Genomic DNA, 70,993 nt, shown 5'->3' with positions numbered 1-70,993 from the left:
TCCTTATTATTATTTTTATTATTATATTTAATGCACAAACATAAAAACTCCACATGATGCATTTTCTTTTATTTTGGTATTATTGGTTTTAATTAATCACCCTCAATTATACGTGTGCTCTTTTTATGATGCAAATATGGCACATAAAATGAGGAAATCCTCTATGTATTTCTTGTACACAATTTTGAGTATTACAAATCCTACCCCCCTTAAAAATAATCTCGTCCTCGAGATTTAAGAAGATTTAGGGAAAAGGTGGGGAAAATCTATGCGAAGCTCTTCTTCTCTTTCCCAAGTTGCTTCATCTTCACTGTGGTGACTCCATTGCACTTTGCACATCTTCATAACCTTATTCCTTGTAACTCGAGTCAATGTATCAAGAATCATGATAGGATACTCCGTGTAAATCAAATCACCCTGAACACTGAGCTCCTCCATTGGTAACTGTTCCTCAGGGACACGGAGACACTTCTTCAGTTGAGATACGTGGAACACATCATGAACATCCGCAAGATGATCCGGTAACTCCAATTGATATGCAACCTCTCCCACTCGCTTTAAGATTAAGAAGGGTCCAATAAAGCGAGGGGACAACTTTCCTTTGACTTTGAACCTTCTCATACCCCGGAGTGGTGACACCTTCAAATAGACATAATCTCCCTCCTTAAACTCAAGCAGTCTTCTCCGGGTATCAGCATAACTTTTATGCCTGGACTGTGCAATTCTTAAATTCTCCCTTATTTGCTGGACTTGTTCTTCTGCTTCCTGTATAATCTCAGGTCCAAACAACTGCCTTTCACCAGTTTGATCCCAATATAGTGGAGTCCTGCACTTTCTGCCATACAAAGCCTCAAACGGTGACATCTTCAAACTGGCATGTTAACTAGTATATGAGAACTCAGCATAAGGTAGACTCTTTTCCCAACTACTACCATGCTGAAGGGCACAAGCACTCAACATGTCCTCCAATACTTGATTAGTCCTTTAAGTCTATCCATCAGTCTGAGGATGGTAGGCCAAACTAAAACTCAACTCCGTATCCACATTCTCTTGAAAACTTATCCAAAATCTGGGGGTAAACTGTGATTCTTTATCCAAAATGATCTTCTTCGGTACACCGTGTTGAGACACAATCCGAGCCACATATAACTCTGCCAATTTGGCTCCTGAATACGTGGTCTTCACTGGAATAAAGTGGGCTACCTTAGTTAGCCTGTCCACAATCACCCATATAGAATCATATCCAGCAGACGTGCGGGGTAATCCAACAATGAAGTCCATGCCAATCTCTTCCCATTTCCACTCAGGTATCTTCAGTGGGTGCAGTAGTCCGGCTGGCCTCTGATGTTCAGCCTTAACTCTTTGGCATACATTGCACATAGCCACATGTGCAGCCACAACTCTCTTCAATCCATACCACCAATACTTCCGCTTCAAATCCTGATACATCTTGGTACTACCAGGATGAATAGAATAATCCAAGTCATGGGGCTCCTTTAAAACAGTCTCACGAAGGCTTTCAATATCAGGAACACATATCCTGTCCTTGAACCATATGATGCCTTGCTCATCTTCCGTGAATTCCGGACCTCGTCCTTCAGTAATCATATCCTTAATCTCCTGGATTTTAGCATCACCAACCTGACCTCTACGAATTTCTTGCTCCAAGGTAGGTTCCAATTCAATAGTAACTCCTTCCGTATGTGTAACAATTCCCAGGTTGAGCCTCTCAAAATCTTTGGCTAATTCATCGGGTAGCTGGACAACGAAAGCGGAGTGAACATGCTCCTTCCGACTCAAGGCATCTGCAACCAAATTCGCCTTGCCTGGGTGATAGTGAATCTCCAAATCATAATCCTTAATGAGCTCCAACCAACGGCGTTGCCTAAGGTTGAGATCCTTCTGAGTGAATATGTACTTCAAACTCTTATGATCCGTGTATACTTGGCACTTAGTTCCCATAACATAGTGTCTCCAAATCTTCAGTGCATGCACAACGGCAGCCAGCTCCAAGTCATGAGTGGGGTAGTTCAATTCATGCTTCCTCAACTGACGAGATGCATAGGCAATCACATGACCTTCTTGCATAAGCACACATCCAAGTCCTTGGCCACATGCATCACAATAAGGGCTTGTTTGGTTTGTGGCTAACTGTGCCCCACTTTGCCTAAGGTTAGTCGTTCGAATTGAATAACTAACCTTAGACAGAAAAGTTAGGCAAAGTGTGGCAATTGAGGTAACAAACCAAACATGCCCTAAATGTCAAACCCTTTCTGTAGATCTGGCATAACCAATACTGGAGGTGACATCAATCTCTCCTTCAATTGATCAAAGCTTTCTTGGCACTTCTCATCCCACTTGAATTCTCTGCCTTTTTCCAAAAGCGATGTCATAGGCTTAGCAATTTTAGAGAACCCTTCAATAAATCTCCGATAATATCCTGCGAGTCCCAAGAAACTCCGAATCTCAGTAACTGTAGTGGGCACTCTCCACTCCATTATCTCCTTCACTTTAGCAAGATCCACTGCTATTCCTCCATTAGAAATAATATGACCAAGGAATGGCACCTTGTCAATCCAAAACTCGCACTTGCTGAACTTAGCGTAGAGTTGATTATCTCGCAACTTCTGTAGCACCAACCTTAGATGTTGTTCATGATCACTTTCATTCCTAGAATAAATAAAAATATCGTCGATGAAACCACGACGAATCTGTCCAGATCATGAACACCTTATTCTTCAGATCCATAAAATAGGCTGGTGCATTGGCTAATCCAAACGACATAACAGAGAACTCATATAATCCATATCGAGTCGAGAAAGTCGTCTTGGGAATATCCGATGGCCTAATCTTCTTCTGATGGTAACCCGATCGGAGGTCAATCTTCGAGAATACCCTTGCACCTCTCATCCGATCAAATAAATCTTCAATGCGGGGTAACGGATACTTGTTCTTCACGGTAACATCATTGAGTGATCTATAGTCCACACACATCTGTTGCGATCCATCCTTCTTCTGCACAAATAACACCGGTGCTCCACAAGGTGAAGAATTCGAACGAATGTACTCAGCCTCTTGTAACCCTGTTAACTGCTCCTTAAGTTCCTTCAACTCCTCTACGGACATCCTATATGGCCATTTAGAAATAGGGGCGGTTCCAGGTAAGAGATCAATAACAAACTCAACTTCCCTATCTGGTGGCATTCCTGGTAACTCATCTGGAAAGACATCCAGAAAAATCTCTAACTGCACGGATGTTGTCACCAACAAAACTTCTCATCTACTAAGAATGTCGCTAGTCTGATGGTGGTAGTTACTGCAACTTCAATTCTTTGTCCTTTGGAATTGGTGAGTTCTACGGTTCCCTTAGCACGGTGTATATACTGCCTTTGCCTTTCTTAACCATGACATACCAAGGATCACGTCTATACTGCTCTCTTCTAACAGTACAGGGGTAGCCCATCTGGGTTAGAAATACAGGGTAAGAAAGAAAGAATTGTAGACAAGGCGAGTAGTTACGAGGAATGTTACTTGGGCGGGGATTTATTAGCTAAGTGTGTAACCTACTAAAGCTAATTCATTACCTTATTGTGGTACATGCTAAGATGCCCATCTATACTATTTCAATCAATCAAAGAAGCAAATCATGCATTGATCATCAGCACAATCAACCAACATTTTTAATAGATAAAATAATTTTTTTGTCTTAGGTCTCCTATCTCTTAAAAAGGTCATAAAGGTAGGATCCCAAAGTGTGAAATACATCTTGTCTTAGAGTAGAAAAGGTAAGAATCATCAGAGTAGAACAGTAGAAGGTGAGACAGGATCAAGATAAGTATAGAGAGAATCAGAGTAAGGTAAGTATAGAATGAATCAGAAGAAGGTAAGTAGGGAAGGCTTTTGTCCATTTCTATCTAGGTTTCGTCCTATAGTCAACATTTCCTCTGATACCACTTCTGTATCACCCGGTTTTAAGGAACAAAGCCGGGTGCATCTCATACATGCGCCAAGAAGACAACATATATAATAACAGAGTGTATAGAGATAAATGTCATAAAACATCAGAGTATTTATTACAGAGCGGAAGACTTATTACAAAATAAAATAATAAATATAAAACGAACTAAGGATCGTTGGCGCCAATGTCGACTGAGAAACGCCACCTAGATCAGATCGAACTCCTCAGTGTTAGGCGGCTCCTCTTCGACCACCTGTTCTTCTCCTATGGGGGTGTGAGACAGCAAGAGTGAGCTCACATACGTTCATAGCTCAACAAGTCGTGGGGAATAATGTGACATGAACTCACCAAAGGTGGGAGTTCATGAAGTGTAAGGCTGATCAATGAGATAAAGGCTGAGGCTGAGCATTGCTTTTATAAGTAGGTCAAAATTTTATTAGCAATTACTAAGTGTAAGTAAATACCAAACCTTAATAATAATAAAGAAAAGTAATAGTAAAATAATCCCAAATGCGATGCAAATGTTAAATTAAATTTAAGTTCCATAAATTAATCATGTGAGGGTCCGAGCTTCTCATGACCGTGAGCACGGCTAGTATACCAGTTTTACACTCTGCAGAGGTTGCGCATCTTTACCCACAAGTCATGTTACCCATCTGCCAAGAGATGGCCAATCCCATACACCTCTACCGAGGAGGCGAGGCAGGGTAACACTACGAGGCCTTTACAAAGTTCCACTAGCTTCAGAAATCCCGCTACAGTTTATAGGAAGCTCCAGTGCAGGGTTCTTGCCTGACCGCCATCGCAGCAAAATCAACCTAAGGACCTCCCTACACTGACCACTCCCCTACTGCCCTTGCCCCTTTCGGGTAAGGAAGACCTCCACTAGCTTTCCTAGTTAATCAGCCAAGGGCGTCCCATTAAACCCTTGTGGTAGCACTGTTTTCCCGGGTGGTCGCTCCATGTTCCCATCAATTTAATGATCTTAACATGAACAGTAATAATAACAAGATAAGAACAGGATAATCATGAGTAGTGTATCTCCATACCCAATCCACATAAAGCAATAGCAAGTACTACCCAAAAATATTTCAGGGGTGAACAAGGTATAGAGGTAATCAAAACTGGGGTAACATAAAGGATCCCATCAAAATTAACCTATGCAGATCATTAAAATTAATAAGAATATGGCTGGGAAAAGTAAGTGATCAAGGGCACAACTTGCCTTCAATGAGCTCCTGCTCAGCTACTTCTACTTGCTGAACCTCAGTTTCCACAGTGGCTTGCTCGTCTATTCGCATCAACACAATACATACATAGTATAGCCAAAATCAACATCACACCAAACAGATGAATAAAATATACAGTAAAAATCTACACATTAAAATGAAATCATAGGAACTAGAATCACTAAATTTGGAGTTATAGATTTCAAGTTATGAATTTCCTAAGGTTTAATGTGATTAAAATAGGATTAGATGAAAAATTAATTTCCTAACTGAGTTCATGTCAAAACAGAGACACTAAATGATAGAGAATATTATTACAAAATTTTAGAAATTGGAATGGTTCAATTTGGAGCTAAAATGAATTTTCTATGCAATAAACAAGTTTTAACACTTATTTTCATATTAAAATCTATTTTCTAATTAATTTATTCAATTTACAACAGGCTCTGGACTGGGAGTCAATTCCTGGCAAGCACAGGGTTCTCGGTGTAAGTTTTCTAAGACATAGAGCACAGTACGAGTGGATGGCGGGTTGGTTTTAACTAAACCGAGGGGCTTCCTTGCAAATTTCTCACACACAGCGCTAGGGTTTCACAGGGCCATTGGATCTTGATCGGGCGGTCACGGTTTCATGAATCCCAGAGTTATGACCATCATCCGATCTCGATCGGACGGTCGTCACGCAAACTGATCGAACCGGTACACGCAATTTAATCGGAGCCGTTCCGTTCAAATCAACGGTCCGGGAGCCGTCTTCCTCCCCTGGCGCGCAGACGTCCACGCAATGCCGCCACGCCATTAGCGCACAGACAGAGCTCACCGGAGCACTTGCTAAATCCCTACCAGCGACCCAGGATTACCCAACCTCCGTGTGGCTACGTATAGAAGGAAAATAGAAACCACAGGGAGGGGAAACATGAGTAGCTCACCGAAGCATGTAGCTCAAAGGATCCCATCCGCGGCGGACTCCCACCATGGAGGATGCCGATGGGGAAATCCCGCCGTACCGCCAACACCTCCGCACCAGAGAGCAGCACTGATTGGTTTTCCCCATTGGTGCCGTTGAAGCTCCCGATGCGCACGCCAGGATTGGACTGGAGGCGAACATGACACGCGACGTTGGTGGCCCACGGCTTCTCTCTCTGCGCTCGGCAATACGGGTCACGGTGGATCCGCCCCACAGCGCCCGGCCATGGAGCAACACAGCTGACCACAAGTTTCTCACCCTGCCGCGACACAGCTATTTTCTCTCTCCCTCGATTTGATGGCGGCGGCAGCAAGAAGAGGAGGCTAGGGTTCGGTGTCATGCTTTATGGCCACCAGGGAGGTCGGTTTGGAGCGCCAGCTGCGACGGGGTCAACCCCGGAATCACGCCCCCACTCCGGTCTTCGCGGCGAGGTTGGCTGGATTCGGTGGAGAAGGAAGTGCTGACACAGATGGCCCACGGGTCAGTGGATGGCGTAAGGTGCGGGCACGAGTGAGAGGCAGCCAGGTGGGTCCCACCGATCGGGTCCGCGGCTGATACACGCGCACGCGGGTGAAGGGAATGTGTGGGCCGCGCGTGAGTAATTCAGAGGTGGGCCGAAAGCTGGTCCGCGGCCCAGGTAAGATCTCTTTCTCTTTTTCTTTTATTTCTACATTTCTTTTCTTTCTTTTCAAATTCCATTTGAATTCAAATTTAATTCAAACTTTTGGGGCTCATCATTACAAATTATATCTATGAGATTAAATATACCCATCTTTAAGAATTTAATTTATTATCTATATTTTTATATCGTTTCTCTTCTCCTTTTCAAAACCCAAATTTTAATTTAGGGTTTGATTTAACTTCTAGCATTTATTATCTTATTATCCTTATTATTATTTTTATTATTATATTTAATGCACAAACATAAAAACTCCACATGATGCATTTTCTTTTATTTTGGTATTATTGGTTTTAATTAATCACCCTCAATTATACGTGTGCTCTTTTTATGATGCAAATATGGCACATAAAATGAGGAAATCCTCTATGTATTTCTTGTACACAATTTTGAGTATTACACTGTGGACACAGACTATTCGAATAGGTTTGAACTCTGCGCAGAGGGGTACACTTTACCCACTAGTCCGGCTCTGCGATCTCATGATCAATGAGATCCGAATCCGAATCTCTTTCTTTCCCCGCACGTCCTAACCTTAATGGTTATATTGGAAGGATTCAGGCCACCACCATGTCCAAACCGGACAAAACATTCCCCCTCCTTATCCTCCCGGTGCTCCCCAGCCTTCATAACCCTGGGGTTGGACCGTACAAGTTCAGATTGAGTGACTGCCCACACTGTCTCGAGTGGTTGTACTTATCATGAGTACAGGTAGTGAAAGATGACAAACCGATCCTTATATGAGGGGACAATCCTTCTGCTCATGCCTAAACCAGCTGAGCCTTCACCTTAGGCCCTCCCCTAAACCAGGGAGTCCCTGATCATCCCTACTCAAAGGTGATAAGGGTGAAAACCCTTCATCATACACATTTTGAAAAGCATTTTCTTTTGAAAAACTCACACCTTTTCTCAAATCATTTGTAACAAATATATTAAGGATTGATTGCGGCAAGCGGCTTGGGTGGCCATAATAACTTGTCTCAAAATCATATCATGCATAAAATAACAGGCTGAGGGTTGTGGTTGAAAAATCAAAGGTAATTTATGCATCAAAGGGATCCAGTGAGCTTGCCGTGCTTATTCGGCGAAGGGGAAGGGGAGCTCGCGGAACTGGCTTCTGGCTCCACCGCCTGGCGTAGACTTGCGGATCTGGCCTCCGCGAGACGGCACGTACGCTCCGATAACTATGCAACATGAATAAGCAAACATACAAACAAGCAAGCTAGTATACCAACAAATATTTAGTATAGTGGTCAGAATAGCGATATATGGATGGGTAGAGTCTTGAGTAGAATCTGTGTCATGTGGTGTTGTGATATTACTGGTGGTGGAGCGGAGGTGCTTACCAGGAGGGTGGACTGGAGGCGAAGCGACACTATGCGTGTAGCCGGCAGAGCGGAGTAACTGAGTGGGTGGGGTGTTTGCCTTGGTTGAGGGTGTTGAGTGTGTGTGGAGAGGGAGAGGGTAGCTGGGTGTATTTATAGCTGAGTGTATGTGGTGTAGCACAGTGAAGTTCACTGTTGGTGAGAATAGTGACGAATGAATCGTCTGACTTAGTATGAACAGGAGAGTTATAGGCAGAATATGGGACAAGAGTATTTTGAGAGTTTTCTAGAACATGAACCATGCTTAAGGGATGACATGGTTGGATAGGGAATAATTCGATAAGAATTTAGAAACAAGAATTATTGGAATCGGAGTTTGGAAGCCTGGTTCGAAGGAATCTCAAATTTAAGCGTGCTCAACTTGGAGAAACCTGAGATGGGTGACCAGATGGGAAGTTCCCTACTGGAAGGAAAATCACAGTCACCGGAGTTCGTATGACTGGAATATGGGTCTGGCTGGTCTTAGGTGGACTGGACAGCATGATGGATGAGTAGTTGAAATTTGGGGTGATCGGATGATCGATGAATAGTAACAATAAATAGTAATGATGGTGAATAGTGTCGATGAATAGTAACGATGATGAATAGTAACAGTGAATAGTGATGGTGAATAGTCCGTATGGACGAACGATGAGCGATGAATAGTGACGATGAACGAACGATGAACGATGAATCGGAACTATGAACGAACGGACGAACAATCGAATGATCGGACGAACGAACGATCGGAATTTCGGCAGCATAACGGCAGGACAAAGATTATCTAGAAGAATGATGAATAGTGACTATGAACGAACGATGAACGATGAATAGGAACTATGAACGAACGATGAACGATCGAATGATCGAACGAACGAATGATCGGAATTTCGGCAGCATAACGGCAGGAAAAAGATTATTTGGATGAACGAACGGACGAACGATCGAACGATCAGACGAACGGACGAACGAACCATGAACGATCGAACGAACAATCGGACGAACGAACGAACAAACTAAGAACAGGGGGCGAACGATCGAAGAACTACCGAATGATCCTTGTGCTAGTGTGTGCTTGTGTGGAACATGGAGTGGGTGTGGGGGGGAAGAGAGTTGCCATGAAATGGCTTGGGGTGGGATGAGAGGAGGCTCTAGCCCCTCTATTTATAGCCATGGTGGGGGGATTAGGGGGAGGGATGAGAGGATTAGTGGGAGGATGAGAGGATTAATGGGAGATTAGCATGTATTTGTCTTGTATAAGTGAGATTAGCTTGTAGAGCTCAACGTATGACACTAGAGGCATACGTATACGTATGAGCATGAGGAAAGTTATGGAGAAAATACTTGTAGGGACTTGAAAAATGATTCTGAAGGTATTTCTCAGGATAAAAATACTTGGAGAATTATCGGTGGAATATTTGGGCAGTATTTCTGGAAAGAACTTGAAGGGGATTACTGGTGAAATATCTAGGTGGTATTTCTGGAAACAATTTGAGGGGATTACTAGGGAAATATTTGTAGGATATTTTGAGGAGGATTTTAGAGAGAATATAGACCACTATACTTTATTTGTTGATATCAACTCGCAAACAAACATTTTGAAATGAAATTTGAAATTCATTTTGAATTTAGAGCGAGTTTGAGAAAATTTCAGGATTTGAATTTTTGGGATGCTACACGTTTGATTGAGAAGAGAAGCTCACTCGGTCTAGGTGACCGTTTGAGAGAGGGAAAGGGTTGAAAGAGACCCGGTCTTTGTGACCACCTCAACGGGGAGTAGGTTTGCAAGAACCGAACCTCGGGAAAACAAATCACCGTGTAATTCGCCTTATTTGCTTGTGATTTGTTTTCTCCCTCTCTTTCGGACTCGACTTTATTTCTAACGCTAACCCCGGCTTGTAGTTGTGCTTAAACTTTATAAATTTTAGATTTTCCTATTCACCCCCCTCTAGGCGACTTTCAATTGGTATCGGAGCCCGGTACTTCATTAAGAGCCTAACCGCTCGAAGTGATGTCGGGAACTCACGCCAAGAAGGAGATGGTGACCGGTGAGAAGTCTGCCACAAGCCACGGGAAGACTCCATTTGGGGAGTCTGGCAACAAGAAGAGGGAGGAATCACCTCCCCGCATAAAGTCACACCGGAGTGGCGATAAGAAGAAGAAAATGAAGAAAGTGGTCTACTACGAGACCGATTCTTCGTCGCCCTCCACCTCCGACTCCGACACGCCTTCTGTCACTTTGAAGTGCCATGAGAGCAAGAAGTTTAGTAAGATCCCCTTACGCTATCCTCGTATTTCTAAACGTGCCCCTTTACTTTATGTCCCATTAGGCAAACCACCAGTTTTTTACGGTGAAGATTATTGTATGTGGAGTGATAAAATGAGGCACCATCTAACCTCACTCCACGCTAGTATTTGGGACATTGTTGAATTTGGTGCACAGGAACCATCCATGGGGGATGAAGGCTATGACTCGGACGAGGTAGCCCAAATCCAGCACTTCAACTCCCAAGCCACTACTATACTCCTCGCTTCTCTAAGTCGAGAGGAGTATAATAAGGTGCAAGGGTTGAAGAGTGCCAAAGAAATTTGGGACGTGCTCAAGACCGCGCACGAAGGAGACGAGGTGACCAAGATCACCAAGAGGGAAACGATCGAGGGGGAGCTCGGTCGCTTCATGCTTCACCAAGGGGAGGAGCCACAAGCCATGTACAACCGGCTCAAGACCTTGGTGAACCAAGTGCGCAACCTTGGGAGCACCAAATGGGATGACCATGAAATGGTCAAGGTTATGCTTAGATCACTCGTTTTTCTTAACCTCACTCAAGTTCAATTAATTCGTGGTGATCCAAGATATAAACTAATGTCTCCCGAGGAAGTGATAGGAAAATTTGTGAGCTTTGAATTGATGATCAAAGGCTCCAAGAAAATTATCGAGCAAGACGCCACCTCTACTTTCGAGGTGAAACCCGTCGCCTTCAAAGCGACGGAGGAGAAGAAGGAAGAGTCTACATCAAGTAGGCTTCCCATCGACGCCTCCAAGCTCGATAATGAGGAGATGGCTTTAATCATCAAAAGCTTTCGCCAAATCCTCAAGCAAAGGAGGGGGAAGGACTACAAGCCCCGCTCCAAGAAAGTTTGCTACAAGTGTGGTAAGCCCGGTCATTTCATTGCTAAATGTCCATTATCAAGTGATAGTGACAGGGGCGACGACAAGAAGGGGAGAAGGAAGGAGAAGAAGAAGTATTACAAGAAGAAGGGCGGCGATGCCCATGTTTGCCAGGAATGGGACTCCGACGAGAGCTCCACCGACTCCTCCTCCGACGAGGACACCGCAAACATCGCCATCAACAAGGGTCTTCTCTTCCCCAACGTCGGCCACAAGTGCCTCATGGCAAAGGATGGCAAAAAGAAGAAGATAAAGTCTAGAGCTTCCACTAAATATGCAACATCTAGTGATGAGGCTAGCTCTAGTGATGATGAGGATGATTTGCTCACCCTTTTTGCCAACTTAAACATGCAACAAAAAGAAAAATTAAATGAATTGATTAGTGCGATTCATGAGAAGGATGAACTCTTGGATAGCCAAGAGGACTTCCTTATTAAAGAAAATAAGAAGCATGTTAAAGTTAAAAATGCTTATGCTCAGGAGATAGAAAAATGTGAGAAATTAACTAGTGAGCTAAGCACTTGCCATGACACTATTTCCAACCTTAGATTTGAAAATGATAAATTAATTGCTAAGGTTGAGAAATTAAATGTTAGTGATGAATCTCTTGTCAAGCTTAGAAATAATAATGCTAATTTGATTGCTAAGATTGACAAATTGAATGCATCTCTCTCTAGCCTTAAAATTGAGAATGAAAAATTAATTGCTAAGGCTAAAGATTTAAATGTTTGCAATGATGTTATTTCCAATCTTAGGAATGAAAATGTCATGTTACATGCTAAGATTGATGAATTAAATGTTTGCAAACCATCTACATTTATCGTTGAGCATGTTACTATTTGTACTAGATGTAGAGATATCAACGTTGATGCTATTCATGATCACCTAGATTTAATTAAACAACAAAATGATTACATAGCTCAACTTAGTGCCAAAATTAATGAGCATGACTTAGAAAATGAGAAATTTAAATTTGCTAGAAGCATGCTCTATAATGGGAGACGCCCAGGCATTAAGGATGGCATTGGCTTCCAATAGGGAGACAATGTCAAGCTCAATGCCCCTAAAAAATTGTCTAATTTTGTTAAGGGTAAGCCTCCCATGGCTCAGGATAACGAGGGTTACATTTTATACCCTGTCGGTTATCCCGAGCACAAAATTAGGAGAATTCATTCTAGAAAGTCTCACTCTGGCTCTCATCATGCTTTTATGTATAAGAGTGAGACATCTAGTTCTAGGCATTCCACACATGTTAAATTGCCTAAAAAGAAATCTCCTATTGCATCAAATGAGCCTAACATTTCATTTAAGACTTTTGATGCTTCATATGTTTTAACTAACAATCAGGCAAAGTAGTTGCCAAATATGTTGGGGGCAAACACAAGGGGTCAAAGACTTGTGTTTGGGTACCCAAGGTGCTTGTTTCTAATGTGAAAGGACCCAAGACCGTTTGGGTACCTAAGAACAAGGCCTAAAATTGTTTTGTACGTTTATGCATCCGGGGGCTCAAGTTGGATCATTGATAGCGGGTGCACAAACCACATGACTTGGGAGAAAAGAATGTTCTCCTCCTATGAAAAAAACCATGATCCCCAAAGAGCTATCACATTCGAGGATGGAAATCAAGGTTTGGTCAAAGGACTTGGTAAAATTGCTATATCTCTTGACCATTCTATTTCCAATGTTTTTCTTGTAGATTCTTTAGATTACAACTTGCTTTCAGTTTCTCAATTATGCAAAATGGGCTACAATTGTCTATTTACTGACGTAGGTGTTACTGTCTTTAGAACAAGTGATGATTCAATAGCATTCAAGGGGGTGTTAGAGGGTCAGCTATACTTAGTTGATTTTAATAGAGCTGAACTCGACACTTGCTTAATTGCTAAGACCAACATGGGTTGGCTCTGGCATCGCCGACTAGCCCACGTTGGGATGAAGAATATTCACAAGCTTCTAAAGGGAGAGCACATTTTAGGACTAACAAATGTTCATTTTGAGAAAGACAGGGTTTGTAGCGCATGCCAAACAGGAAAGCATGTTGGTGTTCATCATCCACACAAGAACATCATGACGACCGATAGGCCGCTTGAGCTACTACACATGGACCTATTCGGCCCGATAGCTTACATAAGCATCGGCGGGAGTAAGTATTGTCTTGTTATTGTGGATGATTATTCTCGCTTCACTTGGGTGTTCTTTTTGCAGGAAAAATCAAAAACCCAAGAGACCTTAAAGGGATTCTTGAGACGGGCTCAAAATGAGTTCGGCTTAAGGATCAAAAAGATTAGAAGTGACAACGGGATGAAGTTCAAGAACTCACAAATAGAAGACTTTCTTGAGGAAGAGGGCATCAAGCATGAGTTCTCTTCTCCCTACACGCCACAACAAAATGGTGTAGTGGAGAGGAAGAATAGAACTCTACTTGACATGGCGAGAACCATGCTTGATGAGTACAAGACTTCGGACCGGTTTTGGGCGGAAGCAATCAACACCGCTTGCTACGCTATCAACCGCCTCTACCTTCACCGAATCCTCAAGAAGACATCATATGAACTCCTAACCGGTAAAAAGCCCAATGTTTCATATTTTAGAGTCTTTGGTAGCAAATGCTTTATTCTTGTTAAAAGAGGTAGAAAATCAAAATTTGCTCCTAAGGCTGTAGAAGGCTTTTTACTTGGTTATGATTCGAACACAAGGGCATATAGAGTCTTTAACAAGTCCACTGGACTAGTTGAAGTTTCTTGTGACATTGTGTTTGATGAGACTAATGGCTCTCAAGTAGAGCAAGTTGATCTTGATGAGCTAGATGATGAAGAGGCTCCATGCGTCGCGCTAAGCAATATGTCCATTGGGTATGTGTATCCTAAGGAATCTGAAGAGCCTCCACAAGCACAATATCAACCATCATCTTCAAATCAAGCATCTCCACCAACCCAAGATGAGGATCAAGCTCAAGATGATGAAAATGAGGATCAAGAAGATGAGCCACCTCAAGAGGAGGACAATGATCAAGGTGGAGATGCCCATGATCAAGACAAGGAAGATGATGAGGGTCCAAGGCCGCCTCACCCAAGAGTCCACCAAGCAATACAACGAGATCACCCCGTGAACACCATCCTCGGTGATATTCAAAAGGGGGTAACCACTCGATCTCGTGTTGCTCATTTTTGTGAACATTACTCCTTTGTGTCTTCTATTGAGCCATACAGGGTGGAAGATGCATTAAGGGATTCGGATTGGGTGTTGGCGATACAAGAGGAACTCAACAACTTCACGAGGAATGAGGTATGGCATCTTGTTTCACGTCCTAACCAAAATGTTGTAGGAACCAAGTGGGTCTTCCACAACAAGCAAGATGAGCATGGTGTGGTGACAAGGAACAAAGCCCGACTTGTGGCCAAGGGTTATTCACAAGTCGAAGGTTTGGATTTCGGTGAAACCTATGCACCCATAGCTAGGCTTGAGTCAATTCGTATATTACTTGCCTATGCTACTTACCATGGCTTTAAGCTCTATCAAATGGACGTGAAAAGTGCCTTCCTCAATGGACCAATCAAGGAAGAGGTCTATGTTGAGCAACCTCCCGGCTTTGAAGATAGTGAGTACCCTAACCATGTCTATAAACTCTCTAAGGTGCTTTATGGGCTCAAGCAAGCCCCAAGAGCATGGTATGAATGCCTAAGAGATTTTCTTATCGCTAATGACTTCAAAGTCGGAAAAGCTGATCCTACTCTCTTTACTAAGACTATTGAAAATGATTTGTTTGTATGCCAAATTTATGTTGATGATATCATATTTGGGTCTACTAACAAATCTACATGTGAAGAGTTTAGTAGGATAATGGTTCAAAAATTCGAGATGTCTATGATAGGGGAGTTGAAATATTTTCTAGGATTTCAAGTCAAGCAACTCCAAGAGGGCACCTTCATCAGCCAAACGAAGTACATTCGAGACATACTCACCAAGTTTGGGATGAAGGATGCCAAGCCCATCAAGACACCCATGGGAACCAATGGGCATCTCGACCTCGACACGGGAGGTAAATCTGTAGATCAAAAGGTATACCGGTCGATGATAGGTTCTTTACTCTATTTATGTGCTTCTCGACCGGATATTATGCTTTCCGTATGCATGTGTGCAAGATTCCAAGTCGATCCTAAGGAAGTTCACCTTAGGGCCGTAAAACGAATCTTGAGATATTTAGTTTATACTCCTAAGTTTGGCCTTTGGTACCCCAGGGGATCCACATTTGATTTAATTGGATATTCAGATGCTGATTGGGCAGGGTGTAAAATTGATAGAAAGAGCACCTCAGGGACTTGTCAGTTCTTGAGAAGATCCCTGGTGTCTTGGGCTTCAAAGAAACAAAATTCCGTAGCTCTTTCTACCGCCGAAGCCGAGTATATTGTCGCAGGCCATTGTTGCGCGCAATTGCTTTGAATGAGGCAAACCCTTAGGGACTATGGTTACAAATTGACCAAAGTTCCTCTCCTATGTGATAATGAGAGTGCAATCCGCATGGCGGATAATCCCGTTGAGCACAGCCACACTAAACACATAGCCATTCGGTATCACTTTTTGAGGGATGACCAACAAAGGGGGGATATCGAGATTGCATATGTTAGCACCAAAGAACAATTAGCCAACATTTATACCAAACCACTAGATGAGAAAACTTTTACCAAACTTAGGCATGAGCTAAATATTCTTGATTCTAGGAACTTTGATTGATTCCTTGCATACATAGCTCATTTATGTACCTTTTATCATCTCTTCCATATGCTATGACTAATGTGTTTTTCAAGTGTATTTTATGCTAAGTCATAGATTTAAAGTGAAAGTCGCCTAGAGGGGGGTGAATAGGGCGAAACTGAAATTCTCAAAATAATCACAACTACAAGCCGGGTTAGCGTTAGAAATATAATTGAGTCCGCGAGAGAGGGTGCAAAACAAATCGCAAGCAAATAAGGAGTGAGACACGTGGATTTGTTTTACCGAGGTTCGGTTCTCGCAAACCTACTCCCCGTTGAGGTGGTCACAAAGACCGGGTCTCTTTCAACCCTTTCCCTCTCTCAAACGGTCCCTCAGACCGAGTGAGCTTTTCTTCTCAATCACTTGGAACACAAAGTTCCCACAAGGACCACCACAAGATTGGTGTCTCTTGCCTCAATTACAAGTGAGTTTGATCGCAATGAAGAATCAAGAAAGAAGAAAGCAATCCAAGCGCAAGAGCTCGAAAGAACACAAGCAAATCTCTCTCACTAATCACTAGAGCGTTGTGTGGAGTTTGGAGAGGATTTGATCACTTGGGTGTGTCTAGAATTGAATGCTAGAGCTCTTGTAAGTAGTTGAAGTGGGAAAACTTGGATGACTTGAATGTGGGGTGGTTGGGGGTATTTATAGCCCCAACCACCAAACTAGCCGTTTGGTGGGGCTGTCTGTCGCATGGTGCACCGGACATGTCCGGTGCACACCGGACATGTCCGGTGCGCCAGCCACGTCACCAAGGCCGTTGGGTTCCGACCGTTGGAGCTCTGTCTTCTGGGCCCGCCTGGATGTCCGGTGGCACACCGGACATGTACTATAGAGTGTCCGGTGTGCCAACGCGCGCGTGTCTGACTTCTGCGCGCTCTGGCTCGCATTTAATGCTTCTGCAGGTGACCGTTGGCGCGAAGTAGCCGTTGCTCTGCTGGTTCACCGGACAGTCCGGTGAATTATAGCGGAGCAATATCCCGAAGCTGGCGAGTTCTAGAGCCGCTCTTCCCTGGGGCACCGGACACTGTCCGGTGTACACTGGACAGTCCGGTGAATTATAGCGGAGCGCCTCTGGATTTTCCCGAAGGTGACGAGTTTGACTTGGAGTCCCCTAGTGCACCGGACACTGTCCGGTGGCACACCGGACAGTCCGGTGCGCCAGACCAGAGGTGCCTTCGGTTATCCCTTGCTCTCTTTGTTGAACCCAATTCTTGGTCTTTTTATTGGCTAAGTGTGAACCTTTGATACCTGTATAACTTGTACACTAGAGCAAACTAGTTAGTCCAATTATTTGTGTTGGGCAATTCAACCACCAAAATCATTTATGAAATAGGTGTAAGCCTAATTCCCTTTCAGAAAGGGAAATGGAGCCTTCGGCGAAAAACAAGGCTTCCACTCCACTCCATCGAATTATTCATCCTTCGTCGTCGCTCCACACCGCTCTCCAATTTGGTATAATCTTTACTCCTATATTATTTGCCAAAGGGGGAGAAAGTTTCAAAAATGGCTTATATTTCACTCACAAGTATCCGTTTTTGGCGATTCATGCCAAAGGGGGAGAAAGTATTAGCCCAAAGCAAAAGGACCGCACCACCACCAATTTAAAAAATGTAGTCTTCTCAAATTTGTATTAAAAAAGGTTTTCTAATTGGTATCTTATTTTTTATAGAACTTTCAAATTGGTATAACCCCTTTCAAAATTTATATCTAAAACCCTCTTGAACACTAAGAGGAGAATTTTATTAAGGGGGAGTATTGTTTAGTCAAAAGAAAAGCATTTGAAACAGGGGGAGAAAATTTCAAATCTTAAAAAAATGCTTCTCAAAATTTTATTCATACACCTTTGACTATTTGCAAAAGACTTTGAAAAAGAATTTCCAAAATATTTGCAAAAACAAAACAAGTGGTGCAAGCGTGGTCTAAAATGTTAAAATAGAAGAAAGCATCCATGCATATCTTATGAAATGTATATTGGTTTAATTCTAAGTAACCTTTGCACTTACATCATGTAAACTAGTTCAATTCTACACTTAGACATTTGCTTTGGTTTGTGTTGGCATCAATCACCAAAAAGGGGGAGATTGAAAGGGAAATAGGCTTACACCTTTTCCTAAATGATTTTGGTGGTTGAATTGCCCAATAGAAATAATTGGACTAACTAGTTTGCTCTAGATTATAAGTTCTACAGGTGCCAAAGGTTCAACACAAACCAATAAAAAGACCAAGAAAGGGTTCAAATAAAAAGAGCAAAAGACAACCGAAGGCTGCCCTGATCTGGCACACCGGACTATCCGGTGTGCCACCGGACAATGTCTGGTGCACCAGGGAAGTTCGACTCCAAACTTGCCACCTTCGGGAATTTGGGGAGCCACTCCGCTATAATTCACCGGACTGTCCGGTGTGCCAAGCGGAGCAACGGCTACTTGCACCAACGGTCGTCTGCAACAGCTACAGTGAACAGTGAACAGTGCCGACTGCGCGCTCAGAGTGAGAACATGTGTCAGATGGCGCACCGGACAGTGAACAGTCAATGTCCGGTGCACCACCGGACTGTCCGGTGGCCCACTTGTTAGAAGCTCCAACGGTCGAACCCTAACGGTTGGGTGACGTGGCTGGCGCACCGGACAGTGTCCGATGGCACACCGGTCTGTCCAGTGCGCCATACGACAATAGCCTTCCCCAACGGCCATTTTGGTGGTTGGGGCTATAAATACACCCCAACCACCACTCTTCAAGGCATCCAAGCATTCACTACTCCTCATTCAATACAAGAGCAATACACAACACTCCAAGACACAAATCAAAGCCTCCGATCAAATCAAAGTCCCCAATTCAATTCTAGTTCTTAGGACTTGTGAGAAGATCGGCTTGTGTTCTTTTGTTGTTCTTGTTGCTTGGTTGGCTTTCTTCTTCCCCATTTCTTGTTCCCAAGATCATTGTAATCAAAGCAAGAGACACCAATTGTGTGGTGGTCCTTATGGGGACTTAGTGTCCCGTTTGATTGAGAAGAGAAGCTCACTCAGTCTAGGTGACCGTTTGAGAGAGGGAAAGGGTTGAAAGAGACCCGGTCTTTGTGACCACCTCAACGAGGAGTAGGTTTGCAAGAACCGAACCTCGGTAAAACAAATCACCGTGTCATTCGCCTTATTCGCTTGTGATTTGTTTTCGTCCTCTCTTTCATACTCGACTTTATTTCTAACGCTCAACCCGGCTTGTAGTTGTGCTTAAACTTTATAAATTTCAGATTTGCCTATTCACCCCCCCTCTAGGCGACTTTCAAGGTGCAAGGGTTGAAGAGTGCCAAAGATATTTGGGACGTACTAAAAACCGCGCACGAAGGAGACGAGGTGACCAAGATCACCAAAAGGGAAACGATCGAGGGGGAGCTCGGTCGCTTCATGCTTCATCAAGGGGAGGAGCCACAAGCCATGTACAACCGGCTCAAGACCTTGGTGAACCAAGTGCGCAACCTCAGGAGCACCAAATGGGATGACCATGAAATGGTCAAGGTTATTCTAAGATCACTTGTATTTCTTAATCCTACACAAGTTCAATTAATTCGTGGTGATCCTAGATACAAGTTAATATCTCCCGAGAAGGTTATAGGAAAATTTGTGAGCTTTGAATTATTGATCAAAGGCTCCAAGAAAATCATCGAGCAAGGCGCCTCCTCCACACCCGAGATGCAACCCGTTGCATTCAAGGCGACGGAGGAGAAGAAAGAAGAGTCTACATCAAGTAGACTCCCCATCGATGCCTCCAAGCTCGACAACGAGGAGATGGCACTCATCATCAAGAGCTTCCGCCAAATCCTCAAGCAAAGGAGGGGGAAGGATTACAAACCCCGCTCCAAGAAGGTTTGCTACAAATGTGGTAAGCCCGGTCATTTTATCGCTAAATATCCTTTATCTAGTGATAGTAACAGGGATAACAACAAGAGGGGAAAGAAGAAGGAAAAAGGAAAAGAAGAAGTACTACAAGAAGAAGGGCGTCGATGCCCATGTTTGCCGGGAGTGGGACTCCGATGAAAGCTCCACCGACTCCTCCTTCGATGAGTATGCCGCAAACATCACCGTCAACAAGGGTCTTCTCTTCCCCAACGTCGGCCACAAGTGCCTCATGGCAAAGGACGGCAAAAAGAAGGTAAAATCTAGAGCCTCCACTAAATATGCAACATCTAGTGATGAGGAGAACTCTAGTGATGATGAAGATAATTTGCTTGCCCTTTTTGCCAACCTAAACATGCAACAAAAAGAAAAATTAAATGAATTGATAGGAGCTATTCATGAGAAGGATGAACTCTTGGATAGCCAAGAGGACTTCCTAATTAAAGAAAATAAGAAGCATGTTAAGGTTAAAAATGCTTATGCTCAAGAAGTAGAAAAATGTGAAAAATTAACTAGTGAGATTAGCACCTGCCATGACACTATTTCCAACCTTAGATGTGAAAATGCTAAATTGATTGCTAAGGTTGAGAAGTTAGATAATTGTGATGATTCAATTGTTAGTCTTAGAAATGATAATGCTAGTATGATAACTAAGATTGACAAGTTGAATGCATCTCTCTCTAGCCTTAAAATTGAGAATGAAAAATTAATTGCTAAGGCTAAAGATTTAAATGTTTGCAATGTTTCTATTTCCAATCTTAAGAATGAAAATGCTATTTTACATGCTAAGATTGATGAATTAAATGCATGCAAACCCTCTACATCTAGTGTTGATCATGTCACTATTTGTACTAGATGTAGAGACATTAATGTTGATGCTATCCATGATCACCTAGCTTTAATTAAACAACAAAATGATCACATAGCTCAACTTAGTGCTAAGATTAATGAGCATGACTTAGAAAATGAAAAATTTAAATTTGCTAGAAGCATGCTCTATAGTGGGAGACGCCCTGGCATTAAGGATGGCATTGGTTTCCAACAAGAAGGCAATGTCAAGCTTAATGCCCCTAAAAAATTGTCTAACTTTGTTAAGGGCAAAGCTCCCGTGGTTCAGAATAACGAGGGTTACATTTTATACCGTGTCGGTTATCCTGAACACAAAATTAGGAGAATTTATTCTAGGAAGTCTCACTCTGGCTCTCATCATGCTTTTATGTATGAGAGTGAGGCATCTAGTTCTAGGCAATCCACTCATGTTAAATTGCCTAAAAAAATCTCCTATTGCATCAAATGAACATAACATTTCATTTAAGACCTTTGATGCATCATATGTTTTAACTAACAAATCAGGTAAAATAGTTGCCAAATATGTTGGGGGCAAACACAAGGGGTCAAAGACTTGTGTTTGGGTACCCAAGGTGCTTGTTTCTAATGTGAAAGGACCCAAGACCGTTTGGGTACCTAAGAACAAGGCCTAAATTTGTTTTGTAGGTTTATGCATCCGGGGGCTCAAGTTGGATCATTGATAGCGGGTGCACAAACCACATGACTGGGGAGAAAAGGATGTTCTCCTCCTATGAGAAAAATCATGATCCCCAAAGAGCTATCACATTCGGGGATGGAAATCAAGGTTTGGTCAAAGGACTTGGTAAAATTGCTATATCTCCTGACCATTCTATTTCCAATGTTTTTCTTGTAGATTCTTTAGACTATAACTTGCTTTCAGTTTCTCAATTATGTAAAATGGGCTAAAATTTTCTTTTTACGGATATAGGTGTTACTATCTTTAGAAGAAGTGATGATTCAGTAGCATTCAAGGGAGTGTTAGAGGGTCAGCTATACTTAGTTGATTTTAATAGAGCTGAACTTGACACTTGCTTAATTGCTAAGACTAACATGGGTTGGCTCTGGTATCGCCGACTAGCCCATGTTGGGATGAAGAATCTTCATAAGCTTCTAAAGGGAGAGCACATTTTGGGACTAACAAATGTTCATTTTGAGAAATACAGAATTTGTAGCGCATGTCAAGCAGGAAAGCAAGTTGGTGTTCATCATCCACACAAGAACATCATGACGACCGACAGGCCACTTGAGCTACTCCACATGGACCTATTCGGTCTGATAACTTACATAAGCATCGGCGGGAGTAAATATTATCTAGTTATTGTGGATGATTATTCTCGCTTCACTTGGGTGTTCTTTTTGCAGGAAAAATCTCAAACCCAAGAGACCTTAAAAGGATTCTTGAGACGGGCACAAAATCAGTTCGGCTTAAGGATCAAAAAGATAAGAAGCGACAACGGGACGGAGTTCAAGAACTCACAAATAGAAGACTTTCTTGAGGATGAGGGCATCAAGCATGAGTTCTCTTCTCCCTACACGCCACAACAAAATGGTGTAGTGGAGAGGAAGAATAGAACTCTACTTGACATGGCGAGGACCATGCTTGATGAGTACAAGACTTCAGATCGGTTTTGGGCGGAAGCAATCAACATCGCTTGCTACACCATCAACCGTCTCTACCTTCACCGAATCCTCAAGAAGACATCATATGAACTCCTAACCAGTAAAAAGCCAAATGTTTCATATTTTAGAGTCTTTGGTAGCAAATGCTTTATTCTTGTTAAAAGAGGTAGAAAATCTAAATTTGCTCCTAAGGTTGTAGAAGGCTTTTTACTTGGTTATGACTCAAACACAAGGGCATATAGAGTCTTTAACAAATCCATTAGACTAGTTGAAGTCTCTTGTGACATTGTGTTTGATGAGACTAACGGCTCTTAAGTAGAGCAAGTTGATCTTGATGAGCTAGATGATGAAGAGGCTCAGTGCGTCGCACTAAGGAACATGTCCATTGGGGATGTGTGTCCTAAGGAATCCGAAGAGCCTCCACATGCACAAGATCAACCATCATCTTCGAATCAAGCATCTCCACCGACCCAAGATGAGGATCAAGCTCAAGAGGATGAAAATGAAGATCAAGAAGATGAGCCACCTCAAGAGGAGGACAATGATCAAGGGGGAGATGCCAATGATCAAGACAAGGAAGATGATGAGGGTCCAAGGCCGCCACACCCAAGAGTCCACCAAGCAATACAACGAGATCACCCTGTGAACACCATCCTCAGTGATATTCAAAAGGGGGTAACCACTCGATCTCGGGTTGCTCATTTTTGTGAACATTACTCATTTGTGTCTTCTATTGAGCCATACAGGGTGGAAGACGCATTAAGGGATTTAGATTGGGTGTTGGCAATGCAAGAGGAACTCAATAACTTCACGAGGAATGAGGTATGGCATCTTGTTCCACGTTCTAACCAAAATGTTGTAGGAACCAAGTTGGTCTTCCACAATAAGCAAGATGAGCATGGTGTGGTGACAAGGAACAAAGCCCGACTTGTGGCCAAGGGATATTCACAAGTCGAAGGTTTGGATTTCGGTGAAACCTATGCACCCGTAGCTAGGCTTGAGTCAATTCATATATTACTTGCCTATGCTACTTACCATGGCTTCAAGCTTTATCAAATGGACGTGAAAAGTGCCTTCCTTAATGGACCAATCAAGGAGGAGGTCTATGTTGAGCAACCTCTCGGCTTTGAAGATAGTGAGTACCCTAACCATGTTTACAAACTCTCTAAGGCGCTTTATGGGCTCAAGCAAGCCCCAAGAGCATGGTATGAATGCCTAATAGATTTCCTTATCGCTAATGGCTTCAAAGTCGGAAAAGCTGATCCTAATCTCTTTACTAAAACAATTGCAAATGATTTGTTCGTATGCCAAATTTATGTTGATGATATTATATTTGGGTCTACTAACAAATCTACTTGTGAAGAGTTTAGTAGGATTATGATTCAAAAATTCGAGATGTCTATGATGGGGGAGTTGAAGTATTTCTTAGGATTTTAAGTCAAGCAACTCCAAGAGGGCACCTTCATCAGCCAAACAAAGTACATTCAAGATATACTCACCAAGTTTGGGATGAAGGATGCCAAGCCCATCAAGACACCCATGGGAACCAATGGGCATCTCGACCTCGACACGAGAGGTAAATCCGTAGATCAAAAGGTATACCGGTCGATTATATGATCTTTACTCTATTTATGTGCATCTCGACCGGATATTATGCTTTCCGTATGCATGTGTGCAAGATTCCAAGCCGATCATAAGGAAGTTCACCTTAGGGCCGTGAAACGAATCTTGAGATATTTAGTTCATACACCTAAGTTTGGTCTTTGGTACCCCAAGGGATCCACCTTTGATTTAATAGGATATTCAGATGCTGATTGGGCAGGGTGTAAGATTGATAGAAAGAGCACATCAGGGACTTGTCAGTTCTTGGGAAGATCCCTGGTGTCTTGGGCTTCAAAGAAACAAAATTATGTAGCTCTTTCTACCGTCGAAGCCGAGTACATTGCCACAGGTCATTGTTGCGCGCAATTGCTTTGGATGAGGCAAACCCTTAGGTACTATGGTTATAAATTAACCAAAGTCCCTCTCCTATGTGATAATGAGAGTGCAATCCACATGGCGGATAATCCCGTTGAGCACAGCCGCACTAAGCACATAGCCATTCGGTATCACTTTTTGAGGGATCACCAACAAAGGGGGGATATCGAGATTGCATATGTTAGCACCAAAGAACAATTAGCCGATATCTTTACCAAACCATTAGATGAGAAAACTTTTACCAAACTTAGGCATGAGCTAAATATTCTTGATTCTCGGAATTTTGATTGATGTTTTGCACACATAGCTCATTTATATACCTTTGGTCATCTCTCTTTCATTTGCTATGACTAATGTGGTTTTCAAGTGTATTTCATGCTAAGTCATAGATTGAAAGGAAAATGGAGTTCTTCGGCGAAGACAAGGCTTCCACTCCACTCCATCGAATTATTCATCCTTCGCCGTCACTCCGCACCGCTCTCCAATTTGGTATAATCTTCACTCATATATTGTTTACCAAAGGGGGAGAGAAAGTAAAAGGGCTTATATTTAACCCAAGTATCCATTTTTGGTGATTCATGCCAAAGGGGGAGAAAGTATTAGCCCAAAGCAAAAGGACCGCACGACCGCACCACCACCAATTTCAAAAAATATAGTCTTTCAATTTGTATTAAAAGGAAGTTTTACAATTGATATCTTAGTTTTGATATAATTTCAAAATTGGTATAACCTCTTTTAAAAATAATATCTAAAAACCCTCTTGAACACTAAGAGAAGAATTTCATTGAGGGGGAGTTTTGTTTAGTCAAAGGAAAAGCATTTGAAACAGGGGGAGAAAATTTCAAATCTTGAAAATGCTTCTCAAAATCTTATTCATATACCTTTGACTATTTGCAAAAAGACTATGAAAAGAATTTCCAAAAATATTTGCAAAAACAAAACAAGTGGTGCAAGCGTGGTCCAAAATGTTAAATTAGAAGAAAGCATCCATGCATATGTTATGAAATGAAAATTGGTTTAATTCCAAGTAAACTTTGCACTTACCTTATGCAAACTAGTTCAATTCTGCACTTATATATTTGCTTTGGTTTGTGTTGGCATCAATCACCAAAAAGGGGGAGATTGAAAGGGAAATAGGCTCACCAAAAATAGGACTAACTAGTTTTCTCTAGATTATAAGTCCAAAAGTTCAACACAAACCAATAAAAAGTCCAAGAAAGGGTTCAAATAAAAAGAGCAAAAGACAACCGAAGGTTGCCCTGGTCTGGCGCACCGGACTGTCCGGTGCACCACCGGACAGTGTTCGGTGCACTAGGGAGAATCACTCCGAACTTGCCACCTTCGGGTTTCTGGAATTGCCCTCTGCTATAATTCACCGGACTGTCCGGTGTGCCAAGCGGAGTAACGACTACAGCGCCAACGGTCGACTGCAAAAGTGAACAGTGAACAATGAACAGTGCCGACTGCGCGCGCAGAGTCAGAGCAGGCGCCAGATGGCGCACCGGACAGTGAACAGGACTTGTCCGATGGCCCACATGTTAGAAGCTCCAACGGTTGAACCCTAACGGTTGGGTGACGTGGCTGGCGCACCGGACAGTGTCCGGTGGCGCACCGGACTGTCCGGTGCGCCCGTCGACAACAGAGTTCCCCAACGACCATTTTGGTGGTTGGGGCTATAAATACCCCCAACCACCACTCTTCAAGGCACCCAAGCATTCACTACTCCTCATTCAATACAAGAGCAATACACAACACTCCAAGACACAAATCAAAGCCTCCGATCAAATCAAAGTCCATAATTCAACTCTAGTTTTTAGGACTTGTGAGAAGATCGACTTGTGTTCTTTTGTTGTTCTTGTTGCTTGGTTGGCTTTCTTCTTTCTCTCATTCTTACTCTCAAAGCCTTGTAAGCAAAGCAAGAGACACCAATTGTGTGGTGGTCCTTGCGGGGTCTAAGTGACCCGGGAAATCAAGGAAGGAAGCTCACTCGGTCTAGGTGACCGTTTGAGAGAGGGAAAGGGTTGAAAGAGACCCGGTCTTTATGACCACCTCAACGGGGAGTAGGTTTGCAAGAATCGAACCTCGATAAAACAAATCACCGTGTCATCCGTTCTTATTCGCTTGTGATTTGTTTTCGCCCTCTCTTTCGGACTCGATTATATTTCTAACGCTAACCCCGGCTTGTAGTTGTGCTTAAACTTTATAAATTTTAGATTTGCCTATTCACCCCTCCCCTCTAGGCGACTTTCACACCTCCTCCTTGATTGGCCCGTTGAGGAAAGCCCTCTTCACATCCATTTGAAACAACCTGAAAGAGTGGTGAGCGGCATAGGCTAATAATATTCTAATAGACTCTAGCCTAGCCACAGGAGCAAAAGTCTCCTCGAAATCCAAACCTGCGACTTGGGCATAACCTTTGGCCACAAGTCGAGCCTTGTTTCTTGTCACCACCTCGTGCTCGTCTTGCTTGTTGCAGAACACCCACTTGGTTCCCACAAACATTTTGCTTGGGACGTGGCACCAGGCTCCAAACTTCATTCCTCTTGAAGTTGGTGAGCTCTTCCTGCATGGCCAAAACCTAGTCCGGATCTTGCAAGGCCTCTTCTACCCTGAAAGGCTCAATAGAAGAGACAAACGAGTAATGCTCACAAAAATTAGCTAAACGTGAGCGAGTTGTTACTCCATTGCTTATGTCACCCAGAATCTGATCGACGGGGTGATTTCTTTGGATCGTCGCTCGGACTTGAGTTGGAGGGGCCAGTGGTGCTTCTTCCTCCAAAACTTGTTCTCCTTATGCTCCCCCTTGATCACATGCTTCTTCTTGAGGAACCTGTCCATCATCTTGAGTAGGGGGATGCACCATTGTTGAGGAAGAAGGTTGATCTTGCTCTTGTTGTTCCTGTGGTCGCACATCTCCAATCGCCATAGTGCGTATTGTGGCCGTTGGAATATCATCGTCATCTATGTCATCAAGATCAACTTGCTCTCTTGGAGAGCCATTAGTCTCATCAAATACAACGTCGCTAGAGACTTCAACCAAACCCGATGATTTGTTGAAGACTCTATATGCCTTTTGAAAGGGAATTAGGCTTACACCTAGTTCCTAATTAATTTTGGTGGTTGAATTGTCCAACACAAATAATTGGACTAACTAGTTTGCTCTAGTGTATAAGTTATACAGGTGCCAAAGGTTCACACTCAGCCAATAAAAAGACCAAGTATTGGGTTCAAACAAAGGAGCAAGAGCCAACCGAAGGCACCTCTGGTCTGGCGCACCGGACTGTCCGGTGTGCCACCAGACATGTCCGGTGCACCAGAGGACTCCCACTTCAAACTCTTCACCTTCAGGAATTCTCGTAAGCCGGCGCGCTATAATTCACCGGACTGTCCGGTGTACACCGGACAGTGTCCGGTGCTCCAAGGATGAGCGGCCTCGCGAACTCGGCAGCCTCGGGAATTCACTTCGGCTGCTCCGCTATAATTCACCGGACTGTCCGGTGTACACCGGACTGTCCGGTGTGACAGCGGGGCAACGGCTACTTCGGCGCCAACGGTCACCTGCAGGTGCATTAAATGCGCGCCAGAGCACGCAGAAGTCAGGCACGCGCGAGACGGCGCACCGGACACTCTACAGTACATGTCCGGTGCGCCACCAGACATCCAGGCGGGCCCAGAAGTCAGAGCTCCAACGGTCGGAACCCAACGGCTTTGGTGACGTGGCTATCGCACCGGACATGTCCGGTGTGCACCGGACTGTCCGGTGCGCCATCGAACAGACAACCTTTATCAACGGCTAGTTTTTGGTTGGTGGCTATAAATACCACCCCAACCGGCCACTTCAAGGTGTGAGAGCCCAAGCAACATTCCAAGTCATCTAGTTGACATACTCAAGCCCTCCCAACCACATATATTCATTGATCCATCCTATACACAAGATTTGGACCACTACAACCAACACAAGTGCCACAAAAGAGAGAGCAAGCAAAAGAGAGCTACTCATTTGAGTTTAGCACTAGTGCCTTGTGAGATTCATTGAGAGATAGTGTGTGCTTCATCTTTGTGTTCATTTGCGCGTGGAGTTTTGACTCCCATTGAACTTCCTCCAAAGTTTTGGAGGCTTGTAAAAGCTAGCAAGAGAGACCAAAGATTGTGGTGGTCCTTGTGGGATCGAGAGTGATCCTTGAGAAGAAGAAGAGCTCACCGATCCTTGTGTGATCGGGGGAGAGAGGGAAAGGGTTGAAAAAGACCCGTCCTTAAGTGGACTCCTCAACGGGGACTAGGCCTTCGAGGGCCGAACCTCGGTAAAACAAATCACCCGTGTTCATTGTGTTTATTGCTTGTGATTTGTTTGCTTTCCCTTGCTCTAAGTTTTCTTGCACCATTATTTGCTAATTTCATTTGGTATTGCTTCAAGTTAAATTTCCATTTAGTGAAGCAACACGTTATAAGAAAGAACTTGTTCTAGTGCTCTTCTCATCCAAGGGTTCTTGCTTTGTTATTCTATAACTTATTAGTTGTATTGATTTATCTCTCCCGCATTATTTAGCAATACTCCTTTCAAGCAAGAACTTAGTTTCTATTCTCCGATATCTATATCTTGTTCTAACCACTAATCAAGGGATCTAGTTGGGGGATAAAGTTTTAATTTTCAGGTTCCGCCTATTCACCCCCCCCCCCCTCTAGGCGACTTTCAATTGGTATCAGAGCTAGGCACTTCATCTTGAGTCTAACAACTCGAAGTGATGGCTCGTAGAAGATCCCAAAAGAACAAGAAGACCCAAGAGAACAAGGAGGTAACTCTTGAGATATTACTTTCCGATTGTTCTAATTATGATTCATGGTCTACTAGAGTAATAAATGCTTTTAGAACGGTAGATCCACAATTAGAACAAATTTTAGACAAGAGTATGTTCCCTCCTAGTTATAACGGAAAAATTGTCTCCGAGGAGGATCAAAGATGTTTTCGCTTAAACTACCTAGCTTTTGACATCTTAAGCAATTCTCTTAGCAAAGAAGATTATCGTGCCTTCATATCGAATTATGACGAATCAATCCATGATGCACATGATATTTGGACTAGAATTAAAAGCAAATTTAATGAGTCCAAACATGATAGTTCATTTTGTGCTTCTACTTCCTTTGGTATTTGTGATACTAACCCTTGCAAGGAAGAAGAAGAAAATGAACGGAGGAGACCAAACGATGAATCCACCTCTCCAAGAGGTTTGTCTTCCCATTTTGATTCCCACATATGTTGTGTGGCTAATGCAAATGATAGCGGAAGCACAAATGAGGATGAGGAGGAAGAAAGAAGCTTTGTGCAACTCTACGCTCGCCTAAGCCAAGAAGATAAGGCGGTCATGCTCAAACTTCTAGAAAGAGCGAGAGAGCAAGGCGAAGCTCGTCAAAGGCTAGAAAGTATTCTCACCATGAAGATGCAATGCTTTGACGAGTTGACTAAAGAACATGAGGAGCTAAAGTGCTCTCATGTTGATTTGGTCCAAAGGTATGAAACTATTTCAATTGAGCAAGATAACGCTTTACATTGTATCGCTCAATTAGTAAATAAGAATAGCTTGCTTAAGGACCAAGTAGAAAAGCTAAAAATTGAAAATCTAGCTTTTCAAGAAAAATATGATATGCTCCTATGCTCTCATGAAAATCTTAGAGATGATCATATCATATTAAACATTGCTCATGAGGTTGTGATAGAAAATTTAAAATCCCAACAACCTCACTCGTGCACATGTATTCAAATTGATACCATATTACCATGTGCTAATGCTTGTTGTCCGTCGACAAGCATATCTTCTTTTGAGCTAGAACTTGCAGGAACAAATGATGATACATATCAAAAGCTCAAGGAAGAAAATGAGAGGCTAAAAATGAGCTTGACACAACTAAAAGGGAAGTGCATTGCTCAACCTTCTCAAGATAACCGTGATCACATGGTGAAGAAGCTTGAGACGGGAACAACCGTGGCATGCACTACATCCCTTAAAAAAACTGTCAAGGATTTGAGGATTGCCAAGAGGAAGAAACAAAAGAAGAAATTCAACACCTCCTCCAAAAGCCTCAACCACGCCTCCCCAAAAGGTAACATCCAAGGTAATGATCAAGCCACACTTCACATTAAGAGGTGTAGTGAATGCTTTGAAGAGGGGCATTTGATTAGGTCATGTCCCTACATTAAAAATGGCTTGATTATTAACAAGGATGATAGACTTTGTTTTAAATGCTCCAAGAAGGGACACTTGCTTAGATCTTGTCCCCATTTAAAACAAAAAGGCATAGGGTTAGAAAAGAAAATTTTTACTAACCATGTAGCAAGCAACAAACAAGGAAAGAAGAAAGCTTCAAAACTTGAAAAACGCCTATGCTACACATGCCGAAAGAAGGGACATTAATGCAAGGATTGTCCCATTGGTAACAATTCCACTCCTAGCTTGTCAATTAATTCTCATGTAACTAGGCAACCCAAAATTGCAACTTGTGCTAGAAAGGTAATGAGTTTACCTAATGCTAACACAAAGGACATTTGGGTTCCTAGATCTTTGTTGACTAACCTTGATGGACCCATCAAGAGATGAGTACCAAAGTATGCTTGACAAGCTTTGCAGGAGAAAGTGATGATATGAAGCCTTGGGGTGCTTGAGAGAGTCCATCCAATTCTTATCAACTCAAGCTATCAATCTTTAATCTATATCCATGATTGACCCAAGGTTATTTTTCAAATTACTATGTCTTAAACTCATATCATCTCGAGGAAGATATTATATGTTGTAGGAAGTAAAGAGATATCATGTGCAAAAAAAATATCAAGGTCTACAACATGGAGGAAAGCCAAAGGATGGTAACAATTATCTTTTAAGTGCAAGTATTTTAGAATATCATTTCTTATGTGTCTTGTGTAGTCACATAGAAAAATTGAAGCACTTCAAATGCCTTTAAATTTATATTACCATTCTTTGAAGAATTTCCTATCATATGGTAGATTGCATACTCATCATTTTCATCCTATGGCAATCTACATGCTTTAAATTGTTGGAAGTACCGCATGGCATGTTTTTCGCTAAGTTATTATTGCCATGTTTCTAGATATAGAGAGATATTTCAAGTTCCTAAAAGAACAAGGTGTTATGCAAGGAATTCAAATCCTTAGGACACTTATAAAAGGAAAACTCTCTCTATAACTAGAATTGTGAGACTAATGATTTTATCTAAGTAACCCAAGTAGTCTCACTTGTAGAGAATAAGTTTCTCTTTGGAAGCGTGTAATCTAACATGAAAAGAAAAATCAATCCAATGTTTTATGATGTATTTCTACTTGCTCAAATTGGATATGATTCTTTCACATTTATCGCTTTCCAAATCATGAATTAGATTTATTCCTATAATCTTAAAGGATTATTTATGCTTGTTTTATGAGTTAAAATTGAGCATAACATCATCTATGGATAATCTAGTTCATGCTATGAAGTTTCCATGTTTTAGTAATCTAGCTTTTCATTCCTCATCAAAAATGGTTACAAAAAATGGAAAATAGTGCTTGTGTTACTAACAAAGTATCTCTTGAGCCTACTTATGAATATCTACAAAAAGGAGAGTGCACAAGCCTCATGGGTTGTTCTTCACCCAAAAGAAGAAAGGTAGAAGCAAAGGTATGGATATTTAATCTAAATTATCATATTCTACCCTTGTGAGGAATAGATTCTTTATTGGACCGAAATTAACTAAGTGCGCATTCAATATCATTTTCATAAATGCGCTTGTCCATTAGAATCTAATTCATGCCTTTGCTATATCCATTCTCATATTGATGCGCTTCTAAGTCATGATAATAAATTCAATATGAAAAAGTGAAATTCCCTTGATTGATCAAAAATGATTAAAAAGGTGCTCATTCCTCTTTTTCTAATAATGTGCACTAACGTTAAGGAATTTACTTCATGTCTATGTGACTCATGGATGATGAATTATGTTTATTTCCTATCTGAAAGAAATCATCCATCACTATATACTCCCTTGTATTACTAATATTCTTCTTGAGTATTTTCAATAAGTTTGAAAGGAAAAAGAAACCACTGCAAAGGGAGGACTCTCAAATGAAAGAGGAGAACATCAAGAACAACACCACCTACTTCTACGAAACAATCAATGGTGTGGTTGTGAGTATTCTAAACCCTTTCATATTGAGAATACTAGGCTCAAGTTGTTTATTACAAATTTAATGAGCCTTGATCAAGATGTATAATGCTTCTCTCTATTTGTCTTTAAAGTAAATGCATACATTCAATTCATACAAATACTTGATGCATATCTTTAGGGGGAGCCTTTTTTATCTTGATTATGTTGAGACTATTGCTTTATCTCAGTAATTTCATATAGTCTCTTGCATGAGAATAAGTTCCTCATGAAGTATGCTACTACTTTAAATTCTTGTCTTTCACTCTAAAGTAGCATATTTGCTGGATTCTCCTATTCTAAGCTTAATTGATAATATAATGCGTATGTTGTTCTTTTGATCACATCTGTTATTTGTTTGATCATTGAATGACTTCAATCAACAATCATGCTTCTTAGTGCCATATATACTATCAATCGATATCTCTCTTGATATGCACTAAGTTAAAAGGAGAATTCATGATACATTTATGTAACTTGTGATCCATTTTGATATATGCTAACAATAACTTGAAAAGATCACTAGTTGTAGAACTCTCTCTTGTGCAAAATATTTCCCTATATTGTCATTAAGAATAGGTCTTAAGCATCTAAGACTAAGGACAAAGCACAATGAAGAGAGTGTTCCTATGTAAAGGTACAAAAAGGTAAAACTATCTCCTTTCATTTAAACTTGTACCTAAATCTTCCTTTTCTATACTCTCTTTACATATCTTGTTTAAAAGGAAGAGAAAGCATGTCCATGCATATCCCTGCTTCATATCTAGTTTAACTTCTCAAAAATTCATTCATGCTTTAATGCATCTTTGTTGAAACTAGATGAAGTGATTTAATTGTCAAAGAGCTTAAAGCTTAACCTTGTAACGAGGATAAGCTGCCTTTGTTCCAAAGGTGGATGGTCCTTAAGCCTCTTTGAAATCCTTAAGGGAAAATGCTTTAAATGTTTACAACATGCTTTCATAAGTGCATAAACTGTCATGAGCATCACACTTATAATATGACACAATGCACTTCACATTCTGTATGATATAGATATGTTCTCATTAACCTAATTATGTGCAATTGGCATTTAAGGCCATAATATGTGTTCCTCTCCATGCACATACTTAGGGGGAGCAATCTATGTTATATAGAATTATGATCATGCTTAATTTGACATATCCTTTTGATCATATCTCTTTGATATATGCTATGACTAATGTGTTTTCAAGTGTATTTCAAACCAATTCATAGGTATATTGAAAGGGAATTGGAGTCTTCGGCAAAGACAAAGGCTTCCACTCCACTCTACTACTCATCCTTCGTCGTCGCTCCGCATCACTCTCCGTCTTTGGTATAATCTTCACTCATATGTTTTATTTGCCAAAGGGGAGAAAGTAGTTAGGAAAGGGCTTATATCTCACTCAAAGTATCCGTGTTTAGCGATTCATGCCAAAGGGGGAGAAAGTATGAGCCCAAAGCAAAAGGACCGCACCACCACCCTAATTTTTAAAATTAATGGTTTTCAATTGGAAAATTTCAAATTGGTATCTCTTTGTGTTCTAAAGGGGGAGCAAGTAGTATTTTCAAAACTTAATATCTTAAAACCCTCTTGAACACTAAGAGGAGAATTTATTTGAGGGGGAGTTTTGTTTAGTCAAAGGAAAAGCATTTGGATCAAAGGGAGAAAATTTCAAAACTTGAAAATGCTTCTCAAAATCTTATTCATTTACCTTTGACTGTCTTGCAAAAGGACTTCGAAAAGAATTTACAAAAGGATTTGCAAAAACAAAACATGTGGTGCAAATGTGGTCCAATATGTTAAAAACAAAGAAACAATCCATGCATATCTTGTAAGTATTTATATTGGCTCAATTCAAAGCAACCTTTGCACTTACATTATGCAAACTAGTTCAATTATGCACTTCTATATTTGCTTTGGTTTGTGTTGGCATCAATCACCAAAAAGGGGGAGATTGAAAGGGAATTAGGCTTACACCTAGTTCCTAATTAATTTTGGTGGTTGAATTGCCCAACACAAATAATTGGACTAACTAGTTTGCTCTAGTGTATAAGTTATACAGGTGTCAAAGGTTCACACTCAGCCAATAAAAAGACCAAGTATTGGGTTCAAACAAAGGAGCAAGAGCCAACCGAAGGCACCTCTGGTCTGGCGCACCGGACTGTCCGGTGTGCCACCAGACATGTCCGGTGCACCAGAGGACTCCCACTTCAAACTCTTCACCTTCGGGAATTCTCGTAAGCCGGCGCGCTATAATTCACCGGACTGTCCGGTGTACACCGGACAGTGTCCGGTGCTCCAAGGATGAGCGGCCTCGCGAACTCGGCAGCCTCGGGAATTCACTTCGGCTGCTCCGCTATAATTCACCGGACTGTCCGGTGTACACCGGACTGTCCGGTGTGACAGCGGGGCAACGGCTACTTCGGCGCCAACGGTCACCTGCAGGTGCATTAAATGCGCGCCAGAGCACGCAGAAGTCAGGCACGCGCGAGACGGCGCACCGGACACTCTACAGTACATGTCCGGTGCGCCACCAGACATCCAGGCGGGCCCAGAAGTCAGAGCTCCAACGGTCGGAACCCAACGGCTTTGGTGACGTGGCTATCGCACCGGACATGTCCGGTGTGCACCGGACTGTCCGGTGCGCCATCGAACAGACAACCTTTATCAACGGCTAGTTTTTGGTTGGTGGCTATAAATACCACCCCAACCGGCCACTTCAAGGTGTGAGAGCCCAAGCAACATTCCAAGTCATCTAGTTGACATACTCAAGCCCTCCCAACCACATATATTCATTGATCCATCCTATACACAAGATTTGGACCACTACAACCAACACAAGTGCCACAAAAGAGAGAGCAAGCAAAAGAGAGCTACTCATTTGAGTTTAGCACTAGTGCCTTGTGAGATTCATTGAGAGATAGTGTGTGCTTCATCTTTGTGTTCATTTGCGCGTGGAGTTTTGACTCCCATTGAACTTCCTCCAAAGTTTTGGAGGCTTGTAAAAGCTAGCAAGAGACACCAAAGATTGTGGTGGTCCTTGTGGGATCGAGAGTGATCCTTGAGAAGAAGAAGAGCTCACTGATCCTTGTGTGATCGGGGGAGAGAGGGAAAGGGTTGAAAAAGACCCGTCCTTAAGTGGACTCCTCAACGGGGACTAGGCCTTCGAGGGCCGAACCTCGGTAAAACAAATCACCCGTGTTCATTGTGTTTATTGCTTGTGATTTGTTTGCTTTCCCTTGCTCTAAGTTTTCTTGCACCATTATTTGCTAATTTCATTTGGTATTGCTTCAAGTTAAATTTCCATTTAGTGAAGCAACACGTTATAAGAAAGAACTTGTTCTAGTGCTCTTCTCATCCAAGGGTTCTTGCTTTGTTATTCTATAACTTATTAGTTGTATTGATTTATCTCTCCCGCATTATTTAGCAATACTCCTTTCAAGCAAGAACTTAGTTTCTATTCTCCGATATCTATATCTTGTTCTAACCACTAATCAAGGGATCTAGTTGGGGGATAAAGTTTTAATTTTCAGGTTCCGCCTATTCACCCCCCCTCTAGGCGACTTTCACCTTTGTATTTGAGTCATACCCTAGTAAAAACCCTTCTACAGCTTTGGGAGCAAATTTGGAATGTCTACCTTTCTTCACCAAAATGTAGCATTTGCTCCCAAATACACGAAAGTAAGAGACATTGGGTTTGTTACTGGTAAGAAGTTCGTAGGAGGTCTTCTTGAGAAGACGATGTAGATAGAGCCGGTTTATGGCGTGGCAAGCTGTGTTCACAGCTTCCGACCAAAACCGCTCGGGCGTCTTGAACTCTCCAAGCATCATCCTCGCCATGTCGATAAGCGTCCTGTTCTTCCTCTCTACCACACCGTTTTGTTGTGGTGTGTAGGGAGCGGAGAACTCATTCTTGACACCTTCCTCCTCAAGATACTCCTCAACTTGTAAGTTCTTGAACTCGGACCCGTTGTCGCTCCTTATCTTTTTCACCTTGAGCTCAAATTCGTTTTGAGCCCTCCTTAGAAAGCGCTTTAGGGTCCCTTGGGTTTCTGATTTATCCTGCAAAAAGAACACTCAAGTGAAGCGGGAAAAGTCATCTACAATTACAAGACCATACTTACTTCCCCCGATGCTAAGGTAGGCGACGGGTCCGAAGAGGTCCATGTGAAGAAGCTCCAGTGGTCTTGATGTTGTCATCACATTCTTGCTGTGATGAGTGCTTCCCACCTATTTCCCTGCCTGACAAGCTGCACAAGGTCTGTCTTTCTCGAAGCAGACATTGGTTAGTCCTAACACATGTTCTCCCTTTAGAAGTTTATGAAGGTTCTTCATCCCAACATGTGCTAGACGGTGATGCCACAGCCAGCCCATGCTAGTCTTAGCTATTAAGCATGCATCTAGATTGGCCTCCTCTTTCGAAAAATCAACTAAGTAGAGTTTGTCGTCTAATACACCCTTAAACGCTAATGAACCATCACTCCTTCTAAAGACAGAAACATCTATATTTGTAAATAGACAATTATAACCCATGTTACATAATTGACTCACAGACAATAAGTTGTACCCGAACGATTCAACTAAGAACACATTGGAGATAGAATGCTCGGATGTAATGGCTATCTTTCTCAATCTTTTAACCTTGCCTTGGTTACCATCTCCAAAGATGATCAAATCCTGTGAATCCTTGTTTTTGACGTAGGAGGTGAACATCTTCTTCTCCCTCGTCATGTGGTTTATGCATCCACTGTCGACAATCCAGCTTGAGCCCCCGGATGCATAAACCTGCAAGACAATTTACGCTTGGGTTTTAGGTACCCAACTCTTGTTGGGTCCTACAAGGTTAGTTACAATAGCCTTTGGAATCCAAATACAAGTCTTGTCTCCCTTGCATTTAGATCCCAACTTTCTAGCAACTACTTTTTCATTCTTACATACAAGCGCAAATGAAATATTGCAAGCATGGTAAATAGTGGAAGGTTCATTACACACTCTCCTAGGCACATGATACACAACGTGATTTCTCCTAGGCTTACCATGCACAAAAGTAGAGCTAGAGGCAAACATAGCATGTGAATTAAAGGCATCATGATCATAACTCCTATTATAATGAGCATTCCTAGAAAATTTTCTATCATTATAAATGAAAGCATGATTCCTTTGAGCACTATTAGCCATAGGGGCCTTCCCTTTCTCCTTGTTGGGAATGGGAGCCCTTTGGCTTATTAAGTTCTTGGCTTCCTTTCGAAAGCCAAGTCCATCCTTAATTGAGGGGTGTCTACCAACGGTGTAGGCATCCCTAGCAAATTTTAACTTATCAAAATCAACCTTGCAAGTCTTAAGTTGAGCATTAAAACTTGCCACCTCAACATTTAATTTAGTAATGGACGCAAGATGTTCATCACAAGCATCAATATCAAAATCCTTGCATCTATTGCAAATTACAACATGTTCTACACATGAACTAGATTTATTAGCTACCTCTAGCTTAGCATTTAAATCATCATTCAAAGTCTTTAAACTAGAGATAGATTCATGGCAAGCAGATAACTCAGAAGATAGCATTTCATTTCTCTTAGTTTCTAAAGCAAGAGATTTTTGCACACTAACAAATTTATCATGCTCCTCATATAAAATATCCTCTTGTTTTTCTAACAATCTATCCTTTTTATTTAGAGCATCAATTAATTCATTGATCTTTTCTACCTTAGCTCTACATAAACCTTTGAATAAGTTAGAGTAATCTACTTCATCATCACTAGAATCATCATCGCTAGAAGTAGTGTATTTAGGGGTATCACGAACACTTACCTTCTTCTCCTTGGCCGTGAGGCAAGTGTGTCGTTCATTGGGGAAGAGAGAGGACTTGTTGAAGGCCAAGGCTGCCAGTCCTTCATCGTCGGATGAAGAGCAGTCTGAATCCCATTCTTTGCCAAGGTGAGCCTTGCCTTTCGCCTTCCTATAGCTTTTCTTCTTCTCCTTCTTCCCATGTCTTTCTTCCCCCTGGTCATTTTCATTATCGGGACATTGAGCAATAAAATGACCAGTCTTACCGCATTTGAAGCAGGAGCGCTTTCCCCTTGTCTTATTCTTGTTGGGGTACTCCTTACATCCTTTTAGTGCAGTCTTGAAGCGCTTGATGATAAGCGCCATCTCATCTTCGTTGAGGCCAGCGGCCTCCACTTGTGCCACCTTGCTTGGTAGCGTCTCCCTGCTACTGGTTGCCTTGAGGGCAATGGTTTGAGGCTCGTGGACGGGTAGTGGACCATTTAGAGCATCGTCCACATATCGAGCCTCCTTCACCATCATGTGTCCGCTCACGAATTATCCGAGTATCACCTCGGGCATCATCTTGGTGTACCTAGGGTTTTCACAAATGAGATTGACAAGATGGGGGTCAATTACCGTAAATGACCTTAGCATTAGTCGGACGACGTCGTGGTCCGTCCATCTTGTGCTTCAATAGCTTCTAATCTTGTTGACCAGGGTCTTGAGCTTGTTGTATGTTTGTGTTGGCTCCTCTCCCCTGATCATCGCAAACCTTCCCAGTTCGCCTTCCACCAACTCCATTTTGGTGATCATGGTGGCGTCGTTTCCCTCATGCGATATCTTGAGGGTGTCCCATATTTGCTTGGCGTTGTCCAAGCCGCTCACCTTGTTGTATTCATCCCTGCACAAGGATGCTAGCAAAACAGTGGTAGCTTGTGCATTCTTATGAATTTTTTCATTAATAAACACCGGGTTATCCGTACTATCGAAATGCATTCCATTTTCAACTATCTTCCAAATACTAGGATGGAGAGAAAATAAGTGACTACGCATGTTGTGACTCCAAAAAGAGTAGTCTTCTCCATCAAAGTGTGGAGGTTTACCAAGTGGAATTGAAAGTAAATGAGCATTGGAATTGAACGGAATACGAGAATAATCAAATGAATAGTTTTGATTAACCGGTTTCTTTTTAGACGAGTCATCGTCGTCGTCTCTTGGTAAAGAAGAGGAGGTGTCGCTGTCATAGTAAATGATCTTCTTGATGTGCCTCTTCTTCTTCCCGTCCCTCTTCTTGTGACTCGATCCTAAGTCAATGGGCTTGTCGTCCCTTGGCTCGTTGAAGAGGGACTCCTTGTCGTTGACCATCATCCCCTTTCCCTTAGGATCCATCTCTTCGGGCGATTAGTCCCTTAGATGAAGAGAACGGCTCTGATACCAATTGAGAACATCTAGAGAGGGATGAATAGGTGATCCTGTAAAATTCAACACTAATAGCCACAAAACTTAGTTATAAAAGTTAGAACGGCTAAGTAGCTTGAAACAAGCTCTTGTGAACACAGACAATCAAAGAGAAAGCACACAAGAGACACGCAATTTTATCCCGTGGTTCGGCCAAGTAACACTTGCCTACTTCCACGTTGTGGCGTCCCAATGGACGAGGGTTGCACTCAACCCCTTTCAAGTGATCCGATGATCAACTTGAATACCACAGTTTTTCCTTTCTTAGTCTTTCTCCCGTTTGCGAGGTATCTCCACAACTTGGAGCCCCTCGCCCTTACAATGATGATCACAAAAGAAGCACAGAAGTAAGAGAGGGGAGAGCAACACACAAGACTCAAATCACAGCACAATCACGCACACAAGTCACAACTTGAGCTCAAAACACAACCCACGGAGTTCACAACTCAAATGGAGCTCAAGTCACTATCTCAAAGAATCAAATGCGCGAAGTTGGAGTCTTAGAATATTTCTTGTAAGCTTGGGTGACTCCTCCATGCGCCTAGGGGTCCCTTTTATAGCCCCAAGGCAGCTAGGAGCCGTTGGAGGCCAACAAGGAAGGTCATCCTTGCCTTCTGTCGGGTGGCGCACCGGACAGTCCGGTGCACCACCGGACAGTCACTGTAGACGGTCCGGTGCCGATCTCTTTCCTATTCTGGCGCAGATGACCGTTGAACCTTCGGGCCAGTTGGCGCACCGGACACTGTCCGGTGCACACCGGACAGTCTGGTACCCCCTGCCGACCGTTGGCGTGGGCCACGCATCACCCGTGGATTGCGCGGTCGACCGTTGCGCTGGCGACCGTTGGCTCACCGGATAGTCCGGTGCACCACCGGACAGTCCGATGAATTATAGCCATACGCCGTCGATTTTTCCCGAGAGTGGCCTGTTCACCGGAGGTTGGCCTGGCGCACCGGACACTGTCCGGTGCACCACCGGACAGTCCGATGTGCCAAGCCAAGCTGGACTTCGGCTGCACCCAGCCAAGTCTTTTGCAATTCTTTTCTTCTTTTCTCTGTTTCTAGCACTTTAGACAATATATGTTAGTACTCAACACAATGTACTAAGTCTAAAAATGTACCTTGTTACATGATTTGTACTTCTTGCCTGTTTGGCACATAATCAACTCACTTAATATGTGTTGGACACTTAATCACCAAAACATTATAGAAATGGCCCAAGGGCACATTTCCCTTTCAGATACCCGACATATAGGGACCAGATTTACGAGGGCCACAACCATAACACTCTTTGTCATGAACCACTCAACTTCCAAGATTTCCTCTACGACGAAACTTCCCCACTTACACCAGAGCTACAGGCGACACCCAGGCCACTACTATACATGCCTCCTATACTGCCAATGTATGATGGCCTAACTGATCCAAAGCAATTCCTTATGAGCTACAAAGCTACCATATCCTCATATGGTTGTAACTCAACAGTCATGGCGAAGTCCTTCGTCATGGCGGTCAGGAATGTGGCCTAGACCTGGTACTCGTTGCTTCGACTAAGAAATGTTACGTCATGGCAGAAGTTGAAGGAAATGATCCTCACCAGCCCCAAGGATTCCATTCAAAGCCAGTCACTTCACAAGCTCTGTTTCAGGGTACCTAGGATCCAAACAAATACCTTCAATCGTTCGTCCGAAGATTCCTTTGTCTTCGAGCTCAAGCATTAGTAGTCCAATACGACATCATCATCGAAGCCATGGTCAAGGGGCTTAGGGTAGGACAACAGCACAATACTTCGCAAGAAAGCCTCCACATTCTATTGAGAAATTACTACAAAAGATGGATGGATACATAAGAGCCTACAATGACTTTCGCTAGAGAAGGGAGGAGTTACATAGATACACTGAAGCCGCCTAGGGCTTCGGAGGAAGATTCAACACAAGGCATGTTCGAAGTATTAACAACCCAGTGCAGGGAGAAGAAAAAACAGCTCAATCTCATGGTCAGTCTGGCCAACAATAGGCAAGCTCCCAACAACAGCCGTCTCACAACACATTTTGCCCACCTCCTTCGAGAGGGGGAAGGGGAGGCCGAAGCTTTGGTGGCAGGTTTAATGCGCCTCCAAGAAAGCCATTTTGCCTGTTTTGTGGTGAGGACAAAGGCCACACAACGAGAACCCGCCACCATATAATTAACAAGCAAAAAGAACTTGCTTCATCAGCTACTCAACCATCTTAGTCGAAGGAGGTGTTCAGTACATCTTCGTACTATTCACCGTATGTCCCTTAGTATGTTTAACCCCAGTCACACCCAGTCACAAGAGCCAATGATACATTTGGCTTCAGCCTCAAATGCTTCAAGCAACCCAGTAAGGAGCACATGGTCACCCTCCGTCTCCTTCATCCTAGGACCACCTCCCTATGACCAAGTTCCTGTTGGTCATCTCAAGTTCCTAGTGCAAGATCTACAAAAAAGGGGCAGAAGGGAGGGATCCGAAACTGGTATTGTCAACAACATGGTCCCGAATACGAAGCATATATACTAAGGACCCCAAGGGGCTGGATGATGGATACCTGAAGCTACTAAGAAGAAATTGTTTCACATTTACGTTCATTTGCAGAACTCTTTTCTATTACACAATTCAATGTAACAAATGAGTTGGCACCTTCGAATGCAAAGCTATGATTTATTCACCTAAGTAACGGTGAAAAAGCTCCGAAGTCGTTACTAAGGGAATGCAGAGCTACGATTTATTCACCTAAGTAACGGTGAAAAAGCTGTGAAGTCGTTCTTAAGGGATTGTAGAGCTATGATCCATTCACCTAAGTAACAGCGAAAAGTTCTGAAGTCGTTCCTAAGGGAATGCAGAGCTACGATTCATTCACCTAAGTAACGATGAAAAAGCTCTGAAGTCGTTCCTCAGGGAATACAGAGCTACAATTCATTCAAAGTAATGGTGAAAAATCTCTGAAGCCATTCCTAAGGGAATTCAGAGCTACGATTCATTCACCTAAGTAATAGTGAAAAAGCTTCAAAGTCGGGTAACGATGAAAAATCTCCAGACTTACCCCTAAGGGAGTGTAGGCATAAATTTAGTTTACTCTGAAGCCATCTTTATAAAGAAGCATTCCTTTGTAATGTGTGAAAAGAAAGGAATGTGTTTTTCGCCTTCGACTCAAAAACGCTAATTAAGTAAACTTTCACACAACACAAAAGAAAGTAAGGTAGCAGAAATGAATAAAAAAAGTACGAATATGTTACAAGACACTAGAAAAGTTTGGAGTCTTCGAACACTTTGTACCAACAAAATATTACAATAAATAATCATTGTGCCCCCACATTGTCTCTTCAATTTTCTTTATGGCCTTGCATCATCTCATCATAAATATGCTCACAGATTTTAAGGGCAACATCATCTGCGGCGTTCTTTGCAGTTCTGGCAGCCATTGATTCGGCTTCAATGACATTGGCTTCAGTATGCTTTACTTCAATGGTGGTTTAATCTAGTCTAATCTAGCCTACTCAACAAGGCGAATGGTAACATTATCGAGATGGCGTTTGTGTACCTTAGCATATGGAAAGACAATTGTCTTTTGCAAAAGGAGGAAATGTATTATAATGGATAAGAACATGTTGTGACAAATAATAGTCAATGTCAATTGTTCACTTGTGAGGTTCTCTTTTTAAGTCCATAGGATGTCTAGCTCTCTAAACTAATTCTGCAAAATGATTTAGTGTGCATGCAAAACATAAAGAGCATCATTTAGTAATACCTGCTGAAGACAAATTATATAAGGGGCTGTCACCACCTGATACTTCAACACACCGGTGTTTATAACCTCATAATGCATGGTTGCATAAACCATACTATAAGGGCTCAGCATCACCTTTGGCCGGTCATATAAATAGACCCTCCTTTATTTTTTGCTGCCCAATTTACTCATCCTAATTTAAGTGGAACTGTGCCGGTTGTCATATATCCAAATGACCATCCTAGACACAACCATAAACAAAAAAGTATGAATAAACAGGCTTCCCGACATGACTGTTCAATGGCAAATGAATCAATCATCGCTCGGAAGGAAGCAATTGTTGTTCACTCACCAGTCCCCTCATGTCGTCATGATATTTATGTCGACACTCGATATCATCCTCTTCTGCATACTTGTGGCTCAGGAAACCTACTCCTCAATGATTCAAAGGTAGATTAGCGTGCATGTACCGTAACTATTCAAATGACCAAGATATAATCATCGTTTAATCCAACATCATAGAATCTCAGAATCAGTTCGTAATGGGCGAGACAGTACATATGGGCATTTTTCACTATTATCTTACAAACTAACAAAGAAAACGAGTCACACTAGCGTATAATAACAATAAAAAAAAGAAAACTTCAGTCCAGGGCAGCTGGCAAGATAGGGCAAGCAAGAAATCGCAGACACAAGAGTTTAACCTACTCTCTTTTTTTCTTAATAATGTCATTAAAACGAACGTCTGATATAGTCTCTTCTTTCTTTTCCACAAAAGAAACCACCACCCACCACCAGAATGTTGCCTTTAAAACTAGCTTTTCACTCAATGAAACTTGAACCTAACTAATCATCATCTTTTTTTGTTCTTTTCTTTTTTTCTTTTTTTGATGCCATATAGAAGCTAGGAACCACCAACCATGGCAGGCACATTCAACCAAAAGAAAAAGGAAAATGGAAATGGAAATGGAAATGAAAGCCTTGGCAGACAGGGAGGGGTAAAAGATTAACCCAGAAGGGCAAAAAGGGAAAAAACTGTGGGTGAGACCAAAAAAAAAAAGCTCCGGATGGGCCACTACTAGACGTCACAACAGTCAACCCGGACAGGCATCGAGCCGATTGTCACCACACCAACTGCGCTAGTTTTACGGTCAGCTTCCACTGCCGCCCTGGAACCGATCTTGAGAGAAGCAAGTTTGGCAGCGGCCCTCTGCTCCTCGCAACCCTCTTGAACTGCGCTCGAACAGCCGCTGACCCCATTTAACCGCTTCTCAGGTGCTTCTTCCTGTGAGCACTGGGCAGGGACGCTGTCCGCATGCTGCTTTGGATTTTCGACCTTCTTCCAGCGCTGCTGCTGCTGCTTCCCCTCCGCACCTGCCGCCTTCAAGCCTGAAGCTGGCGGGTGGTTAGTTGCAGTTTTCGCTGCCTCCTCTTGGCCCTGATTGCCGCTGCAACGACATCCCTGAGGTCCATTCTCTTTCTCGGCCTCGCTAGCCTGCTCTTCGGAGACGCACGGATCCTGAGGCTTGATCACCTTGGTATCGTGGGGCTTCTCGGCCGCATTTTGTATCCCAGATGTCCTGTCTACAAGTACGCTCCTGGATTCTCTCTGCTCAGTGCCAGACTCATCTTTTGTACGCTGTGAGACAGGTACAAAGTCTGGAGCATTCGAACTTAGCTTGCACCTTCTGTGTGCCCTCTTTTGCGCCTCTTCTGCCTCATAGCTCATAAAATCATCAAAAAGGCAGTACCGCACTTTGATGTCTTTGAAGATATTGATCACAGACATTCCAGGGAGGTATGGTACCTGCAAATGAGACATTGGGACAGATCACGACACGAGGCATCCAGATTCATACGGCAGCAAAGTAACTAGGCAGCTGGCTACAGAAATGCTCGAGAGAAATAAAACTGCTTCCTGAAATCAAACAATTTAACAGTAGTAAAAACAAATCAAACGTAAAACAGGACATGCCAGACTTACTTCCTGTGTATCTCTGCTGTGCGTCACAGGCTTGTTTTCGTTATTCTGCAGTGTGATATGCTGCAAAGAACCATTTGGTATGTCTTTAACGATGTGCCATCTCACAGGAAAGCATCCGGTCCATTTATCCTGACACCAGAAGTCCATGTCCTTGTGAAAATCAACAGGTCCGACCATCTCAGCCATGCCACAGAAGTGCCCACTACCATTGACCTGATAAACATAATAAAAATTTTCAATTGTTAGCCTTCGAGCATGATAAATGTTATCAATGTTCAATAAATAGATACTCACAGAGAAGAACAAGAAAACCGGACACTTAGTAGAATGCCTCCTCGATATCCTGTCAGCATCCCTGAATGCGCTATCTAGCTTGCTGTTTCCACTGGAGGAACTTGACCATACACCATATTTTATCGATTTGTGCACATCTGCCTCACCAATTGACTTGATAACAAAGAACTTTGCATACATATAGTCGAGTCGGAGATCATCTCTGTTGTACTGGTCGGTTCTTATAACGATTGTCCCATCCGGATTACCAACAGGGAGCCTTGTTGTGTGAGACTTCACAATTATAGCAGGCCTCTGATTGCTTGGTTTCTCAGAATCAACTAAGCTATGCGCTTTTTGGCCAGTAGCATTTAGATGGCCACTTGACTTTGAAGATGGTTGGAATTTCTCGGCAGCAGCCCACTTCCGAAGATCAGACCCAGCAGCACATCCAAGACAATTGTTTCCAGACAAATGTGCTGATACCTGTCATAAATAAGACATGTCAGTTGGGAACAGATGACACACATCTTACTACAAGTAAAACATGTTATATTTAAAGAAAAACCAGTACAATATTTATATACCATGCATCCGCTTGCCACTATAGAAGCAAATCACAGTTTGCTAAAGACCTACCCCTCCTCCCCGACTAAATTAGGGCCCACAGTACAGAGTAGACGTAGAAAAACCTCTCACGAGGTAACCTAACTCCACCATTGGGTTTAAGTAAAACAAGCCCTACACATATTCATGTCCAGAACAATCATAGATGGAATGTGCTTATAATTTCAGAGTTCATTTAGCTAAAAGTAATCCCAAAAACAAAAAAGAAACGACCCTTATAAGTTACTGAAAGTTAACTTTTGAATGAATTCCAAAACTTAGGTTCCTTGCTGAAGCCGTTTTAATGAACTACCACTACCCCACCTGAAGCTGTTAGACTACCCGTCTAGGGTTTGGGGTGTTCCCCCTGTAATTACCATCTCACCCTCACTGTATTGGGCCTGGCCCATTTACCGAGTCTATTAATACCACTCCTAGCCATGTTTAGGGTTAAGGTTCGCATTCCAATATGGTATCAAATTAGGTTTAGGTTCCAACAGCAGCCACAGCCGCCGGGGGCTTTCTCCTCCACCAGCGCCAGTACGCCATCGACATCCTGGAGCGGGCTGGCATGTCTGACTGCAAGCCCTGCTCCACGCCTGTCGACACTCAGGCGAAGCTCTCTGAGGACGACGGGCCTCCGGTCGCCGACGCGACGTCATACCGGAGCCTCACCGGCGCGCTCCAGTACCTCACGTTCTCCAGGCCCGACATCGCTTACGCCGTCCAGCTGGTGTGCCTGCACATGCACACTCCGCGGGAGCCCCATCTCACTGCGCTCAAGCGGATTCTGCGCTACTTCCGCGGCTCCCTCGACTACGGCCTCCTACTCCGCCCATCCCCGACGTCGGAGCTCGTGGTCTACACCGACGCTGACTGGGCTGGCTGTCCCGACACGCGCCGGTCCACCTCCGGCTACGCCGTGTTCCTGGGCGCCAACCTCGTCTCTTGGGCCGCCAAGCGGCAGCCCGTCGTCTCTCGCTCCAGCGCTGAGGCCGAGTACCGTGCCGTGGCCAACGGTGTGGCAGAGGCCTCCTGGCTGCGCCAGCTCCTCCACGAGCTCCGCAGTCCCCTTCAGCGCGCCACTCTCGTCTACTGCGACAACGTCAGTGCGGTCTACCTCTCCACCAACCCCGTGCAGCATCAGCGCACGAAGCACGTAGAGATCGACCTGCACTTCGTCCGCGAGCGTGTCGCTGCCGGTGACGTTCGGGTTCTCAGCGTCCCCACCACGCTGCAGTTCGCCGACATCTTCACCAAGGGACTACCGTCGAGTGTATTCTTAGACTTTCGATCCAGTCTCAACATCTGTACAGGATAGAGTTGTGACTGTGGGGGGTGTTAGACTACCCGTCTAGGGTTTGGGGTGTTCCCCCTGTAATTACCATCTCACCCTCACTGTATTGGGCCTGGCCCATTTACCGAGTCTATTAATACCACTCCTAGCCCTGTTTAGGGTTAAGGTTCGCATTCCAATAGAAGCAATCCTGGAAAAAGATTCAGCGTGAAGACCAGACATCCAGTGGTGTGATAGTGATAGTGATACAATGAGTGAACTAAGTTACCTAATAAACATTCAAATAAAAAGTCAAGTTTGATTACAATTGTGTGAACATGTTCATCAGGGATAAGATTATCATGTGAAGGAGGTGCAATACATGCCATACACGAAAAGGCAAATCTTACAGTGGTTCAGGAAAGTTAATGATTCCTTTTATAGATAAGAATTAATCACAAATACACTGTAACTTGACAAAAGAAAGGCCAGACAGTAATAACTTATAAATTTGCTTACCTGAGAAGCATGAGGGAGTTTAGCAGGAATCATACATCTATCTGGCAACTCTTGCTTCTGTGGAACTGAATTGTGCAGCTGAACCTTTGGTGGCTTTGCATAGTCCTGGAACTGCTTTGAAGGGACAATAGTAGACTGTACATGTGGATGCATAACAATGTCACTTTTTGTGGTGACGGGAGCAATTAAAGGAAATGCTGCATTTGCAGATGTTGCAGCATAACCTGGTATGCCAGGAAGAAATGCAACATTGGAGTTGGAGTGAAGATGTGTGGTCGCGCTTCCCAAGGCACTATCTTGTGCATAAGGAAGAACAGCTGGAATATAATAGGATGTCTGGGCTATTTGGCATGTGGAGTTAGCAGGGTCAGCAACATACTCCTGAGGCATAAATGAGCCATCGGGTACGAAAGAAGGATCAGAAGGGTAAGAACTGTAGGTAGGATGCACAGATCCGTTGTCTGGGGCTGCGTAGTATACGCATTGCATGCCTTCAGTCTGCAAACAACCCGAAAGGAATGGACATGTTAGAGCACATGTCTGTAAAGGGCACCAATTAAGTATCAAGTCTTTTGTATTGTATATACTAACCGGATAGAAATTATCTTGGCCATCATATCCTAAAGAGCTCGACTGGTTACACCATTCCATCTGTGATCCAACTTCTGCATTTGACAAATTGGTTACCATGAAATGAAATACTGAAAGGAGGTAAGCACCAAGGACAGGCATAATACAAAGATAGGACATTTCCTTTTACCTGCATAACCATATTGGTAGGGAGTTGCAGTAGCAGGAACAAAAACATTTTGTCCATACATTACATCAGGAGTCATTCCCATCTCCATGCAATTCACACTTTTGAACAAGCACAACTCCAATGCTCAGAGTCGGCTGGAATTAAAAGTAATAGGGCTGTTACTGATGTCATTCCATGCATAAAATAGATAAATAGAGCTGAAGGTCTGATCACTAAAAACATAGCAAGGTGTCCTGCATCACATCATTGTTCATAACCATTTTGCATCAATGCTCAACAAGCTATGGGAAGAGACACAGATAAAATGAAGAGTAGACCGGTATAGAAAGATGTGCCACAAAAGAATAAGTAAAAGTTATGTGTGGAAGTCACCGGAAACGGACGACATCATCACCAAGTTTGTTGTTGATAAAATAATAGACCAAGCAGCCATATGTCTGCATTTTAACCGATGATTTATATATCCATAAAGGCACAAGACCAATTTCATGGTCAATTAAAAAACATTATTCTTGCATTAGTACATGTATGACACATCTAAGTTTGGAAGGATACTATTACAGGTTGAACCTTTGGCTGTTTGCAAATTTAGGGTAGACATCAAGGACGGTAACCGAATCATATCTCTCCACATAGATTTGTAATAGCATACAAAACTATGTGCAAGTAATGACCGACTGTTTCCAAACCCCACCTAAAACAGAGCACCAACCTAAACCTACGACTCTGGCCTGGTGAAACATGGTAACTAGTTCCTCGACGGAGCTGTTAATGGTATCTGTAAGCAAACGCCGTGTCCTAATCATTGTGCACAAGTGGAAAAATAGGGGGTTCTCTCACGCACATGCACGGCGTCGATGATCATTGTGGAAAACTGAACCTAAGGTTTGCCATCCTAATTTTGTCTATTTCAGCCAAGGGGCCATAGGTGACAGGTGGTGGGCACGCCTAAACACAAGCATCTTGTACGCACACATAGTAGCAAGCATACAGGCAGCCCTGAGCAATGATTTCACGCCGTTTGATAGTATCCTTTATTCCCTTTCTTTTGACCTCGTTGAAGACAGCAAAGGGGGCGAATTTGCAGGACAGAACTAATCCCAACCTAGAGCATAGCACAGACAGATACAGAGGCAGCCGGCTTACCTTGCTCCTCCGGGCGGAGTGGCCTCCGATCCTTTGCTTTGCCGGTGATACAGTGGAAGGACTGGAAACGAGAGAGGAGAGGTCAGGCGAGGAGGATCATGGCGGGCGTCGCGGGGAAGGATTAAGGCAAGGACGGCGTAGATCCGGCCATTAGATTCCATCCGCATCCGCCGATTGACTGGCGCGCGACCAAAATCGATGGCGGATCCGGCCGGAGAAAGATCCGGTGCGGTGCGGTGCGGTGCCGTGCGTGTAGACTCACCCGAAACGGAACGGAGGGAGGGAGGAAGGTCGCCGGAGGGGAACGATTCCTTGGCCCGAGGAGATCCTGCAGGCGACGGGGAGGGGGGAGCGCTTGGGTTGTGGTTGACAGATGTAGGCGTCGTGCGCGAGTAACCCTAGCGCGAGGTCGGTTCGGTTCCAAAAGAAAAGAAAAAAAACAGTCGGGCCAGGCTGCGTGGCCAGATCGATTTGGTCTGGGCCGTTGCAGGCCCAACCGAACACAGCCTGCCTGATTTAGTGATTTGATCTGTGACGTGACGTGACGTGTGAGCTTCAACCTCTGAGCTGGTAGTGGCATGCCAATTGCCAACGTATATTTGCTTTGCTTCCACGTTAGGTTCTCCCTCCGTGAACGTGTGTTGTTGTCGTTTTGATTGATGAAAAAAAATATGAATAGTACATACGAACGCAGTTACATTAAGGCATTAAAGCCTCGAAGAAATTAAATTAAATTAAACTATTGTTAGGAGGAAGTGGCGGTGGCTGCGGCGACGGCATTGGCGACGACGGGGTATCCGATGCCGTGCCTGGTGGTTGGGAAGGCGACGAAGAGGAGGCTGCAGAGCACGCCAACGCCGAGCGGCAGAACGTCGAGCAGGTCCTGCGTGGCCCTGTCCGGCGTGGGCCCGTACAGGCAGACGACGACGTCCCTGTCCCTGGCGGCGACGACCCCGAAGACGGCGGCGGACAGCGCGGCGTGCACGAAGTCGATGAACGCGAGCCTGTAGCGCCCGGTGGCACCCTCGGGCAGCGGCGGCGCGCCCGGCGGGTAGTCGATGAGCCAGAGGCCCGTGCGGGTGGCGACGCCGTAGTAGACGCGGCCGTCGTGCGGGGACTTGAGGGAGTCGGTGAAGCAGGCCAGCGCGCTGGCGAGGGCGAGGAGCGCCAGGAGGCCCCGCGTGAGGAGCGACGTGGTGGCGTCGCACGCGCCGTGGTTCGTGAACGTCGGCGCCAGCAGGTTGAAGGCCAGCAGCGTGCCGGTCGGGAGCAGGTTGGCCAGGTTTGCCGTGGAGGACAGCGCCTGGGACAGCGCCGATGTCGCCGGGGATCCGCCTTGGTTCGGGAGGAGGCCGTCTTCGAGACGTGGTGGCTCGTGCTGCTGATCGGGCGTCGCCGCCGCGGCGGCTGGCCTCTGCCGTAGCGAGGCGGAGGAGGGGGGTGAAGATGCCATGTCAGGGTGGCTTAGCTTGCTTGACGATCGGATCGGTAAGGGAGATGGAGATGACGAACAGAGACGAGGATAAAGATGAAGCAGCACGTAAGCAATAGCTTGTATCTGTAGAGAAGGAAGCGAGCAGCAATAAGCAAGGTGGTGGTTGGTTGTGGAAGCGCGTGGCGGGAGATTGCTCTGCTGTTTCGTCTACCCACCCCCTTCGCGTGTCTAAAATCTAACTAATTTCGTTCAGGGATTCACGGATTATTTTTTTTCATAGGCATACTAGAATTAAAATTAAAACTGAATATCTCCAAGTGAGCTGATAGGCCCTAGCTGCGCACCCCCACCAGGCCGGCCTGCATCTTCCTCCTCCCCATATATACGGCCCACTGGACCAAAACCCGAATGCGAAGCTCTACCAGCTAGTTAGTGGCAATCGTATGGGTTGTCGATCGTAGGGTTGGGTACCCGTGAACACCGTGCGTAGCGTACGTATGGTATATCATAAACAATAACTAGTAGGTGCCCGTGCGATGTCACGGAACACAAATTGTGAGCCTTCAATGGACTTAGAGCCCTGGCGACAGGCAGCGTGAATACAATGGTGAGTGCCCGTGCGTTGCGACGAGAGTAAAAAAAATTTGTATGAAATATATAAACAGAACGACAAATATCACTATGATATGTAAAATCCGTGTGGTAAACATTATCAATATCACACAAAATATTTCTTAAGAGTCAATTTAGAATTTTATAATGACAGACAAATATATCGACAACCATACACTAATCTAGTCCTTTTTAGCGATATCAATAAGTCGTTGTTGTATGTTTGCAGGGATGACATATCGACACGAATTCCAATGATACCTCATAACTTAACAGACTGTGGAATCATGACCCCCTCTTTTTCTGGTGCTACTAAGCCGTTATTTGTCAAACTGAAGACTGAATTCCAATGATACCTACAAATCATTCACAACCAAATGTATTTGTAAGTGTCATTGATCATACGACTTAGTAAAACAATTAAATATTTTGATAGATCACTGGGTCTTTTGCTAGTCGAATGTTCTGAGAGCAAACGAACCACACAGGGGTCATAGTTTTAGTTGATCCAATTCTCATGTCTCCATAGATGACAATACATTTATTAATTGGAAAACATAAGTTTATAGTATAATTATTTGCCAGCTATAATGCATCCACAATCAAGATGAGGTAAGGATACAAACCTCCTTGATAGGGATGGGCATCCGTCCTCAAAGACCTCCTCCAAATCTGGCTCAGGATAATTATTCTTATAAGGGAGAGACAACGAGTTAGATGTTGTTTTCCTTAAAAAGAATTTTTTTAAGAAGCACAAGGCCTTTTCCTGGCGTTCTTTGAGATTGTATAGTGCGTTTTGGTTTCTCTGGTGATATTATGTCAATGACAATGCAAGTTGTATCATCTCTCAATCCTTTTGCTTCAACTGCTTCCTACAAACAATACACCAGTTAGGAACAGTACATGTACAACTGAGGATTTGAGACCTTGTGTTAGGATGGGTGGGAAGGGTATTAGTATTGTACTTTAACAATTGGCTCAGCTGCGGCCTCAGGAGGAAGCCCTCGTGCACATTTAAAAGCCATTTCTGCAGTCAAAAGCATCCCAGACACCGTCGCTTGAAATAATAAGATGGCCTCCAGCATTAGACAGCTACAAGGATTGCAATACAACATTATTTTCAAATTTCGATCAGATTTAAATGAACAAAGAATCACTCCAGAGAAAATCATAGGATAATCCTCTCAGAAAAGAAAACATAACTATAGTTGCGTATAACAACGAATAAACTTTGCAAACAAAGGAAATAAGAACAAAAATCTGGCAGTTAGTTTATAAATACTGGAAAATATGTGTTGATAAAGTGATGTATGTTTGAATAGTCAGGTGACAGGTACAATATAGAATACAGTTTGACCTCAAAAATTAGAGCTACTTTACAAGGACATGCTCTTATAACGATAGAAAATTAAGATGATAATGATAATGAGAAAAATCGAAACAGCACAACTTCTGGTACTTGAATGTGATATCACTACAGTGAGAGTTTACAATTCAGTTTTGTCCGGAAATGGTGTAAAACGACTTCCCAACAGTGTAACTTAATTTGCTTCACATAAGGAACCGGAATAATAAATTCACCTACATCCTGATCACCAATCGATCTTGAGAGGCATAAACCACCTGTCCAACATCAAAGGGGACCAATCAGGATGGATAAAAAACAGGAACTAAGGATCAAAAGATGGCATGGATCACATCTACAAACCAAAAAATAGGACTCTAAAGGAAAACCTATGGAAGATGTCCAACATAGAGCAGGTATTAAAATAAGGCTTGGCCCATAGAGAAATTCAATTGATTCTTTCCAAATGATATTTCGTAAATGCTAGGCATGGGGCTAGGAAATCAGGAACTACTAAACAAGTTGAAATTCTGCAATAGTTAATCGTTTGTGTCACTCCTCTTTTTTTATTTACACGAACCCAACAACAAAACAGCCTGTATATGCAAGAGTGCAACACAGATTGGTTCTATGAACCAGACCCTTATTATTAAACAACGAAGAACCAACGATGAGGTGGATGAAGCCATGAAAGAATTGATTATTGTATAAGCAATTGATCAACTGTCCATTGTGATCGTATAAACACACAAAACTTGTTTGAATTGTGCATACTAATGAAACATTTCAATCATACCAATCATCACAAGAAAAAAGAATCACATGCATAATATTCTCAAATGTTATAACTGAATAGAAAAAAAGAATCACATGCATAATGTAAACTCACCAGACTACTGTTCCTATGCCTCGCTGAGTGATAAGTGCACTGTAGTTCACTGGCAAACCTGCACTCCACTGGCAAACCTGATCTACATCTGTAGTGGACAAGGATGGATCTGGCCGGAACCGGAGCGGGGAGTTTGCAGCGCAGCGACAGCGAGTGGCCGTTGCCTGCAGGCAGCGTGGGCGTGGTGGTCCGTCCATGTGAATGTGAGCCAGTTTTGATGCCGCCCTTGCTCTACCTAATCGCAGACGCATACATGCGTCGCCTGTGCTGTGCGGATCAATCACGACGCCAGTGAAAAAGGATTAATGGCAGGTAGGTAGCCTGTGTCGGCCTGGCCTTTTGGAGGGGAGCGCTGCTGCGACAGGTAGAGTTGCTTACATTATTTGGCTCATCCTGCCTGGCTCCTCATCCGTCCGTCCGGGATGATCTCTGCCTCACCTGCCTGCCTGCCTACCTGCCTGCGTTTGGTTCCATCTCAGATCGAGCGGTAGAGCATCAGACTGAGTCTGCGAACTGGCATCTGCACTGCACTGCACATGCTCATTTCCACGTGAGATCCGAGCTGCAAATCTTCGCCATGTGCAGCAGGATTTCCAACACATCGCCAAGGGAAGAAGAAGGAGAAAAAAAACTAAACACCATCGATCGGTCTCTGTCTCTAACCTTTTTTTCTCTACCAACAACAGCTATCATCTGGGTGTGGCCGCTCGCTGTCAGTCAGGCTCCGCTTATCCGAGCCGCCGATATGCTCTACTACTGGCCTCTTGCTGCTTTCTAATATTGAAAGCATTAGATCAGGTTTGCTAAAGTAATGTTAAACAATTGAATCCCATGTAGTTGCTAAAGCATTAGAAGTCAAAACAAAATAAATCATTAGAAACTAACCTGCCATCTAATATTGAACAATTGAACATCCAATTAGAAATCAGGGGCTAAAGCTTGTAGTAGCAGTGACTGGCTGATTACCAAAGCTCCAGGCTGCAAGAGATTCCCCATTCCACCTTCACTACAAACACACTGCTACTCAAGTAATATCAATCACTAATCTAAAGTAATAGATGAAGCATTTCAAGCCCAAATAGAAGAAAACACTGGAACCTATAACCTACCATAAAGAACACAACATCCAACTCAAAACAGGTAAGCTAAAGCTCCTATTAGCAGTGATTGCCATAGCTCCAACCTGCAGGAGATTCCCCATTACAGCCTCACTACAAGCACACGACTACTGAAGCAAAATCAACCGCCTCATTCAGAAGTAATAAACTTGGGTACGACCCATGAACTGAACCATTTCAGTCTAAACAAAAACACTAAAATTCAAAGCCTATCAACAAATAGCCAAAATCGAAATTGAAACTCGATGGGCTAAACCCTACCACCCCTAATTGCAAGAGCCATAGCCCAAAAATAGCAAAACACTCCCCACTCAAGCCACTTGACAGTGTTGGCTAGGATTGCTCTAATCACACAAGCTAGTTAACAAGTAGTGGCAGGAGTGTTGATTTACTGGAAGTAAGCTAAACCTAATTCTGCATTAAAATGATCACATTAAACTTATTCACATAACCAACAAAGCCATTAAACCCCAATAAACTGGCAATGTGAAAATATTGTGGCTACCCAGAAATCATAAAGAGGTAAACTCTAAATTGTACATATGTTTCTACCTTCTTCTACCTTATATCAATTACTTACTGAGCACAAAGGAGTATATTACTTACCCTAAACTGCACATACCCCTAATATAATGTTACAGGTTGGAAACAAAGGAAAAAACCAATGTGTGCCACTAATAGTTTTACCTGTCGATGATATGAAGAGAGGGCCACTCTTAAATACCTGCCAGAAAACCTTACCAAAACATGTAAACAGATTGTCTTATATCATACTGATGAATTTGAGTGTAGAAACCATACCAAAATCAGGGTTCCTATAGATGCACGCGTCGTGGATCCACCTACACGTCCCAACTTCACTTCACATGTGTGTTGATTGTTGGTAGAACCCCTGCCATTTTATACAGGCATGCGGGTGGAGGAGCACTTTTTACAGTAGGTCCATTGGTGGACAGCCTGCAACAGATGCAATGCAATTGGAATTGGTCATGTTCTTGCTTGGTGAGAGGTGAGAATGGATATGTAGATATGCAAGCAAGGAATTAATTAACGATGTACATAGCAGTACCCCGAAGTGTATCTGGTGGCCATGTTCTTGGCGGCCTTGCGTGGCCTGGTGGCCGTCTCCTTCAAGAGCTGCTTGAAGACGAATCACTCTCCTTTGCAGCGGTCGTACAGCCCAGTCCCACCGCAGTCCGGGCACTCCTCTCCCTCTACCTGCTCTTCTCGTTCCTCATGCTACTGCCGTGAGGCAACGCCGGATGAGGAGGAGCGAATCAGGAGGCAGGCGGCATCGACTGTCCCGTCGGGTGGCAATCGTGCTGAGTAGGGTCATCCACTTAGATGATTTTTATCACAGTTGAGTTCTTCTCTATAGACAACACTAATGTCAGAAAAATATATAATACAATATAAAAGGAGCTGCATCTCATCCCGCATTAAACATGTCAAGTACCATTTGAAAGAAGTTTCCTGAACTGGACTGTGGCTTTGAGCTAACTGGTAGTGTCATCTGAACATTGTTTGTGATTTGTCCACCAGCTCTAACAGGTCTTCAAGCTAACTGGATATAAAAGACAAACTAAAGAAATTTGAAAAGAAACACAAGAAGTACATGAAACTATTGAAGACGTCATGTTTTTCTTAAACTTTCAAATAGCAAAATATCAAATTCCTTGCAAGCTACTAATCGTTTTTTTACCGAGGCAAGCTACTATTAGTTTGTAGTCACTTCCCCACATCTATCTGTTGAGTGGTTCACCCACTGACGGTAGTGTAAACAAAGGTATTGGTGGAGAGAGGAAAGGGTACAATAACCATCTAACTTTTTTAGAATTTCCTCAGGCACATTAATCACGGACGTCAGTAAATTGCGAATGTTTATGTTGTTGAGCGAACCCCAGGCAAGGCACGCACCTCTGACTCAGTAGCATCCCGGCGAGCTGCTACGTCGGGCGGCAAGGCGGGATTGAGTATCAGATAGGTGATTCTTGCGGGCAGGGCTACTTCAGTGGGTGTAGGAGTCGAATTGGAGGCAGGGACGGCGGGAGCAGGCTCGTCGCGACGGCGCTTGAAGAGCCTAGCGTCGCGGTCGAGGCAGCGGAGGGCGTGTAGGCCATCCTCGTGCGGGCGGCGTGAGCGGCTGAACTCGACGCGCAGCTTGTAGGCACCACGACACCATATGTCCTTATCGCTGGTGGCTCTGAAAGGCAGTGAACTGAAGTGGGATGGGGAGGAGGCCTACTGGCGCCGCGACACCATATGTCCTCATCGCCGGTAGCTGTGGATGGTAGGGCGAGGAGATACGGGCGTCGATGAAGGGGAGATACGGGGCGGGGGCGTACCTAGAAGGGCGAGGAGCTTGGGGGCGCACACGTACCTGGAAGGGCGTCGATGGAAGGGCGATGAGCTTGGGCGAGGATCGCGGGGCCCTTCGGAGCTCAGGAGATGCGAAAGCGTGGGTAGTCCGTCGTCGATGGAAGGGCGCGGTGGGGGAGGATTTGGGGGCGAGCGAGGATTTCGGCGTCGGCTGTGGATGCGCTGATGGCGGCTACGCCCTGGCGCCGAGGGAGAGGTTTTCGGGAGCGAAGTGCGCGTAGGACACAGGGGGCGGGCGCGTGCTGTGGATGCGCTGATGGCGGCTACGCCCTGACGCGGAGGGAGAGGTTTTCGGGAGCGGAGTGCGCGTAGGACACGGGGGGGCGGGTGCTGCCGGATGCGGGGGCTGGGCGGGGGCACGGTGGGTGTGGACGCCCTCGTTAGTGTCTTATAGAGTAGTAGAGATGAGATGAGATGAGATGAGATGAGATGGTATATCATAAACACCGTGCTTAGCTAGGTAGGTAGCTAGGAGGCACATAACCGTAATTAGGTGCATATGAGATGAGATGGCAGTACAAGTCCAAGCTCTAGCTACTGGCCAAGCGACAGATGGGAATAAACAATAATGCAAGGCTTAAAAAAAAACATGTGTACACATTTGTTTGTGTTGACAGTGAGGCAACAAATGCTGGCAGGCGGCTACAATTAGCGCCAATCTGATGCTGACTAGCGTTGAGCATGCCAACCTTTTTTTGGTTTCTTCTACTAGTAGTGCCTACCTTCCTTTCCTTCGTGTGGAGTCAACGCGCACCGAACCAGAACCACCGAGCTAGCTTAGCTACAGATGCTGCTGCCCCAGCAGCTGTGTGTTCACGACAGCTCGATCATGTGTTGAATTTCAGCAACCATCCAACTACATATATGCTTACTGAGCTAATTCAATTTCTCCCATATATCTCGAGCCATATATATCGTATAAATTCAAAATTTACCCTCTCTATGATTGTACACTCGTTTTCTCTGCTTTCTATATCAGGGGGAAAAACCACGCTGCATATACTAATACTACTACTATACTGGGAGTAAATAAATGTTCTGGATCAAATCTATCCAAAGGGAGACAAATTTAAACAAAAAAATAATAATAATGCATGGCGTCATCAACTCCCCCCATGTCTTAATCCAGGCCGTTCGTTGCTGACCAAAAATCTGCGCGCGATCACCGGCCCCCGCTGCCGTCATTCCGTCCGTACACAGGCAACACAGCTCGGCATGCTGCCACTGCGAGGTGCGAGCATAAATCTCAAGTCCTCAGTCTTGGATCTCCCATGCAATGCACCCCCCGAGAAACCCTCGCAGCCCAATGACGATGACGACGACCAAGACGAAGTAGGAGGCGGAGGCGGAGGCGTCATCAGCACACAAAGGCAGGCAGGCAGGCAGGCGCGCGGTCCAAAGATTCCGTCCCAGACTGCCGACGCCATGGCCGTGCCGCCCCGCGCCAGCACGCCGGAGGAGGAGCCAGAAGACGGCGAGTTCACCTTCCCCACGCCGCCGCCGCCGCTCCTGGGTGTCGGTGCGCGCTGCAAGGACTTATTCCTCCACCCGGCACCGGCGTCCGCGTCCGCGTGCTCGTCCCCGCCCGTGTGGCTGCTGTCGTCGTCGTCGTCCCCGATCCGCCGCAGCTTCTCCGCCGCCGACTGCGCCGCGTCGCCGTGGCGGGACCGGCGGGCCCTGCTCGCCCGTCTCCGCGACGGCGGTCGCTCACCCGCGCTCAGCGACTACGCCGGCGGCTTCTGCGAGGAAGGCGGGGAGGAGGACGAGGAGAGGATGGACAGCCTGTGGGAGGACCTGAACGACGACGACGACGACGACGACGACGCGGCGGCGGCCCGTGGCGAGGACATCTTCTTCGGGCGGTCCATCGACGTGTCGCGCCGCCGGTCCGTGGCCGCCAACGCCGCCGAGGAGGCGGGAAGGGTGGGCAAGGACAAGGACCGTATCAGCGGCGGCAGCGCGGTGCTCGGCGCGTCCAGGAGCTCCCGGCGGCGGCCCCCGGGGCTGGTGGCCATGATGCGCGGGCTCAGGAGGATGTTCGTGGCGCACAAGGCCAAGAGCCGGGTGCACAGGGACGAGCAGAGCACCGCCTCCGCCTCTGCCTATTCCTTGAGCAGGAAAGGATGAGTTTTCAGTCATGGCATGGTGATCACCTACACTTGTGTTCTTTCACACGCATCAGTCCTTGTGTATAGATAGATAGTACATACATCTGTCTCTACTCACCAAGAAAGAACATTTGTTCCTACTTTTCGTGCCTCCTGCGATTACGATTACACATCCTTTTTGTTTTTTATTTGCTCATGCAAGTTGGATGAATTAGGACAAGTCATGATCGATGCATTATATGTTAGGTCCAAAGCTACTCTGATTCATTTATTCATGAGGTTAGGCCATGTAACTGACTGATTGACGACCTGTCCAATCCAAAGTACGTAGTTAGAGACAAGCTTGATTATATATCTCATTCTTATATTTCATACTTCCTACGTCCTTGACTAACAAACCGATTCCTAGAGTTCTTGGCATAAATATTCCCGATCAGGTGGCAGGAAGATCACAACCAAAAGACCCTGCTAACTTGTGGCCCTGTAAAAGTAACAACATTCCTTGGCTTGCCACTAGTAAATTAAGGAAGAGCGAATTTCAACCTTTGACAGATAAAACTTGGGAGGAGATTACCAGGCTGGAAAATACCATATTTTCTCAGTCTACACGTGGATCTCTCTCTAGTCCTAAATTTTCAATCTCCAACCCGAATCAGTAAAACAAACAATACAATACGCTCGACCCCAACAAAGTCAGAGGGGGAAGGATAGGAGAAAGGAATGCCACCAGATTTTATATTCATTCCTTATGTGCCACTGAGTGACATATAGATAAAATTTTTTTATCTATGACATGTGGGGTCAGTGGCACACAAAAATGAGTATATTTTTTAATGGCATACATGGAAGTCCCACTTACGGACAGACGTCCAACAAAACCTAATCCTTATTGCCACATAAAAAGAACACATCATACATACGCTGACTAATAGTTCGTAAAACACCTCTACTTATTCCCGTGTAGTCACCTTCATTGACCAATCAGGTCAGAGTCATCATTTCAGCTATTTCGACTACCAAGCCCTGCACTCTATCGATAGCATGGAAAGCTTTGAACGGAGCCATGAGATCTTTATTTTCAAAATAGACATCAACTTTGAGGACAGAGAAGAAGAGGATATCGCAGTGAGGCCAGACAGTATCTCGATAATCACATGTGTGGCTCCATAGCACGCAATCTTCATTCTAATTTCTAACAAGTATGAGAACGCATGATTTACAACAACCTCGAGACTAATGTTATGTTTTGTGATAGACGTGTTACGTCAAGAGCCAAATCTATCCCATAGTAGTTGAGTTAGGGTTACTCCCTTAGGCCCCGTTTGGTTTTCTACTAAACGGTGGGTTAGAACGATTCCTAAACGGATTGATCGAGTAATTTATATAAACTTTAATCAGTTGAAACGATTCCTGGTACAATCCTAGACAGACGGGCAAGGCCTTAAGATCGTCTCTCATAATAATAGTGAATAATGTATCAAATCTTGAGGGCAAGCATCTTTTGAGAGAAATCACCCTCATCCATTCGATGTACCAAATTTCTTAGCTCGTTTTACAACGATATTGATTATATGGACATTTTCTCTCTCTTTTGAAACGAGATAATCTCAAGTGTTTTGACAAACTTATTAGAGCCTAGTTAGCATTTTTGCGGTGTTTTCATAAATCTTTTCGCTTACTCACTTGTGTGTTACTTAGGCCTATATTCGAGGTTGTAATATCGTAGCCTTTCACACTTTATAGTGTCGAACACTATCAAGAAAAAGGAAGGGGACATTCTCAGATCAAGTAACTACTTGTGGTGATAACAATTAAGTGAAGCCAGTGACACATATTTTTGTACTCAAATATCACATTCAAGGTTCTAATATCATCGTATTTCACACTTTATAACGTCGAAGACTATCAAGAAAAAACTAGACGGGACAGACTATTTGATGTTGATTATATAGACGTGCAAAGCCTAGATCAGCAACGAATGCGGGTTCTATGTGACATGGTCAATGCACAAGTACCTCAACGCGAGGGAGGGCCGGATGGAGATAAAAGTGTGTGTACTCTTATGCATATCAGTTAAATCAACAAAACATACTACTACTTTGTAACACTTGTGCATTTTAGTATCATCTAACTTGGCCACAACACAATAGTAGTCTTCGAGATCGAGGATTCCAAGACGATCTATCAGCCTTGATTATGATGGAGGTGTTAGGGGGCTATTCGCTTTAGATTAAAGTCAACAGTTGAGACTGCTGTATCTGTAATCTATAAAGATAAAAACAATGTAGAAACAGCAAAGCCGGTACGTATTAAAGCCTAGCGAAAAGGCTAGAAAAAGATTGAACGTTTGAAGGGAAGACAAATTATGACTGATCCTTGGTCGAGAAACTATTGCAACAATACAAATCTTGATGAGTTTACTATGTATTTAAGTCTAGTATCCACAAAAATAACTAGAATCATATAAAACTAATAAAAATATTAAATACTAATATATAAAAATAAGACCACTGCCCGCTCAATATATAGGCTGATAATGACCATTAGCTACAACATTTGTCGGCCTGTGTATTCAATCGACATTATCGACCTGTGTATTCAACCAGCCGTGTTATCATATCTTTTTTTTTTCTGCCCTTTCGTTTTCCGTTTTTTTTACAGCGGTGAGAGGGACACGTCCGCTTCAAAAGAGTCAAGTTTTTACGGGTGTTGTTCCTTGAGAATTAGTCTTGGGACTCAATTGGACATAGTTTGTATCGGCCAGTTAGCACAGCCTAGGTATCTAAAACATTGCATGAAACATCGCCCTGCCTTCTCAAATTGGAGAAGGTCAGACAGCTAGCTGTGTTTGCTGTATGAAGAAGTTACTTGGCTGTGCTTATGTGTTGACTGTTGAGCTTGAGTCTCTTGTTATCAAGAGCAGAGTAGGACAGCCAATTGTAGCACTGGGCAGCAAACTAGGGTGCTTATGTGGGCGGCCGCCCAGTTCATTCTGAATCACAGATTGACTGCGAAATAAATTGAAATTTTACATTGTCTCTTTGTTATAATTGTCACTGTGTCTATGAAATGTGGGCCCATCGTCTATGAAATGTGGGCGTGGTGATGACAAATATCAAAATCCCCGACCTAGCACAGCAAGTGGCCGATAGAAATGTTGAAAATGGTAGGGTAAACATCATATAGACACAACATGCATATCTGTACCACCACAGCAATCAGGCATTCATCTCCTGATAGTAAGTTTGTAAATTCGGCATGCCCAATTCCATTCATCTCCTGTTTATAAATCATGTAAACAAGGGAAGGAACCATGTCCTTGAGGAAGAGACTAAGGGAAGTACAGATCCCCATTATTCTTGTACCCCCAAGACAAAAATTCCCAATTCTTCCTACTTAACGCAAGTATGTTCATCACCTGCTGCCTGCTGTACGTACACAATTACAGATTACCTGGCTGCCGGTGGTAACAGGAGAATTCCGGCATCAGAGGATGGATTGGCGAGCAGTGATAAAGACAGAGAAGCTATGGGATTCACAGTCAGACCTGGAACTGCTCCATCTGCACGTCGGACGCCTTTAGCGGGACGTAGTCGCCGAGGTAGACCTCGAGGTGGTCGGAGATGTTGGCCTTGTCGAGGCTCTCGTGGTGGTAGCTCTTGCACACGAGGTAGACGACGGTCTGCGTGACGAGCGCGAGCATGACGACGCAGCAGAGCGCGGCGAGCATGATGAGGCCGAGCAAGAGCCTTGACGACGCGGCGCCGGATCCCCTGACGACCCAGGCGCGGAAGCCGAGCTCGACGGCGGCGAAGACGACGTTGAGCGTGAAGAAGATAGCACCCGCGGTGACGAGCTTCCCCCTGATGAGGTCCTTGCTCTTGCGCATGGCGGCGAAGCCCTTGTGGTCCTCGAGCACGGAGACGACGCTGGCGAGGTGCCAGACGACGCCGAGGTAGACGAGGCCGAGCAGGTAGGCGACGGCGACGAGGAAGGCGAGCAGGCCCGCGAGGCCGGAGCCGTTGTCCGCGGCGACGAGGAGGCCGACGAAGACGAGCACGGCGACGGCGTGGTAGGCGAAGAGGAGCGCGAAGGCGGCGAGGAACGTGGCGGCGAGCCTCCGCCAGACGCGGGGCACGACGGAGAGCACGCGCGGGAAGGTGAGCGCGTCGCGCTTGGCGGAGTAGACGGAGGCGACGGAGAACACGGAGGCGGCGACGGAGAGGAGCGAGAGCAGGAGGAGCGCGAGGAGGTAGGCGGACTTGAAGAGGAGCAGGGCGAGCCAGTCGGAGGCGAGGCGGGACAGCAGGCGGCGCTGCGTGTCGGTGCCCGGGGAGGATGCGTCCAGGGCCGTGTCGTCGGAGTCGATGTGGGTGAAGAGCGCGTGCGAGATGGCGACGTGCAGGAGGAACAGCGCGGAGAGGGGCAGCGCGAAGGCGGCCGCGATGCGCGCGAAGAGCGGGCGGTGCGGGCCTCGGAGGATCTCCGCGGAGAAGCGGTAGATGCCGACGACGCCCAGGAACTGCAGCTCCTCCGGCTCGCACTCCATGGCTGGTTGGCTGCCTGCCTGCCTGGGATTTGGAGACGGGGCGGATTGGCGCTTGGAGACGATTGAATTTGGAGGAGACGGGGAGGGAAGGGAGGCTGTGGCGTGGGGATTGGGGAATGGGGATTTTCTCGCGCTCGCCTCTGGCTGGGTCGCGATTGGGATTGATTGGAACGCGGTGGTGGGGAAGGAAGAAGGGTCGAGGAGCAAGACGGAAGGAAGCAGGAGACTTTGCTTTGAATAAATAAAATAAATAATCATGAGGAGCGCGTGGGTGGTTGAATGGGTCAAGTCAATACAATTTCTTTGGCTACTTTGTTTCACCAAACTTCCAATTTGACGACCCATTTATTAATACTGGTTTTGAGAGAGGTTTTCGAGGTAATTTTTTTTTTTAAAAAAAATCACGAGACTGTCTTCGCACAGAAGTCGTATTTTACATGACCTTTCTGACGTAAAACTTATTGTGTGCTGTTGTATTACATTTATAACTTATAGGCACTCCGTTATATGAATGGATGCAGTCTCAACCGTCTCTTTGAAAACTGATACAAAAGCTTTAGAGTTGTACATGCATTGATCAGAGGTAGATATGATTTTTTTTGTAGAGAAGACCATAAACAATATTTAATAAATTATATATAGTTCAATATAATTTAACTTAATAGACTACATGGTTTTATCTAACGCACAAACAAAAAATAACCAATGTTTATTGAATCAATCGTTATTTTATATCCTTAACTACTTAAAAACTAGTATTAATATAATTAGCCTACATTTATATGTTTGTACAAACCATTGAGGCCATCGCCAGGCCGGCCCTACTAGCCCCCCTCCCCTTTCTACGCCAGTGGCCCTGATAGCTTGTTTTAGCACAAACAAACCCATTTTCACAATTTTTCAAAATAAAAAGAGCACCTCCAATTCTTGGCGCTGTTTTTGGATTGGAACAAAGACCTTTGTTAGGTAGTGTTTGGTTGAAGAGCCAAGTAGAACGGAACCATTCTGTCCCAGTTTTGTTATTGTTTGGTTACAAAGTAATTAGAACGGAATGACTCCAATTAGGGAATATTCTCCTCAGATCCGGAACCATTCCGCTCCAAAAGATCAATGAGACGGAGCCGCTCCGTTCCAATCCCGCTCTCACAGTCACGCTCCGTTCCGTTCACTCTGCAACCAAACAAAAAACAGAACCGCTCCGTTCCAGGTTACCAAACACAAAACAGAGCGGCTCCGTTCCTAGAATCAGGAATGGAACGGCTCCGTTCTACTTGGCTCCTCAACCAAACACTACTTTTATATTCTTAGCTGATCCTGAGCATCATCTATGCTGTGCGCTAAACATTGCATTATTGGATATATTCATATGTAAACAATTTTCTACAAAAAAAATATATTTGGTCTGTTTCCTGTATGATGACTGTGATAGCAACAGTGTAAGAAGATTTGGGCCCAAAACCTAGATTTGGGCCTCCGTCGTCCGCTGTAGCAGTACTATGTAGCCCAGTAAAACCAATCTACGCACAAGTTTCTTACAGTTGCATGCACGCGTGGTCCACGTGCTACAGTAAAGCCTTCCAACGGTCCACATCTGTCGGTAGGGCTAGCAAGGAGTCGCAATCCTCTTTCATTTATTATACATACATTGATTGATTATTTATATATTATATATGGTGGCATATATATACAATTGCTATATTATTACGATCTTGTCGCTCTCCTCTTAAATATATTTCCTCCGTTTTATTTTAGTGTCGCTGGATAGTGCAAAATTGAACTATCCAGCGATAACTTAAAAAAACGAAGGGAGTAATTGTTCTAACATAAGCCAGGTGTGGATATGGATGTAGAAAAATTCTCTTGTTCTAACATAAACAATACTTGATCTCGGCATTGCGTTGTACTAGCACGCACTGGAGCTCGCCGTCGTGGCTCCACCTCGCCTGAAGCTTCGCCTGTCTGCTGGCTGTCAGCGTGGGGCGTGGCCGCTGCTTCGTCATCGCGGCCGGTTGCCGTGAGCAGAGGGGGCCTCAGCATGGGCTCAGTCGAACAAATGCTCAGCCTACATAAAACGACTGACCAGATCCAGCCCAACAAGTATAAAACATGATCGCTTAGCAAAAGCAAGCACCTGGCCGGGCGGGCCGTTCTGGGCCGGTCCATCCGTTTCCGACACGCTCACGCAATTCGGGCGAAAAGAACAGAAAAGCATCTGTCTCGGTTACGTCTCTTTTTCTCTCTCTCTCTCTATCGGCCGCGTCCGGCGTCCCGTCCAAAAAGGGAAAGCGATGCGCGTGGCGTGGCGGCACTTCCTCCTCCGCCTGCCTCGCCCGCCATGGCCGCGCGCGCCAAGGCCGCCGCCGTCGACGACCACGACCCCATGCCGCCACCGCTGCCGCTCCCATGGCCGCGCCCAGCGCCGCTCCTCGTCATGCTGTCCCTGCTCGCCACGGCCTCCTACCTGGCCCTCACGCGCTTTCCCGCCGCGCTCCTCCCGATCGCCCCTCGCTCTCGCCCCCACGACGCGCCCGCGCACGCGCCCGGGGACAGCTGCGCGGGGTTCTACGCGGGCGCGGGGCCGGCGCGCGAGGTGTGGGCGTCCGTCGAGGAGTTCGGGGCCGTGGGCGACGGGGCCACGCTCAACACCGCGGCGTTCCGGCGCGCCGTCGCGGAGCTGGGCGCGAGGGCCGTCGGTGGGGGAGGGGCCAGGCTCGACGTGCCCCCCGGGAGGTGGCTCACGGGCAGCTTCAACCTCACCAGCCGCTTCACCCTCTTCCTGCACCGCGGCGCGGTCATCCTCGGCTCCCAGGTTAACGGTTCATTCATTTCTTCTTTCTTTCTTTGTTTAGACAGTAATTAATACAGTAGTAGCAGTGCCAAATGCTGCATCGGCTTCGCTGTAGGAGCTAGGATTCTATTCTAGGAGGTGGTTTGAAATTTTGCTCAGCGTTTCTGCTCAAGCATAGCATGCAATGCATGCGCACAACAAAACGCGTGGTTTAATTTGCTTGCTCGATCAGTGGCCTGGCTATGCATGGACAAGAAATTTGTTCGTTACATTGGTGGGTTCAGAAATTTCCAAAGCCTTGCGTAACCGGCCCTCCAAACATTGGGATGCTCGTCGTCGTCAAACTAGGTAGATTCGGCGCTTGTGCTGTCACATGCATGCCATGATCCGTGTGCAGACAGATACTAAATGTATTGGAGAAGTCACATGCTTGGCCATGGACGGTCGCCTGGTTCTCTGCTGCTTCCTTGTGAACTCTGCCACCACATTATCTGTGTGCCTTTGCTTTGTCCCCACTGCATGCTATGCTGCTTCCATTCCACCTGGACTGGGGTTGCTGGCCCGAGTTGAAGCCTCTTTTGTACTTTACATTGCTTCCACCTTCCTCTTATCTGTCGTCTGTGCTAAAGCCAATAGAGAGGGTAGCTGTGTCACTTCTCCTGCTACAGCTACTTCCAATTCCAACAGAACAAACAAGCTAGTATTAGCTACTGCATGGGAAATGGTGAGCTTCAGTTGGAACACACTGATCATAATAATCGTAAGCCATCTTGCGTCTTTTACAGCTAATGCCTGTTCCAAAATATTGTGAACGCCAGTCTATGCCCATTTTGTTTGTTTGTTTGTTTTTTCCCATCTGTGTCAACCAAGGCAAAAAGACACAGCTGCATGTGTGATCTGTATTACACTACTGTAGAGTCTGTAGTACAGTACTGTAGAGTCATTATCAGGCCATTCATTTATAATGGCAACAGGATGGCTTTATAATTGAATTGATACCCACCATGTTAGATATATATATTCTGTATTGAATACTTGTGTATTCAATCCACATTTAACTAGGCGAATGATGCCCAGCGCTTCGATCGTAGCTGTGTACGTATGCTCATTACAAAGCTGTATAGAGTATTTTATTCACTAGCAAGCTGGACTATCATGTGCAGGATCCAGAAGAGTGGCCTCTCATTACCCCTTTGCCGTCTTACGGGCGCGGGAGAGAGCGGTTAGGACCACGCCACATCAGCCTCATTCACGGAGAGGGCTTAAACGATGTTGTTATTACCGGTACGAACGAATTTCTAGCTATATATGTCTACTTTCATGATCGGGTAATAAATAAAATATTTTTTTTTTGCCTCATCGCGTTAACAAACATCGTCAGGTAGCAACGGGACCATAGATGGGCAAGGTCATATGTGGTGGGAGCTATGGCGGAACCGAACCTTGAACCACACGAGAGGCCATCTCATCGAGCTTGTGAACTCAACCAACGTCCTGATATCCAGTGTCACGCTGAGCAACTCCCCTTTCTGGACAGTACACCCGGTCTACTGCAGGTCAGTTCTAGCGAGCTGGTTCGATCCGTTGCATTTCCTGCTAGAGGAACATTTCCATTCTATTTCTATGTAAATGAATGAAGTGCTGGGAAAGTGATTTTTTTTATTTTTGATATTCGTTTGTCAGCAACGTGGTGATGAAGGATTTGACCATACTGGCTCCCCTGGATGCTCCAAACACAGATGGCATTGATCCAGGTCTCTGCGCTAGCTGTTACTTTCATTACCATTAACAACTCGATCTCTACTGACAGCTTCTCTCGCTGATTGGAACAATAATAATGGCAGACTCGAGCTCTGAAGTTTGCATCGAAGACTGCTACATCGAAAGCGGAGACGACCTCGTGGCCGTCAAGAGTGGCTGGGACCAGTACGGGATCTCATTTGGCAAGCCGAGCACGAACATCGTCATCCAGAGGGTTTCGGGCACGACTCCGACGTGCTCGGGCGTAGGCTTCGGCAGCGAGATGTCAGGAGGCATATCTAACGTGCTCGTCCGTGACCTCCACGTGTGGAATTCGGCGCAGGCCGTGAGGCTCAAGACCGACGTAGGGAGGGGTGGCTACATCACCAACATCACCATAGCCAGTGTGGCCATGGAGAAGGTCAAGGTGCCGATAAGGTTCAGCCGAGGCGCAGATGACCATCCTGACGACAGGTATGACCCGGCCGCGCTGCCGAGGATCAGCAACGTGCTGGTCAGCGACGTCGTCGGTGTACACCTGCAGCGAGCACCGATGCTGGAGGCAGTGCCTGGCGCAGTTTATGAGGGGATCTGCTTCAGGAACTTCAGCTTCAGAGGGATAAGGCGGCAGCAGGACAGCAGGTGGCATTGCGAGTCTGTGTATGGAGAGGCGCATGACGTTTTCCCTGCACCGTGTGAAGAGTTCAGGAGAGATGGATCCTCCTCCTGGTGTGGACTTCTTTGACCAACTACTCTATCTAGTAGTAGTACATACTACAGCGCCCACAAGTTTTGGGAGTGGATGATATAGGTTTTTTAGATTATACAGACAAACTCAATTTTTTAAACTTTAATTAGTCTTCTGTTTTCGAATGGGGTTAGAAATATGTGTTGGGCACCAAATAGACGGGCGACGGTCTGCGGTACCTTGCAGCACACAACAGTACCTCCTCTCTCAATCAGCACCACCAAAACACTAAGACGAACCAGGCTTCCTTCCCCTCTCTCAATCAGCAGTACCACCCAGCAGCAGTTCTTCTCCCACCACCACCTGAACGAACGCAAGCTGCAGGACCGCACCAGTAAGGCTGGAAACGAGCCGAGCTCGGCTCAGCTCGGCCCGTTCATTAAACGAGTTGGGAACAGAGGCTCGCCGAGCTCGGCTCGTTCATTAAACGAGTTGGGAACAGAGGCTCGGCTCGGCTCGTTATAGGCTCACAAGCCAGAATAGAAATGCAGTCCAGAATTCTAGATTATAGGAAATATAACATTAATAGTTCATCAGTTGCACTTGATACTTATAGTTATTCATCCAACTAATGAAATATATAAATATGATGCATCCAACAATACAATAATACAAAATAAGAAGTGTCAGGTACTCAAGTCTCCATGATTCATAGCAGCATGACAACATATATTGTCTAAACAGAACAGATACTTGCATTTGCATAGTTCATTGCACCTAATACAGATACTTGCATTTGCATAGTTGCATTTCTTCATCCAAAAACTAAAAAGTAGATTACAGAACAGTTCATCCATGCTTGTTGTCCACCAAAAATAGAACATAAACAAATACAAATAAGAGAACCATGACCATGAATCCATGATGTCCATTCAGGTTCAGCCATGACCAATTGACCATGATGTCCATTCAGGTCCAGGCCATTCAGGTTCAGCCATGTAGACTCCATCCAACAATCCATTACAAAAATCATCAGTCCTACTCCAAGTCTCCAACTCTAATTTTGATAGATATCACAATAGAAAAAATATAACAAGTTAGATCCAAATGCAAAGTAAACTTAAAATAAGTATTGAATGGACACTTTTAAAGAAAAAACCACTCAAC

General features: G+C 44.4%; 5 protein-coding genes and 1 long non-coding RNA gene across 16 annotated transcripts in view; 1 reads left to right on the top strand and 5 right to left on the bottom strand.

Annotated features, from left to right (window-relative positions):
- Nucleotides 1-44,294: 44,294 nt before the first annotated feature.
- On the bottom strand, nt 44,295-50,597 carry LOC100383436 (uncharacterized). 2 transcript variants are annotated; one of them, XM_035959724.1, is made up of 8 exons: nt 50,438-50,597; nt 50,176-50,236; nt 49,030-49,466; nt 48,861-48,934; nt 48,270-48,767; nt 45,890-46,354; nt 45,596-45,808; nt 44,295-45,418 (listed from the first exon to the last, which is right to left on the bottom strand). In XM_035959724.1, exons 3-8 carry the CDS (start codon nt 49,115-49,117, stop codon nt 44,690-44,692), a joined length of 2,067 nt encoding a protein of 688 aa, XP_035815617.1. In that variant the 5' UTR covers nt 49,118-49,466; nt 50,176-50,236; nt 50,438-50,597; the 3' UTR covers nt 44,295-44,689. The 2 variants fall into 2 exon arrangements, with proteins under 2 accessions (XP_035815617.1, NP_001169557.1); NM_001176086.1 differs by having other exon boundaries at nt 44,450-45,418; nt 49,030-49,163; nt 50,438-50,516.
- Nucleotides 50,598-50,806: 209 nt separating this feature from the next.
- Nucleotides 50,807-51,731, bottom strand: LOC100277191 (DUF679 domain membrane protein 7). The gene has a single exon (NM_001150831.1). The coding sequence runs from the start codon at nt 51,626-51,628 to the stop codon at nt 50,921-50,923; it is 708 nt and encodes a 235-aa protein (NP_001144303.1). The 5' UTR covers nt 51,629-51,731; the 3' UTR covers nt 50,807-50,920.
- Nucleotides 51,732-52,295: 564 nt separating this feature from the next.
- LOC103628933 (uncharacterized) lies at nt 52,296-58,229 on the bottom strand. Of its 4 annotated transcripts, XR_002263236.3 has the most exons (11): nt 57,492-57,840; nt 57,031-57,138; nt 56,644-56,946; nt 56,376-56,531; nt 55,342-56,298; nt 54,835-55,230; nt 54,457-54,723; nt 53,808-53,845; nt 53,188-53,314; nt 52,849-53,094; nt 52,296-52,578 (listed from the first exon to the last, which is right to left on the bottom strand). It is a non-coding gene; the product is annotated as an uncharacterized lncRNA (long non-coding RNA). The 4 variants fall into 4 exon arrangements; XR_002263235.3 differs by lacking the exon at nt 57,492-57,840 and adding an exon at nt 57,955-58,229 and having other exon boundaries at nt 55,342-56,531; XR_002263234.3 differs by having other exon boundaries at nt 55,342-56,531; nt 57,492-57,841.
- Nucleotides 58,230-63,263: 5,034 nt separating this feature from the next.
- LOC100276777 (uncharacterized) lies at nt 63,264-64,863 on the bottom strand. Of its 2 annotated transcripts, XM_008649441.2 has the most exons (2): nt 63,609-64,863; nt 63,264-63,518 (listed from the first exon to the last, which is right to left on the bottom strand). In XM_008649441.2, the coding sequence occupies exons 1-2, from the start codon at nt 64,608-64,610 to the stop codon at nt 63,504-63,506; spliced, it is 1,017 nt and encodes a 338-aa protein (XP_008647663.2). In that variant the 5' UTR covers nt 64,611-64,863; the 3' UTR covers nt 63,264-63,503.
- Nucleotides 64,864-66,855: 1,992 nt separating this feature from the next.
- Nucleotides 66,856-70,009, top strand: LOC100281863 (polygalacturonase). The gene is made up of 5 exons (NM_001154783.3): nt 66,856-67,419; nt 68,562-68,682; nt 68,780-68,954; nt 69,082-69,152; nt 69,243-70,009. The coding sequence occupies exons 1-5, from the start codon at nt 66,946-66,948 to the stop codon at nt 69,881-69,883; spliced, it is 1,482 nt and encodes a 493-aa protein (NP_001148255.1). The 5' UTR covers nt 66,856-66,945; the 3' UTR covers nt 69,884-70,009.
- A 462-nt stretch (nt 70,010-70,471) lies between these two features.
- LOC103628932 (pentatricopeptide repeat-containing protein At2g33760) overlaps nt 70,472-70,993 on the bottom strand; it is a 6,273-nt gene continuing 5,751 nt past the window's right edge. For all 6 annotated transcript variants that reach the window (XM_035959861.1, XM_008650122.4, XM_008650124.4 and 3 more), the window contains one exon: nt 70,472-70,883. The gene's annotated coding sequence lies outside the window, so the exon portion shown is untranslated. The remainder of the gene's footprint in view (nt 70,884-70,993) is intronic.

This window comes from Zea mays, chromosome 6, assembly GCF_902167145.1.
Source record: "Zea mays cultivar B73 chromosome 6, Zm-B73-REFERENCE-NAM-5.0, whole genome shotgun sequence".
Lineage (NCBI taxonomy): Eukaryota > Viridiplantae > Streptophyta > Magnoliopsida > Poales > Poaceae > Zea > Zea mays.
This window is presented reverse-complemented; position numbering and strand designations above follow the sequence as displayed.

Coding starts and splice junctions, on each gene's coding strand:
- LOC100383436 (XM_035959724.1), bottom strand. CDS start 49,117: ATGGAGATGGGAATGACTCCTGATGTAATGTATGGACAAAATGTTTTT. Junction 48,935..49,029: donor CTACCAATATGGTTATGCAG/GTAAAAGGAAAT, acceptor TGTCAAATGCAG/AAGTTGGATCACAGATGGAA. Junction 45,809..45,889: donor CGGTTTTCTTGTTCTTCTCT/GTGAGTATCTAT, acceptor TATGTTTATCAG/GTCAATGGTAGTGGGCACTT.
- LOC100277191 (NM_001150831.1), bottom strand. CDS start 51,628: ATGGCATCTTCACCCCCCTCCTCCGCCTCGCTACGGCAGAGGCCAGCC.
- LOC100276777 (XM_008649441.2), bottom strand. CDS start 64,610: ATGGAGTGCGAGCCGGAGGAGCTGCAGTTCCTGGGCGTCGTCGGCATC.
- LOC100281863 (NM_001154783.3), top strand. CDS start 66,946: ATGGCCGCGCGCGCCAAGGCCGCCGCCGTCGACGACCACGACCCCATG. Junction 67,420..68,561: donor CGGTCATCCTCGGCTCCCAG/GTTAACGGTTCA, acceptor TATCATGTGCAG/GATCCAGAAGAGTGGCCTCT. Junction 69,153..69,242: donor CACAGATGGCATTGATCCAG/GTCTCTGCGCTA, acceptor TAATAATGGCAG/ACTCGAGCTCTGAAGTTTGC.